Source organism: Miniopterus schreibersii (assembly GCF_964146895.1).
Source record: "Miniopterus schreibersii genome assembly, chromosome: 1".
In the NCBI taxonomy this organism is placed as follows: Eukaryota; Metazoa; Chordata; class Mammalia; order Chiroptera; family Miniopteridae; genus Miniopterus; species Miniopterus schreibersii.
Window position 1 is genome coordinate 113,295,471 of NC_138101.1, and position 72,089 is coordinate 113,367,559.

The window sequence follows — 72,089 nt, forward strand, 5'->3', positions numbered from 1 at the left end:
TTGGCAAGTATGTGGGGAAAAGGGAACTCTTGTGCACCTTTGGTGAGAATGCAGAATGGTATAGCCCCTGTGGAAAGCAGTATGGAGTTACCTTAAAAAATTAAAAATGGAACTGCCTTTTGACCCAGAAATCCCTGTTTATTTCAAAGCAACTTTCCAGTTCTTCCAAGACAGGGCACTGCTTTACTCTTCACAGGGCCTGCAGCTTGGACTCTGAACCTCAGCTGGAAGTTGGGGCCCAGGTGCATGCTTGCACAGCTCCTTGTTGCCGCCTGCCTGCTTTTTCATGGTGCCTGCCCTGGGTTCCCACTGTCATGTTTGTCTGGGGTCTTAGAAATCACCCTTTATACCTTAACGGACTTCTCAGGTGACAAACAGCGGTGCCTTTGCTGACCTCTGGTAGTCATAGATCTCAGAATTATGCTCAGATGCCCAGGCTGGGTGGCTGTATTTTCTGTAACCCAGTTGGTCTCCAAGTGTCTGCCCCATTCCAGTATGTATGTCTCTACTTACAGCTTATTATCTCAGTGGTTTTCAAACTGCTAGATGACCTAACCAGCTCTTTTTCTATAAGAACTGACACCCGTTTCATAGATAACCATGAGTGTAACCTTTCCCTCCCCTGGACCAATCATAATTTTTCCCATATTTTTGGAAAATAGACAGAGAGAGATAGGGAGATCCAATGACCAACCATCCCAGTTGTAGTCCCTCCCTCTCACCAAGACGCACTACTTCTCTGGGTCCATGAGGTAATCATCATCATCATCATTATTTTGCTAGATCTCATTCTTACTCAGATGGAGTTCTTTATTTTGCAGTGAGAGCAGTCCTAGCTCATGCAGTTTCCTAGACAGCTAAGTGTCTGATAATTTCCCATAGGAAAGCTGCTGTGGGGTTGGGGAGCAGAGCCTGCTGGGTTGGGACTCTTCTCCACCTCCCCTGCCTTCAACCCAAGCATCTCTATTTTATACATTGGGAATTCACACATTATTTTTCCAAAAACATGCTCTGTCAACTTTCTGTTGCTAAAAAGCAGAACTACACCCTCTGGACCCAGGAGCCTCTCCAGGTCAGTCATTTTTACGGCGAAGCGACTGTGTTCCTCAGCTTCAGGCCTCACCTCATCTCTGACTTGAAGAACTTGTCAGGTTAGATGACGCCTGAGGTCCTTTAAAATGCTAAAATGCTGTCATTGAGTCAAAATCCAAATGTTCTCATTTTTAGTCTCTTTTATCTGCCTCAGATATATAGTAAACTGTTGGCATTTCAGAGTCTGAAACCAAGCATTAGGTATGGGTAGTACAGAATATTTTTATAAGTGCTTGGACTTCCTAAAACAACTATTATGCAACTACCATCACCGTTTATCTCCTTATTCTGCAGTCTGACAAGCACAGTGATACAATGTAACACACATGATAAATTCTCTCATTATAAACTACAAAGTATTGTTAGAATTATTTTATAATATTTTGTTTTACCATTTGAGATTTTAAAAAGGAACAATGTACTGCATGTTTTAGAAAATAATTTTATTCACACATGCACACACACAAAGATTTTTGTGTAATGGAAGTTGTTGTTAAAAAATTAATGGGCAAGAAACAGCCTCACATGTTCTGGAAGACCAGACAGCTCCTTGATTTTGTTTACCTGATGTTATCCCTGCAAAAGTCTAGGACTAAATTGACATTCACAGAGTGCTGCCCAAATCCAGCACTCATTTACAGTGCTTGGAGCTTACCCATTAGCCTTGGAATTTAGAAAAGTTCATTATAATTGGGGTCTGAGGGTTAGTTCATGCACTTCATTAACTTCTGTGCCAAAAAATCTCTTCACATTAATGATATCTCCACCCAACTTATTACATTTTTTCTATGAAAATTATTGGGCAATAAATGTTTGAACATAACTCACGTGAGACAATAATGGAATTAATGTAGGTGGAGATGTAATGGCTTCTTTGATTAATGGATTCTTGGACAACACAGCCAGCTGAAAATGTAATACCTTTTAATTAGAAGTGAGAACAATTTTCTCTTTCAAATATTGGTACTGCTTACATGGTTTATACTTACCTACAGGTGAGGATTATTTATAGTCTAAATAAAAGTACTTATCTGGCAAACTGGAAGCTGGGTTTTGATCCAATCTCCTATCCATAGCATAATTTCTTTGCTTTTTCTTGTTTCATCTAAGGAAGAGCTTCCTCACCCACCCTCCTTCTCCCAAGTCCTTGGCTCTCTGTACTGAACAGAACTTCATCTCTGACTTTTTAGATGCCTCACACATGCCTCCTTTAATTTTATTTTCCCATTTTTATCATCACCTAAACCACATAAGACATGATAATCTATCTTACTCTGATATATTAACTTTTTACAGAAACTCCTTATGGAATTTGGCTAATTTTACAGTCATTAGTTTCCTTTCCTCAACTTAAAAATAGATGTTTGTAAATGCTTTCATATTTTTATCTTTCTTATTTTCCAGACCATTTCATTGAAGAAAACTGGCATTTTGCTCTTAGTTTCATAGATGTGGAATCAGGAAACATAGAAGTGATAATCTTATCCAAGGAACATAGGATTCAATTGCAAAATATTAACTAAAACTATCATGTCTTTTGTCGTTCAGCTCTGAATGTGTTTAATGACCTGGTGTCTGCCATTGGCCACAGTCCTGGAAACAGGTCAAGAGGATAGAAATATTCTCACTGTCAGGCTATAAGACAAAGTGTTTGGGAGACAAGAAGGCAGTGCTGTGTGGCAGTAGATTGGGAGTGGTCAGTGTTGGAAATAGTTAAAATTTCCCTGCAGGAGATTTGTTTTGGGGCAAGAAGGGCAGGTGAAGCTCAAAGTCTAACTACTCAGTACAATTAACTGAACCCTGCAGTAGAAGGACACAAAACCTCTGGGCATGAACTCAGTAGCTGATGCACACATGAATGGCAGAGGGCCATTTTATCTCATTCTTCTTGTTCTAACACAGATTTGGTATGACTACCCCCACATGCTCCAGAGGTTGTCTCTCTGCCGTAGGAAGAGGGGCTGGAAATAGCCTGTTCTACTGTACCCAAAAGTACCCAGTAAACTCCTACAAGGATAGTCCAACGTCTAATACCTTTTTCATTGGTTACCTGAAATTAAAATTCTGTAGCTCTTAGAAATAGTAATGGTAATAGTCATTACAGATTCCTTGTTGCTATAGCTTTTGATAATATAGCTGGTGGCAGTGCAGCATATCAGGGAAGGTGCCCACACCCTTCAAGGCAAGTTGGCTCCTTGGCATTGAGGCATTTCCAAGGACAGTGGCCTTGGACTATCTTGCCTTTTAGGTAAATTAGGAAAATTGAGCACACAAATCAAAACCAATTTAAAAATCCATGCCTACTGAGTATCCAACTTAAATATCCAATTTAAATAAACTGGAACATTAGAGCTCAGCTTCATTTTGCTCTTCATTTTTCTCTGAACCAGGTCACCCCTTCCTAATTATGACTAAAAACTACTCAAGTGTAGAATTATCACAGCACTTAAAGGCTGCTGTGTCCAGGTGCTGCCATTGTCTTATAAAAATCTACATGTAGAATTGAACTCTAAGCCAAGGATATTTGACCTCTGCTGTACCAAGGGCTCCTCAGAAGCCCAGTGGCTGTGCCTTATTTGCATGGATATTTACATAAATCTACATATGCATAATTAGCAGGTTTAGACCATGAGATTTGATTATATCTTCTTTGCTCTAAATGTTTAGAATTGATAATAAGAGTGAAGGTTATAGCTATCCAAGAGAAATATATTTGTTGTTCAAGAAATATAACTGGTTTTGGTATCAGGGTAATGCTGGCATCATGGAATAAGTTTGGGAAGCATACCTTCCTCTTCATGTTATTGAATAGTTTGAGAAGGACAGGTATTAATTCTTTAAATGTTTGGTAGAATTCACCTGTAAAGCCATCTGGACCTGGCTATGTTCCCTCGAGCAAGGGAAACAAAGGCAAAAATAAACAAATGGGACTACATCAAACTGAAAAGCTTTGCACTACAAAAAAAGACCATCAACAAAATGAAAAGATAACCTACTGAATGGAAGAATATATTTGCAAATGTTATCTCTGATAAGGGGTTGATGTTCAAATATATAAGGAACTCATACAACTCAATAACAAAAAGATAAACAATCCAATAAAAAAATGAGGACAGGACATAAATAGACATTACTTTAAGAAGACATACAGATGGCCAAAAGACATAAGAAAAGATGCTCAACATCAATTATCATCAGGGAAATACAAATTAAAACAATAATGAGGTGCTACCTCTCATGTGTCAGAATGTCTATCATCAATATATCACAAACAACAAGTGTTGTTGAGGATGTGGAGAAAAGGGAGCCCTCATGCACTGCTGACTGGAACGTAAATTAGTGCAGCCACTATGAAAAAAGTATGAAGTTTCCTCAATAAACTAAAAATAAAACTACCATATGGTCCAGCAATTCTACTTTTCAGTATTTATACAAAGAAAACGAGAACAATTTGAAAAGATATATGCAACTTTATTTTCATTGCAACATTATTTACAAGTCAAGATATGGAAGCAACATAGGTATCCATTTATAGATGAATGGATAAAGAAGTGGTTCGTATATACAATGGACTATTACTTGGTCATAAAAAGAAAGAACTCTTGCCATTTGCAACAACATGGATGAATCTAGAGGGTATTATGCTAAGTGAAATAAGTTAGAGAAAGATAAACACTATATGATTTCACTTACATATGGAATTTTTTAAAATGAACAAAACTAAAACAGACTTAGAAACAGATCAAACTGATGGTTGCCAGAGGGGAGGAGATTGGAAGGGTGAGTGAAAAGAAGAAGGCGAATATAGTAAAAAATATTGTAATAACTATGCATGGTGAAGGATGGTTACTAGACTTAGTGTGATGATAACATTGTAAGGTATATAAATGTGGAACCACTATGTTGTACACCTGAAACTAATATATGTGAACTAACTTAATAAATATAAATACATACATAAATAAATTTATTTTAAGAGTCTCGTCCTAAATGTATATTTTACAAATGATGTAACTAAAACACAAATTCACTGGGAACTGAAAAGCCCTTTAAAAGTAACTATGGTCATCCTTTGCCTTCCATTTCCAGAGGGTCACAATGAAACCTCATCCTAGAGGAATAAGAATTTATCAATTAAATGTTAAGTGTTCTTAATAAATAGTATTAGTATAGACTAAGTTCTCACCCTGAAAGTGAACATTTATAACCAGATGCATGCCATGTATTTTAAAGATTAGAAGAAAGTATAAAAGAAGCCCTTAGTTCCCAGGCCATCTCTGTTTTGGGAAATCCAAGGCTGGGTCCATTCTAACTGAGGTCACCCCTCAGGATTCTTAAGTCCTAACCCCACCAGTCTTTCACCCCACCCCACTTCACCACTGTCATCAGGGGCCAGTTTAAAAACTCCTTTTATGAGAGAGATTCACATGGGCTTTCTTCTTTAATAGAAGAGCATTCCTCTGCCTTTGTACCACTGTGTAGAAGACATAAAGCATGAGGATTAAGAATAGATGCTATGAAATGACAAAAGGCTCAAATTCTGACCCTGTCACTTATGTCCTGTGTGATTCCTGTTAAGTTGCTTAAAGTCTGCCTCAATTTCCCACTCTGTAAAATGACTTAATAATACTTACCTCAAACAGTAGTTATAAAGGTTAGATGAGATAATGTACATAGTGTTGACCCATAAAAAGAACTTAATCAGTGATGAGTATCATCATTAATAAGTTTATTATTGTTACTTTGTTTTTTAGCCAATTCAGTAATTTTGCACAATTGACCCATTTTCTCCCAGTTCAGAGAATGCCATTTTCCATTATTCATCATATCTCTTACCAACAATTCTAACCATTTGCTGGGCCTCTGAATAATAAATACTATTACTTTAATATGTTAGATATCATTTTTAAAAGATTTAGGATAACTTTTCATAAAGCTAGACCATGGAAATTTCTATTGCATGACTCCACTTTTCTTGCCATTTCTCCGTGACTTCAAGTGGAACCCATTTCCATTGGCTCTCCCTGAAATCAGAGCTGGGATCTTTTTTCATAGTGTAGTATGTGGGTCCCCTCAATGTAGCTTTTTCATACTGTAATTTTGATAGAATTATTCTACCTACTACTGTGTACTGACCCTAAACTCATCAAACCAACATTTTTCCTGGAAGTTTTTGTTTTAACTAATTGAAACTGTGCAAATGAAGTCACTTCTCACTGGCTGAAATGATTCTATACATAAATTGAAGAACAAGAGGTGTGCCGTGATATTCCGGAATTCCTAAGGAGAAATATCACATTGGACCCTCTCTGGATTTTGAGTATGTGACACAAAATGTAGGTACAGAAGATATATTGATGTAGAAATGACCAAACCTGTAGATAATTTTTGTTTATTTAAACCAAGCTGATGACAATTGTCAGGAAGCAAAATCTCAATGGATTGAGAAAATGCTCCTGGAAATGGCAGTGTTATTATTTTAGAATCAAAGGAAGAGACCTAAGGAGAGTTATATGAAATCAATTGGTGGGAGATTAAAGGAGCAAGAGAAAGCAAAGCAAGAAAATCTCTGGGATTGGATAAAAAGCAAAGCAGAGAGACACACATACTTCTTTTACATTGGTGGGTACAGGATAGTTAATGATTCACTTTTACAGCACACAGAGATGATATGCATGCCAAAAGATAACAATGAGGGGTTCTGTGGTCTCCTGCTCTAGTGCCTGGGGTTGTGCCTGACGGGTCTGGAAAAAGAAGATTATTCTGACATTTCAAAGGTATGTTATCTTAGATGCAAAAAGAAAATAAACAGGCTCACTTCAGGTAAAGATTGACTTTTGTAAAGGAAGCTATAGGTCTAGGGTATGACAACCCACCATGACCAGCTTTTAGTTAGGAATTCTTATATTCTCCCTTTTATTTTTGTTTTTTGTTAATCCTCACCCAAGGATTTTTTTTTTCCCCATTGATTTTTAGAGAGAGTGGAAGGAAAAGAGGGAGAGGGAGAGGGAGAGAGAGAGAGAAATATCAATGTGAGAGAGATACATTGATTGGTTGCCTTCCACACACACACTGCAAGGGCCAGGGGTCAAACCTACAACCCAGCTATGATGTGCCCTTGACCAGGAATAGAGAAACCCTTGACCCTTTGGTGAGTGGGCCAACTCTCTAACTACTGAGCCACACCAGCCAGCTCTTTTGTATTCTCCTTCATTGTAGGGGTTCATAAAAGGTGAAAATCATTGAGTTTCAATATGGTGTGATTTGAACTATTTGAAATAAATTAGGGCTTGAAAACAGAAGGAAAGGAAAAGGGTATATAAGACAATATATCCACAATACAGAAAGAAGGATATGATGGGATCATTAACAGTGCTGAAAAGGGCCTCAGAAGAATAGAGTTTACTTTGTAAAGCCCTCATTTGGTGTAAACCATTCTAGTATGCAAAGATTGTTTTCTTCCCCAGAAGTTTTAGTTATAATTATCCAGAAATGCTCATGAATTTCATAAATTATCATGAAGTTTAAATCCATTCTTGTGTTCATCTTGGAGGTAGATCAGCATACTTGCACCAGAGACTAAAAGGCATTCAATTCTATGACAATGGTAGCAATTGGTCACCAACCTCTGTGCAAGTTGTTATGTTTGTAGATTTCTATGGACTTATCTTTCTGTCTTTGTTCTTCAGAATTAAGTTTTGTGTGTGTGTGTGTGTGTGTGTGACATGCTGCTTTAAAATTTCTTTTTCTTTTTGGCAAATAAAAAAAAATTTCTTATGTTTTATTTTCCTAGCCAGGGAAACTCATTCCTCTGCTAAGTGGAAGAACATGAAAAAAGATAAGAAAGTAGTGACTTGTAGCCCAGCCAGGCTTGGCTCAGCAGTTGAGCATTGACCTAAGATCCAGGAGATCTCGGTTTGATTCCTGGGCAGGGCACATGCCTGGGTTGCGGACTCCATCCCCAGTGTGGGGCATGCAGGAAGCAGCGATCAATGACTCTCTCATCACTGATGTTTCTATCTCTCTCCCTCTCCCTTCCTTTCTAAATTAATGAAGGTATATTAAAAAAAAAAAATGTAGTGACTTGTAGACACTTGTTTTAGGACCAGCCTCTGTAGCAGCTTAAGGAATAGATGAGGAAATGGATGTGGAGATTCTAAGTTTGATCTTGTTTTAGTGGAATTTAAAGCAATTTTTGTCACCTCACTATATTTTATTTTCCATGTATAAAATGGAGATGAAAATGTCTTCTCTCTTTTCATTAATATTATATCCGGTGGACTAAAATGGTAGAAACTTTTCTATTTTTAAGAACATGATACAGTTCAAATGTCTGTATATCCCCAATTTTTTTGAATAGAAAAATTAAACAATATTGATCCTTTGTACATAAAGCCATGAACATTTTCAGGCAATTCCAACATTTCAGTGTACAAGTTATATTTCCTATACTACCAAACATGCACAAAAATGTTGCAAGTATCCTTTCTCTGGCTATACTCTGAATTTTTGGTGTTAAAAATGTAAATCACTATACAGCTCAATGGAATATTTTATTTTGTGTTTGGTTATTTTGCTCAACCATCTACATTTTTACTGGTAGTATTGAGGATTGGTTGGTGTGCCCAAATTCCCACATCACTGTCTTTCCTCCTAGTTCCACTGTTATCTTTGTTTGAACAAAAATTCCCCTTCTGTTATCAAGTGTTTTCACTTACCTCACATAATTTGCCTCATTTTCTTCATTTCAGAAGCTTACTAACTAGGCTTGGCAAGAAGGGAAAAAATGTATGAGACATAATTGCAGACAGAATGTTTTTGTTCAGATTCCTTACTTCCGAGATTGAGACTGGGACAGAATATATGCAGGAATATCAAACCCAGAGGAAGAAATTTCTAAGATACTTTTGACACTTTATTATTTTCACCACTGTTTGTTGCTTACCTGGGCTGCTGAAAAAGACTACTAGTCATCTCTGGCTTCCCCTTTCCCTATTAAAATAGCCAAAGTGATAGTTTAATAGAATCAGATCACATCACTCCCTGTCAAAGTCTTCAATGCCTTGCCATTACACTTAAAATAAAATTCAAACTTTAACTTGGTTTAAAAGACCCACATCATTGGGTCCCTGCTTTTCTTGACTCCCATGTCTAACATCCACCTTTTTTCTGAGCACTGCAGCTCTCACGTCCTCATGGGCTTTCGTTTCTGATGTTTCTCTTCATGTCTTTCAGGTCTCCAGTGGGATGTTGCCCCTCAGACAAATGCTTATCTTTACCCTCTGCTTTACCATGCTTTTATTTTTCATAGCATCACCTGAAATTGCATTTAACAATCAGTTTATTTGTAAGCTGTCTCTCTTTTGATTGCAGAAACCTTTGCTACTATTACTCACTACTGTATCCCCAGAAACTAGAACCATGCCTGGCCCAAAATAAGTGCTTTATAAACATTTGTCAGATAAATGAATACATTCTTATATACACATTATATAGGTTTCTTTTGACTCAGTGTTATTCTTCAGAGGGGAAAATAAATGTCACTCTCATTTTTATGAATAAACTCTTTTTGGAAGATAAAATAATTTTGTCATCTATTTATAGGAAAGCTGTTAATTCAATTCATAGAAAGAGTTTCTATGTGTTGTTGCTTTTTTTCTTTTTTGGTATTCTTAATGATGTTGAGGATTCCCAAGATTAAAAATGAAAGAGTGATGTTAAACCATTCACCAGGCAACTTTCCTTGAGTACATAGGAAGAAGAGGGGGGAAGAACAAAGGCAATAGTAGCATAAAATGATTACTTTTGTCCTACTCTGGCTGGCTCTAGAAGAAATGTCAGGATGCTGGCAGAATTTATAGTAATTGAACCCAGGATTGCCAAAGTTATGAGTGGACATAGTTGAAAAAAACAGGTAGCTTTCCTTTGATTCCATGTTATTTCTTGCAAAGTTAAGTTTGGCCACAATAATATCTTTCCTTTGAGACAAGCTTATTGACAGACATTGAGAGAAAAATCTAAACTTGAACTTCCTTAGAAATGACCCTGGAGGACAGAGGTGCTCTATAGTAAAATTAAACTATTTTAGGAAAAAACAAAGGAGCAAATGTTGTTCTCATTTTTAGTGAACCTAAGAGAACATTTTCTCTAGACATTGTTTACTGGCATTTGATGAGAATTTACCATACAAAGAATTCACAAAACTTCAGGTCTGCTATGACCAGGTCAAATTTGTAGAGAGGATGTTCTTATATTTTCAATGGAATTTATAATTATCCAGTAGGATTATGCTACAGAGTCAGTCTCTGAATGGAACTGACTAACTGAAACTTATAGAATTTTACAAATCATCACAATGAATCATTAAGGTATTTGCAAGCTCCACAAATCCACATGTTATTAGGGTCTCCAAATTATTGATTCTTTCATTAATTCATTAATTTAGTAACCTTATTTAATAAACAGTTTGTAAGCATCTGTCAGTACCAAGGACTACACCAGTTCAGGGGTACAAAGACATTTCCCTTTTCTTTCAGAGTATAGTTTATTTTGAGTTTTCCTATTATGTTATAGAATGTCTTTCTGGGGAAAAATGGGAATTTTCCTCAAGGAGAGAAAACAATACAGTTAGAATTCTTAGTGAAAATCAAGTAAAAAATGTCAGCTAACACAACAAGAATGAGATTTCCTAGATTTAATTTTGATGTTGTAGTGCAATGTGAATTTACCAAGGCAAAACCATGGCCCCAGACTTCAAGTTAATCGATTAGCTTTTCTTTATCTCTGAATTCAGACCAGCATTTCCCAAAAGCTTATGTACTCAGGACCTAGGAGATGTGCAAGTAGGAATAGTTGTACCCAAATACTGTATCATTTGAAAATAATACATAAAAAAGGCACAGAAAAGTCTTCTTTTTAATTTGGTAAAGTTAAATCCATAATATTGTAACTGTTGTATATATTTACTGGACATCTTGAGTCCCAACTCTTCCCCAAGTTGCAAAACTATGTATGCTTTCTCTTATTACAAAATAAGAGGGCACAGAGTACAGGTTCCTGTAGTCACTGTACAGGTTCTCAGATTGCGACAGCAAGTGACCCAGGCACCCAGAGGTGTATAATTTCTGACTTGTAACTCCTGGGGGTAATGGTGACTCTCTAAGAGGTGACCAGTGTGTATGGATTTTTGTCACCCTATAGAACAGAGTTGAGGAGTTGTTGTAACACTTTATACATCTATATAATTTATCAATGTGTATGCACTCTTTAATCACTGAGTGTCCAGAGGAAGAACTGTCTTTGGCCTTGAGAGTCGTACGTGTTGCATTCTGAAACACACACACTCAAAGTTGAGGTTTTCATTAATACAGATTTTTCATTTTGTCCACTCCTATAAACTAGAATCTTTGAATTGGAAGGTTCTTTAAAAAATAATGCTTAACCCAATCCCTCTAAATGCACAAGGCGACACAGTGAATTAGCAGCTGGGCTGATACCAGAACACAGAGCACTTGAGTCCCAAAGCATAGCTTGCCTTTGGATGCAGACTGGATTGGGAGCCTCTCTAAATACCCACTGAGCATCCCAAAGTCATGAACTTAAGGAATTCACATATGTTCTGTATTTTCTGAGACTCATCTAAGGCTTTGGAGGAAGGTTTTCATTACCTTGAGTCACGGTGGAACCTAATACTTTAATTTGCTTAAGCCCCACAAAGTTCAAAGGTGGTGAGTGGAAGAGGGTTGAAGGGTTAGCGAGGTCTCTTTTCTCAATCTTTTTAAGTAGTTAAGTTTACATTGGAAAGACACACAGTAATCTTCAATGGCACCAAACTGCCACTCCCAGCTCTGACACATTGTTAGGAATCTGTGTGCACAGAATGAACCAAAGGAAATGTTTGGAACTAGGAATGAAGACTTCCTTTCAAGGTGAGATACATCTTTACATTTTTAAAAATATATCTTTATTGATTTATTGAAGAAAGGAGATGGCGAGAGAGAGAGATAAAAACATCAATGATGAGAGAGTCATTGATCGAGCCCACAGCCAGGGCATGTGCCCTGACCGGGAATTGAACCCTGATCACCTGGATCCTAGGTCGACGCTCAACCACAGAGCCATGTTGGGCTGGGCTACATTTGAAATAGATCAAATAGAAGATTATCTTTCTCTAAGCTTCCAACACAAAATTATGTTTTCCAAGAAAAAAAGAAAAAAGAGTATTTTGCATTTGAAAGTTTCCCTGACAACAAGATGGAGAACCTGTGTCCCCCATAGGTACCCATAAAACCAGGCAAAATAGTTTTCTGTTGTTTGGAATTCTGGGATATATTTTACCCCTGCTTTTTAATTTTTTAAAAATGGCTATAGTTGGGGTCTCTGAGTTTCTGAAAAGAAATCATGGTTACTGATATTTGATCTGATCAGGTAGCTTGATGGTTCATGGAGAGGACTCAAGAGTCCATCTGGGTTAGTGCAAGGTCAGGTCAAGTTTAAACATGAATCTGGGAGAGCAAACAGAAATTGTTGATAGATCTTCATGTGAGAATGGAATAACTCTGGAAGCCTTTTTCCTCTCCATATTTCTGACCTACTCTTTCATCTATACCTTTTCCATTCCTGAGAGATAACCCTTTTTTCACAAGGTTACTCACTCTCCTGGTAATCTTGGTTTGATCCTTCCTATAAAATTCAGTTCTCTCAATTAAGCCTCTTCTCATAGCACTATTTCCCCATCTCATTAATCCCTTCTTTTCTGTCTATATTCATTTTATTTTATTTATTTATTTTTTAAATATATTTTTATTGATTTCAGAGAGAGGAAAGAAGAGGGAGAGAGAGAGATAGAAACATCAGTGATGAGAGTCATTGATCGAGCCCACAACCCCGGGCATGTGCCCTGACTGGGAATTGAACCCCGATCTCCTGGATCCTAGTTCGATGCTCAACCGCTGAGCCACGCCCGGCTAGGCTGCCTATATTCATTTTAAAGCCTGATTTGAAAGGTAGTGTGATGCTAAAATCATATAGACCTGAGTCTGAATTCCTTCGGTCATTTGACAACTGTGTGTCTTTGAAGGAATAATTAACCTCTCTAAGCCTTAATTTCTTCATTGTAAGCTGAGAACAAAAATAGAATCTATGTTTTAAGGTTTTCTATAGTGTCCATCACATAGTAGGGACCTAATGAACAGAAATAATTATTTTTTGCTATCATTATTATTATATATGTAATATAATAATACATTATTATTAATATATTATTATATGTCATGTCTTGCTAGACAAAAATTTCCTTTTAATATAAGGGAGTATTTCTTCATTATTTGAGTGCATCTGTCATAGTGTTGTTATTTGTTATATGACATATCTTCACTAAATGTTTATTGTGTAAATGAAGCCAATGACTTGCTACAGTGATTTAAGTGGGAAGGGTTAGTTTGAATGTTTAAGGCTTTAGCCATTTATGTGTTTTTTGTGCTTTTTGAAATGTGTTTAGTAACTGAGTAAGGCTTAACCTAATAGTGGTAATTTGCTTCTTCCTCAGAAATCTTAGTGACTTAAAATGTTATGGTCTATGGTGCGTGCATAAAATTTATGACTTTTGGTGTTCATGGAAATGAAAAAAAGTGGGATTGATAAGATATTATTAGGAAAAATAAAAAGTTTAATACATGCACAGAATTCCAATTTTTCTTATCAAAAGTAGGAGATTCAGCTTTTCATTCTCTTGTCTTGAATTACATAAGAAAACAAAATGTGGGATCTGGAGTACACCCTGTAGGTCATCTAGCTGGAATTTCTCAAAGCCTGTTCCAAGTATGTTAACTGTTTTACAAAGAAAAAGAGAAAGAGGTGTATGGTCAAATTGCTTTGGGGATTTTTGGCATAAACAAAGATAAGCAAATTCCATTATTGCAGGATTCTAAATATACTACAGGGATACAATGTGTAGTGAGTTCCAAATTTATTTGACCAAGGAACTGTTTTTGTAGGGCATATCTCAGGATTATTGTCAGGACTTATTTACTTGTAACCTCTTTATTTTATAGCTGTGGAAATCAAATTCCAGAAAATTAAAGCAATTTGCCAAAGATTGCTTAATGGTAGACTGAAAAGAACCTAGATGTTCTTATTCATATCTGTAATTAGTCTTATTGTTTATTTTTGCCTTCTTGGAGAGATAATAAAATTCCCATAAAAATTATATCATTCTGCCTGTATTTTCCAAACAAGCTTACACTAAAAATACCACAACTAACTTTTGAGAATTAAACACATTAATAATAATAAAATGGGTCCCCCATAAAATTGGGAATACAATTACTTCCAGAGCTCTACTAGTAACTTTTTTTCACTAGAATTCTCCAAACAATTTTTTAAATATTTTGCTCATTATTTTTATAAATAGGAATAAAATGATTCATACTTTACCCATAATTTAACAGGACATTTTTGTTATTTCCAAATAAGATTAGTATTTCTGCATATTATAGATAAGCAGTCAGTCATATGTGACATAAACTTCTTCTTAAAAATAATTAGGTTTACAATGTGATATTTAGAACTTCTCAAACTATCTGAAAGAAATAATAAAAAAATCATAAGAAATTTAAAAATCTGCTTTCAGTATGATGAAACAAAGGAATGTAAAAATAAAATTACAGTATCTCAGCCACTGAAATACTATTTCTCTAGCTGCAAGGTTTTCATGACTTTTAACCAAGAGAAGCTAATGTCTACTACTTTCTTGCTAGGTTTAAAAAAGTAAAGATAGTTTAGAATATGACTCCAAGATTATATTTTATTATTATTATTATTATTATATCTTTATTGATTTCATAGAGAGGAAAGGAGAGGGAGAGAGAGAGAGATATAGAAACATCAATGATGAGAGAGTCATTGATCAAGCCCACAACCTGGGCATGTGCCCTGACCGGGAATCGAACCCCAGTCACCTGGATCCCAGGTCAACGCTCAACCGCTGAGCCACGCCCGGCCGGGCAAGATTATACTTTAAATAAAACTCATTGTGTGTTGTTATTGTTGTTCTAAATTCATTGACCACAAACCACTGGAGCTGGTGATGAGTATTTTAACATGTTCAATCTTCTCCACACGTAACAACAAATGACTAGAAAACCGTAAACAAAATAGTCAAATGATAAAGAATACTTGTGCATTCGTCACTACAATAGGAAGTGAACTTTTATTACCTTTTTCCATTTTTATTGTAGGAGACAATCTTCATCCATACAGCTGGAAGAGCATAGGTCACCTTTCCTAGCATTCTGGTGCTAATGACCAGAGCCCTGAGGAGCAAGGAGCTGCCCCATGACATGCTGTGGGGAGTATGAAAGCTGTTACAGTACTTCGTTCTTCCCCAGGAAGTTGGGCCATTACTGGTAAATGAGGAATAACCAGCTAGCTTAGCTAAAGAATATCGCCGAAGATTTAAAATAAACATTTGACAATATCTGTGCCGCTGGCTAGAAAAATCACATAGCCATTGTTGGATTTCATTCCATATGCTGCCCACTGATTTCAACAATTTACTTCATTTAGCTTCAAGTCGCCTTCCAAATGTGTGAACGAATGGGCCATGTGGGTTATTTTGATGTAGTAGCTCTGTTTCAGTTGTCATTACATTTCCAAATGAACTAAAGGCAGATACCCAACTTAGGTCTTACACTTCTCATCATATATAGTTACCATGGTATCAGGTATATTGTACATTGGCAATAAATACTTGTTCATTGGTTGATTGATAAGCTTCTGACTCTACCTATTAGTCTCAAAAGCTCAGGGCTCTTTGTATACTCTATAAATTCTTCACATTTAGCATTCATCTGGTGTTCCCTCAAGCCATTCTGTTATTTCAGACACTGCCTTAGCAGAATTTATAAGTGCCAAAAAGTGGTGTTTTTTTAAAACAACTCAGAAGGGAGATTGAGAATCATAAGTACACTGCCAGCCCTAGAACTTTTGCCTAGTGACTTCATTTCATGGGAATTTGCCAGGCCTGCTCTGTGGAAGAAATTCAGTCCTATTCCTTCAGTCCCCATGGGTTATTCAGCTGACACTGTACACAGCCAGCCTCTTCACATTGTTGTAACCTTCAAGAGATTCTCCCCTTAATACTAATTTTGCTTCATAAAGTAAATTATGGGAAATAAAGGTGTCATCATTTATGTGGCTTAGACAAATTTATAAAATACAAAGATCGTAACTCAAATGGTATTTCTTACACTGAATTATAACATGCACTTGTTTTGCATTACTCCAGACTTCTGTCACATGCATTTTGAATAATTCCAGAAGGTTATTAATGTAAGTTATCCAGTATGTTATCAAGACCTGTTCTATAAGAGATAAGCTACTTATTGTCAACATGGATCTTCATATAACTTCTTTTTCCCCCCATGTGGCTCAGCGATTGAGCATCGACCTAGGATCCAGATCACAGTTCAATTTCCGGTCAGGGCACATGCCCAGGTTTCCCCCTCAATCCCCAGTTGGGGGCATGCAGGACGCAGTCGATCAATGACAAATCTCTCATCATTGATGTTTCAACTCTCTGTCTCCCTCTCCCTTCCTTTGTCTGAAATCAATAAAAATATATTTAAAAAAACCAAAACCAAAACGAAACAAAAAAAACACACAAATCACAGTCAATTTGACATGGTAGTGTATTGATCTGACATTCTCTTCAGGAAACTAGTGCCAAAATATTGTTGTTGGTACACTCAGAACTGTACTGTAATTCAGTTCTGTCTACAAGATTATACCCTTTTCTGAAGAACACTTTGTATCTGCAGTTATCCTTCCTTCTGACAGTACTGCAATGGCCTATGGCCAAAAGCACTGAAGTTGTGGCTTTCTAACTTCTATATAGTCTGCCCAGGGACATTAATGAGAGAAAAGTAAACCCACTCTATTATTCCAAATGGTTTTTTAAATAATTAGGAGATTTTAATAATAGTGTCTGGTGGATACTCTCAGATTCCCCACAGGCAGGCCATTTCCGAAGTGAGAGAGCACTGATGTTTCAGGAGAGATGACCTTGTTATCACTATGGATGACCTTCAATTCATGCAAATATTGAAACACTACAAGGCACCCATTATTGAAATGGACTGTTTGGCATTGATATTTGTAGTTTGGGAGTTTGATGCCATTCTATGGAGACAACTTTAAGAATATAAGTAATTCAAATTTTTTAAAAGGCAGACATTTTTAGAAGGTTGGATTTTGACATTTTGATTTTTTTCCAACTGGCTCAAAAATTTATTGAGTCATCTCTGACTTATTTTCTATACAGAGGGTATCAAAAACACTGAGTGGGGCAAAACTAGGTTTACTGTTGCTAGTATGAAAAATAATACAATAATTAATAAATAATAATAAAAGAACAAACTCTGTTTCATGTATTCACATCTGTAAACCTACTTTTGTCCACCCTGTATATGAAAAGACTTTAGGGATCTTCAGAGAAGTGAAGGAATGATGTTAAAGTGATCTCAAAATGAATATGTATCAATAGCCTTAAAAACACAAACTCTTATAACTAGCAACTTTGCTACTAAAAGTTTATCTTCATCGATTATAATAAAAAATGCACACAAATACTTAAATACAAGGTTAATCAATCACAGCATTCTTCATAATATTAAAATTTGGCCTGGCCGGGCGTGACTCAGCAGTTGAGCGTGGACCTAGATCCAGGCAATCGGGGTTTGATTCCCGGTCAGGGCACATGCCCAGGTTGTGGGCTTGATCAATGACTTTCTCATCATTGATGTTTCTAGCTCTCTCTCTCCCTCTCCTTTCCTCTCTCTGAAATCAATAAAGATATATTTAAAAGAAAAAAAAAAAGTGAAAACAAATAACCAGTAATAAAGAAATAGTTAACAAGGTAATACACTGTAGCTATAAAACATTTTTTGTAAAAGTATGTTTATGGACCTTCACAGTATTTGGCTAGAAATAAAAAAGCAGGTTATAAAACAACTTCTAAAAGAGTTTTTACTTTTTAAGAAATAGCAATGTATTAACGTGGTTGATATATTAATGGAGGTACTTTAAAATTTTTTTCTGCATTTTCTAATTATTATATGGGGAATATGCATTATTTTACAATACAAAGGAAAGAAGAAAAAAGGAGGTATTTCATTCCATATTAAAATGAATCTTTTTTCCTTTCTTTTGAAAGGAAGAGTAATACAGTTGTTTCAGGTGGATAAGAATCCTCTGATCAGCTACTTGTGCCCTAACTTGAGGGAATGCGAAAAGAGGGACTTTGAGGAGGAAAAGGAGGCAGGTAAGCAGCCTTTGAGCATTCACACAGGGAGGTGCAGCACCTCTGTGCACCCGTTCGTGCCCATCCACACAGGGAGGACTGGGGCTAGATGAAAGGAGGCTGGGAAAGACCCAACAAGTTGCAAAAATCAGCAGAGAACATTTTTAAGATGTTGGCTTCTAAGAGAGTTCCCAGAAAGAATGTCAATGCTCCACCTTCAAGAAGACATAGACATGCGTACACACACAAACGGATGACAGCATTTCACTTCCTGTTTCAGAGAGTAAGCAGTGACCGTGAGATGGGAATTTTATCCATGAGCCTCTTTGCCTGCTACTTGTCCTCTTCTCCTGTGAAAAGGAAGAAGAGTCTTCTCTGTCTGGAACCCCTTCACCTCTGCCCCTTGCCCTGTTCCCCCCTACTACCTCAGAGACCTGTTCTTCAGGCCGGTTCAACCATTAAGCAATATAGGTAAACCAGCTGGGACACGTGAACTACTCCAGTACCAAAGACATGTTTGTGTCCGGAAAAGAAATTATTGAATTAAAATTATAAGTAATGAAAATTAAATGTAGTAAGTGATAGAATTATATGAAATGTAGTATTATATCAGCATTGTAAACTTAACATTCATAAACATTTCACTGCATTTGAAAACAATTTGTAAGTGGGATGCTCTTCATTTTCTACAATTCTTCAGTGTGCACACTGAATTTTGATAAGGGATACTGAAATGTAAAGTGAATTATCCATAGCCAACTAATTTTGAAAGAAAAATTATAAAAATCCTAATTTTTTTATTGTATATAATGTCCTTAAGGTGAGCTGAGGGTCGGGAAGGACCTCTAAAATTAAGAGTGCTGGTCCCCCATAAAATATGTGCTTTCCACCCTGTACCTTTCTCACTTTTTTGGTTCCTTTCTCTAAGCAGTTAAATATACTTAATTTTGTCACATCTGAAAATTACCATATATCCACTGTCCTCACCTTTTAACTACTATCATTTCTCTTCTCATCTTCCCAACTTCTCAAATGTGGTTTCCACATATTGTCTATGCTTTCTAACTTCCTAGTCACTATCTCACAGAAATATGACTTCTATTACAGTGATTCAACTGAAATGGAATGTCTTCACCAAAGACACCAACAACCTTGTTCCTAAATAAAATTGATACATCTCAGTTCCTTATTTTCCACTTTTCTCTTCTTCCTTGAAGCACAGTTGCTTTGACTTCTGGGGCTTCTGTGATATTTTTCTTCCTTTTTTTTCTTATTTCTCTGGCCACTTCCTGTTCTTTAAGATTTCTCTTTGTTCCTCGAATGATGTTTTTCTTTGAGAAGGTCCAAGGCTCTCTTTTTCTTTCCTCTACATACTCTTCCTGGGAAATTACTCTGTATCAGTCTACCATCTATTTGGTAATAATCCTCAAACCAATATCCCTATTATCTCTCTCTCTCCTAGAGTTCAGTTCAATATAGCCAGCTGCCTACTTGTCATCTCCAACAGAGTAGACCATGCTACCAAATGAAGTTTCCATTTCTCTTTCTCACCCTCCACTTCCATCTACTATTCCGTGCTTCAAATATCAACAAATAGTACTAGCATCAACCCAGCAGGAAGCTGTTTTTGACTCCTCAGCTTCCTTTACCTGCAATATTCAAGAGTCAGTAAGTCCGAATTCTTGTGTCATCTATAAATTCATCCGTTTTCTCTATCTGAATGCTGTTTTTTTAAACTAGGTCACCATCATCACATGTCTGGATTATTACAGCAGCCTCCCCTATCAATCATTTCTCCACTCTGTTCCACAGTGATATTATTTTAAATACTAAACCATTGATGATATGCCACTCATTAAATCCTTCAGTGTTTTCCCCAGTACCCTCAGGAAAATGTCCCAAAGTTCTCAATATGGTTTGTGAAATGAGCAAAACCTGGCTCCGTATGTCCACAGCCTCATTTTCTGCTTCGTTTCTTCCTACCCTACCATCTTACCTTCTGCCTCTGCAATCACTCCATGTCCTTGCTTCCTGCAAGCTTCATGCACAGTAACCCTTACTTGTCTTTCAGATCTCAGTTTCTGTGTCAGTTACCATCCCATGCTTTCCCTGATGCCACAAATCAGAAATAGGTAAATCTCTTAAGTGTCACAAGTGCATTTTTTAATTCTAATGGAGCTTTCGTGTTTATAATTGTTAGATTACATAGCCATCTCACATTCTTACTAGGCTGTAAAGTTTAAGAGAGCAAGGATGAGATCTATACTATATAATAACATAATAAATATCTGATAAATACTTGTTAAATATGTAAATGAACAAGCACCAGGCAAATATCTGATTGGCTGCTAATTATTCTAACTTCAGTAGGGGATTTGCTGAGTTAGATTTCCTGTCTAACAACTTTGTTCCTAACCATTGTCCTGATTTCTTCTTAAACTATTGAAAGGAAGATCCAAAATGGTGTCAGGGTAGTTGGAAGTTACACTCATCTCCTCCCAGGAACAAACTGAAAGTATCACTAAAATATGGAACAACCAACCTGAATAATCAACTAATGACCAGCTGAAGAGAAGTGCTATAACCAAGAATTTACAGAAGAAGCCACATCGATACTGGTAGGATGGTTGGAGATGTGAAAAGAGCTGGCCCTGTTCTCACAGGTGGTGGCTGAGATTCCAGAGGGATGTCTCAGGTGCAAAGGTCTCCAGTGAAGAACATGGGTCTCAACTTCATGCCAGGCTACCCAGCCCAGAGCACCAGAGTGGAGAAGAAGCACCCACACAACATCTGGTTGTAAAATCATTAGGGATTCTGTCCACTAGGTAAGGACAGACCCAGTTGCCCTCTTAAAGGGCCAACACAAATTCTCTCGCAGCCACTCATGCTGGACTGCAGAGGAGGAAGGATGCAAATGAGTGCTGTGAGGATATACTGTGGTTTGTAGCTTTCGGGAGAGAGCTGAAGAGACAACCACTGAGGTCCCTGTGCTGAGTCCTTCTCCTACACTGCAGATGCCACTCCCCACTTTACAGAATTAGCCTGGGAGAATGCAGTAGCCCTACCCACTGGGCTCCCAGTCCAACCACTCTGCAGAGCTAAAACACAACAGAGGAGTCAGCTTTCTGATCCCAAGGTGTAGAATCCAGGCAAACTCAGGGAGTGTCAGTGACTGTGTTGTGTGGTTCTGGGGTGGAGGCCATTCCCCCACTATCTCATTTGCCTGCCCCTCACTAGTGCCACCCTCCCAGCTACTGGTAGTTCCACCCTGCCAAGCTTGAGATCTCCAGGAGGTCCAGGCAGAATCCAGGTCATAACGAGGTATGTGGCTCTGGACAGGGGGCCACTGCCCAACCTTCCTGTGAATCTGACCAGCACCTTCTCCTCACAGAATATCCAAAAAACCCACCCTTCTAACTCCTAGTGACCCTGCCATGCTGAGCTCAGGCTTTCCAGGAGATCCCAGAAGAATCTGGGACAGACTGAGTTCTGTGGATCTAGTTTAGGGGTAATTTTTCTCTCGCATGCCCTGACAGGTGCAGAGTCCTTGCTTCACATAACCAATTATTGGTCTGTTTCAGACTGATAACTCTGATGGCCTCACCCTGATGACTCCCTGAGACCCTGCCCCACCATAAAGGTCTGCAAACCCTGGGCAGGTGACATCTAGACTTGTTATACACTGACATTTTTTCTCAGTGGCCACAGACCCAGCACTGGAACTCAGTCTGAACCTAAATCAATCTTGTGAACACCACTACCCACTACCTGGTGCCTCACTAAAAACATACCTTATGCAACACATATACTGCCAGAGGCTATTCCAGTGACAGCTTAAAAGGCAGCTGGAAAGTTTCAGCAGGCATATTTGGGGATGCCTTGGGACTTATGCTGACCTGCCCTGAACTGGGGTGCTTGGTGCCAGTGGAAGTTGGCTTTGGTGCATAGTTTGGTCCTTTCCAGGCACACCTAGGCCCAGCAGAGGCAGCCACAAACTATGGATCACTTTGTACCTCCAAACAGGTTGTCCTGGGACAGTCACAGGTAGCATCAGACATTGGCCTACACCAGAGTACCTCCCAAAAAGCTCCAGAAACAACAGACCCACTAGCCAACTTCAGACAACATCAGAGCAGAATACAATTAGCTTCAAAGCAGCATTTCCAAATGGAGATCTAGGCAGGCACCAGACATTGCTGAGACAAATTCTGCTCCATGTAGTCAGCACCCGCACAGCAGCTCCTACACTGTGGTTGGGGTCCATTCTCATTGTCAGCCAGTTTAAGAGTTGACCCCACACACAAATGGGCCAAAAGCAATAAGACTCAATTACAACAAGAGGGCTCACATAAACCACACAAGGGAAGTTCCTGGAGCACCCAGCTAAGGATATCAAGAAGGCTGCATCACCCACAGGGCACTCATTACATAAAGCCAGCCTACCAACACTGGGAACATAGCTGATCTACCTAATACACAGAAACAAACACAAAGAGGAAGCCAAAATGAGGAGGCAAAGAAATATACAGCAAATAAAAAATAAAAGGAGAAATCTCCAGAAAAAGAGCTAAATGAAATGGAGGGAAGCAATTTAACATATAGAGTCCCTATCCCCCTCCAAAAAAAATGGTTAAAAAGATGCTCAAGAAACATAGTGAGAACTTCAAGGAACTTTCTTAGAACTTCAACAGCATGAAAAAAAGGATACAGAAACCTTGAAAAAGAACCAGTCACAAATGAAGAACACAATATCTCAAATGAAGAATACACTAGAAGGAATAAACAGCAGATTGGGTAAAACAATGTATCCAATCAGTGATTTGGAAGACAAGGTAGCAGAAAACACCCAGTCAGAACAGAAAAATTTAAAAAGGACCTTAAAAATGAAAATAGTTTAAAGCAGGGGTGGGGAATATCAGGCCTACAGACCATATATGGCCTGCAAAATCATTTGATCTGGCCCTGCAAGGCCTCACCAAAAAGAAGCTGTTCCAGCCATCACAAAAGGTGTGAGTTAATTAAATGTTTGACCAAATATAGCAGGCTAATATTTAAGTTCATAATTTTGTATGACCCACAAATAATGTTATAAATATCCAAATGGCGTTGGCAGAAAAACAGTTCCCACCCCTGGTTTAAAGGAAGGTTAGGACAACATGAAACATGGTAACACCCATATCATAAGAGTATCAGGAGGAGAAGAGAGAGAGCAAGTAATCAAGAACCTATTGAAAAAAATAATGTCTGAAACTTCCCTAACCTATTGAAAGAAATAGGCATACAAGTCCAGGAAGTGCAGGGATTCCCAAACAAGATGATCACAAAGAGAACCACACCAAAACACATCATCATTGAAATGGCAGCTGTTAAAGACAAAGAGAAAATCTTAAAAACAGCAAGAGAAAGACAGTTATCTACAAGGGATCTCCCATACACTGTCAGCTGATTTCTCAACAGAAACATTTCAGGCCAGAGGAGATGGCATGAAATGCTCAAAGTGATGAAAAACAGGCACTGACAACCAAGATTACTTTAGCCAGCAAGGCTATCATTTAAAATTGAAAGAGCAATAAAGAGCTTCGTAGAGGATAAAAAGCTAAAGATGTTCATTACCACCACACCAATATTACAAGAAATGTTAAAGGGTTTTCTTTAAGAAGATATAAAAACAAAACAAGCAAACAAACAAAAACAGAAAAAGTTATAAAGAATAAAATGTCAGTGAATATGTACTTATCAATAATGACTTTAAATGTAAATGGCTTAAATGCTCCAATCAAAATGGATAAGAAAACAATACCTATTGATATATATGCAGTCTATAAGAGACCCACCTCAGGAGAAAAGATATACATAGACTAAAAGGAAAGAGATGGAAAAAGATATGTCATGTAAATGGAAATGATAAAATAAGCTGAGGCAACAACACTTATACCAAATAAACTAGACTTTAAAGCAAAGGCTATAGTAAGAGACAAAGAAGGACATTACATAATGATAAAGGGAGCAATCCAACAAGAGAGTATAAACCTTTTAAATATTTATACACCCAACATAGAAATATCTAAATATGTAAAGCAAATATTGATGGACATAAGGGGAGAGACAGACAATCATACAGTCATAGTGGGGAATTTTAACACCCCATCGACATCAATGGATAGATCTTCCAGACAAAAAAGTAACAAGAAAACAGTGGCCTCAAATGACACACTACATCAGATAGATTTAATTGGTATCTTCAGAGCATTTCACTCCAAGTGCACATGGAACATTTTCTAGGATAGACCACATATTAGGACACAAAACAAGTCTCAATAAATTTAAGAAGACTAAAATCATATCAAGTATCTTTTCTGACTATAATGGTATGAAACTAGAAATCAGTCACAAGAAAAAACTGAAAAACACACAAAAACATGGAGTCTAAGTAGCATGTTACTAAACAATGAATAGGTTAACAATGTGATCAAGGAAGAAATCAAAAGATACCTTGAAACAAATAAAAATGAGAACACAAAAATGCAGTATCTATGGGACACAACAAAAGCAGTCCCAAGAGGGAAATTTATAGCATTACAGGCCTACCTCAAGAAACAACAACAACAAAATCTCAAATAAACATTTAATGAAACTAGAAAAAGAACAACAAACAAAGTCCAAAGTGAGTAGAAGAAAGGAAATAATAAAGATCAGAGCAGAAATAAATGAAGTAGAATCTAAAATAACAATAAAAAAGATCAACGAAATCAAGAGCTGATACTTTGGAGAAATAAATAAGATTGACAAACCTTTAACCAGACTCATCAAAAAAGAACAAAGAGAGAGAGAGCCCAAATAAATAAAATCAGGAAGGAAATAGGGGAAGCAACAATTAACAACAAAGAAATAAAAAGGATTGTATGAAAATATTACAAATAACTATATGCCAACAAATTGGACAAACTGGATGACATGGATAAATTCTTAGAAACATACAATATTCTGAAACAGAGTCAAGAAGAATCAGGGAATCTGAACAGACAGATTATAAGAAGTAAAACTGAAACAGTAATAAAAAAAAAAACTCCCAACAAACAAAAGTTCTAGACCCAATGGCTTCACAGATAAATTTTACCAAACATTCAAAGGAAAACTAACACCTATTCTCAAATTACTGAAAAAAATTCATGAGGAGGGAAGACTTCCAAGCTCATTTTATAAGGCCAGCATTATCCTAATTCCAAAACCAGTTAAAGACACTACAAAGAAATAAAATTATAGGCAAATATCCCTGATTAATATAGAGGCTAAAATCCTCATCAAAATATTAGCAAGCCAGATCCAGCAATACATTTAAAGAAATCATACAGCATGATCAAGTGGAACTTATTCTGGGGATGAAAAGTTGGTACTGTACTGGAAAATCAATAAATGTGATACACGATACAAACAAAATGAAGGATAAAAATCACATGGTCATGTCAATAAGTATAGAAAAAGCATTTGATAAAATCCAGCACCCATTCATGATGAAAACTTCTGCAAAGTGGGAATAGAGAAAACATACCTCAATGTAATTAAGTCCATATATGACAAATCCACAGTAAACAACATACTCAATTTGAAACAACTAAAAGTGTTTTCCATAACCAAGAACAAGATAAGAATGTTCTCTTTCACCACTGTCATTCAACATAGTACTGGAAGTCCTAGCCAAAGAGATCAGACAAGAAGAATAAATAAAAGACATCCAAATTGGAAAGAAAGAAGTAAAACTGTCATTATTCGCAGATAACATGATGTTGTACATAGAAAACCCTAAACTCCACCAGAAAGCTACTAGATCTAATAAATGAATTCAGTAACATAACAGAATACAAAATAAATATCCATAAATCAGCTGCATTTCTATACACCAATAATGAATTATCAGAAAAGGAAACTAAGAAAATAATCCCATTAACAATTGCATCAAAGGAAATAAAATACTTGGGAATAAGTTTAACTCAGGAAATAAAAGACCTATTTTCAGAAAATTACTATACCCTGAAAAAAGAAACTGAAGAAGAGACAAATAAAAAGAAACATATACCATGTTCATAGATAGGAAAAATTAACATCATTAAAATGTCCATACTACCCAAAGCGATCTATACATTTAGTGCATTTCCTATCAGGATATCAATGGCATATTTCACAGAACTAGAACAAACATTCCAAAAACTTATATAGGACTACAAAGACCAAAAATAGCCACAGCAATCTTCAAAAATAAGAAAAAAAAAGAACAATGTTGGAGGAATCACAATACCTGATATCAAATTATACTACAGGCCATAACAATAAAAACAGCATGGTATTGCCATAAAACAGACATATGGATAAATGGAACAGAATAAAGAACCTAGAAATAAGTCCACACCTTTATGGCCAATTAATATTTGACAAAGAAGGCAAGAATATACAATAGGGTAAATATAGTCTATTCAATAAGTGATGTTGAGAAAATTAGACATATAGGTGTAAAAAAGTGAAACTAGACTACCTTCTTACAGCATACATAAGAATAAACTCAAAATGGATTAAAGAATTAAATGTAAGAGTTGAAACCATAAAAATCTTAGAAGAAATCATAGGCAGGAAAATATCGGACATTTCTCATAGCAATATTTTTACTGATATATCTTCTCAGGCAAGGCAAAAAAAGTGAAAATAAACAATTGGACTACATTAAACTAAAATGTTTTTGCACAGCAAAGAAAACTATCAACAAAATGAAAAGACAACCCACTGAATGGGAGAACATATTTTTCAATGATACATCTGATAAGGGGTTAATATCCAAAATATATAAAGAACTTATATAACTTAACCCCGAAAAACCATACACAATCCAATTAAAAATGAGCAAAGGACTTAAGTAGACTCTTTTACAAAGAGGACATACAGATGGCCAATAGACACATGAAAAGATGCTCAATGTCACTAATCATGAGAGAAATGCAAATTAAAACTGCTATGCGATATCCCCTCATACCTACCAGAATAGCTATCAATAAATCAACAGTCAACAAGGGTTGGTGAGGATGTGAAGAAAAGTGAATCCTTGTGCACTGTTGTGAATTCAGGTTGGTGCAGTCACTATGGAGAAAACAGTATGGTGATTCTTGAAAAAATTAAAAATGAAACTGCCTTAAGACCTAGTGATTCCACTTCTGGGTATATAGGCAAAGAAACCCAAAACACTAATTGGAAAGAATATGTGCACTCCTGTGTTCACTGTTGCATTGTTTACAATAGCCAAGATTTGGAAGCTGCCCAAGTGCCCATCAGATGAGTGGATAAAAAAGCTTTGGTGCATTTACAAAATGGAATACTACTTGGCCGTGAAAAAAATGGAAATCTTACGATTTGCAACAGCATGGATGGACCAGGAGAGTACCATGCTAAGTCAATTAAGCCAGTCAGAGAAAGACAGATATCACATGACATCACTTATATGTGGAATCTAATGAACAAAATAGAAACAAACCAATAATAACAGAACCAACTGACATTTGGGGGACTGGGTGAAAAAAGTGAAGGGATTAATCAAAAGAAAATAGAACAAAAGAACTCATAGACCAGAGGGAAAGGGAGGGTGGGAGGTAGAAGAGAGTAAAAGGAGGATAAATGTTCAAGGAAGGAGACTTGACTTTAGGTGGCGAACACGCAATACAATGTACACATGATGCACTGTAGAATTGTACACTTGAAGCCTGTATATTATTAACCAATATTACCCCAATAAATTCAATAAAATAAAACAATTAAAAATAAAAATAAAACCGCTGAGAAAGTTTTCTACTATTGACCAATAGTAGAAAGTTTTCTACTATTTATATATGAGATAAATGCTCCTAGTTAAGGTAGTGACTTTTTTTTTTTTTTTTAATTCTCACCCGAGGATGTGTTTTTATTGATTTTTAGAAAAAGAGACAGAGAGAGAGAAACATCGGTCAGTTGCCTCCCGTACGTGCCCAGACTGGGAATCAAACCTGCAACCTTTTGGTATAAGGGACCAACTGAGCCTCTCGGCAGGGGGCAGATAGTGGCCTATTTTGAGTACGACCTGGGCCTGGCTGCACTGCACAAATGAGCTGAGTTTTCTGCAATGATGCCATTAAATATACTTATAAAATATACTTTATATAAATGCACATATATGAAATAAAGAATACCCAGATACTCCAAAAGAAGATAATTTATTGCAAGCATTTAAATTTACTGCTAGTGGGGAAGGGGACTGCCAAGTACATTGAAGGTTAGATTCAGACAAATACTTGCTGCTATTTGCATGATTCAGTAGATGTCGGTGTTCTACATGCTTTATTTTCATTAACTTGAAGCACAATTTTTGCCACATCTGGAAAAGTAAGCCAATTAATACAAGAGGTTATCAGATTTATTTTCTAGTTAAAAACTCATGATTGAACTAGTTAGCAAAATACTCTGTTGAAAATTAAGCAGTATTATTTGTGAAATTTTACACAAGGCCAGTAGCAATATAAGCTTTTCACTTGTGTCAGGTTAATTCATAAAAGGGACAGCAAAAGTGAAAGATATTCCAGATTATTAGGATGAGTTAATTTGGAAGGAAGAGAATATTAAATTTAGGCTTAACAAATAAAGGGACATTTGATCAAACACTCAGATGGCCACCGGTTTTTATTGTGTGAATGGTCTGAGTCCAAAGAATGGCCTGCAGCTAGGCTTTTATAAGCACCATTATTTTCCATGCTCTGGTCACTGACATCAATGTGGCCTCTGCATGTATATTTTTGTTTTGGCATAAACATCAGGAGAAGCCTCTTTAAAATATGAGGTTAATACCACCTAAGAGTGACAAGATCTGGAGGTTATTTCTTTAAGTAGAGGGAAGAGTCAGTCCATAAAAAGAACTTCTACCACTTTAAAGTAACAGCACTTTTAATTCACATCTCTTGCAAAAGGAAATAATTTACATTCATGATTTCTGTGAAGTCCTCTGATGGAGGTATGTTGTCTAAGCCCACATGACTAGAGCGGTTCTAGGTTTAATTTCTCAGTCTCTAGCTTTAACCTAATGAGCTATAAATTTCCTCCCCGCACCTCATTTTAAAAATAGCCCAATGACATTTTCTTGAGAACCGAGGGCTAATTATTTAATGTTTGCCAAGGGCTTTGAAGATGAAAGAGTCTGTGTTAAGTCCAGAATTATAACTGCTATCATCACAAAGCTCAGATGAGCTCAGAAACAGGAGTGATGACTCAGGAGCCACGTTCAAGACTCTAGAGAGACTGTCTGAAAACAGTCAAATCAATTTCTGCAATGATTTGGATTCTAAGGATTAATGGGATTCAGCATGATTGTATCCCAAATTATGCATGACAATAAATGTAGAGTTCACTCCTACTGATAATTTACAAAACAATTGGTAAAAGTAAATCTATTATATTGCTACTTATTTTTCATTTGTCCCATTTGTTCTTTGTTCCCTTTTCACTTTTTACGCTTTGTTTTTGTTTGTTTGTTGTTTTTAATCCTCACCTGAGGTTAATCCTCATCTGAGGATATTTTTTCCATTGCTTTTCAGAGAGAGTGAAGGGAGAGAAGGAGGGGGAGAGAAAGAGAGAGAAACATCCATGTGAGAGAGACACATTGATTGGTTGCCTCCTGCTCACTCTGGGGCAGAGCCTGCAACCGAGATAAGTGCCCTTGGCCGGAATTGAACCTGGGACCCTTGAGTCCACGGGCCAAGGTTCTGACCACTGAGCCAAATCAGTCAGGGCATACACTTTGTTTTTTATCCACTGAATATTTTTCTGATTCTATTGCACATCTTCTAATCACTTCCGGTGTTTTTTTCCCCCAACTTCAGATAGTTTTCTTACATGCATGATCTGGTCAGTACTCAGACACTAGACGGTGACTCTGCACACCTTTAGAGTTCGTTCTCTCTCATTCTCTCTCTCTCCCCCTCTCCTTCCTAACAGCATGGTGTCCTGTGATTTCTAAACGCCTTGGTCTCCCTTAACTCTCAGCCTAATTTCCTTAACTCTGTGACACTACCAGACTTTGCCTGGACTCTCCTTCCCTACACAGTGGTTTGTAAGTAAGCTGGGACAATAACAATCAGAGGACTCACCTCATTTGTCTATCATCTCTCAGGAATCATTGTCCTTTGTTGTCTGTTGTACAAAGTCTTGAAAACTTGTTTCATATGTTTTGTCTACTTTGTTTTGTTTGTTTGTTTGTTTCCAGCAGGAGGCTAAATCCCGTTTCTTTTACTCTTAGTCAGTTATTCTGATGCAAATTCGACATATTTTAAAACATGAGTCTGAAGGTTTTCTGAAACTTTTCATGAAACGTCCTAAAATACATAAGAATGCTGGTTGGAATTTTTATGTTAATTAGCTTCAAAATTTATAGTGTTATTAAAATGTAACCCAGAAACCAATAGCTAATTCTTGCTCCAGTTTAACAATCTCTGCAAACATTAATGTAACCTCTCTCCCAAAGGTTTGGTTAAAAGGAATGCCTGTTAAGATTTATTTTGTTTCTAAGAAAATGAGAAATCATTATGACTTGACAATTACCTAAGTCCCTCCTTGATTTAATCTTATTCTATAAACACAGGTTTATGTTTTGAAGACTATTATACGGAAGAAAATAAACTTATTGATATTGGTGGCTAAGTGTTTACCTTGCTGCCTGGAAGATTAATACACAAAGCTAATTTACCACCATATGTTATTACCTGAAAATATGTCTTCCATGTAGTGTACTAAAAGTATTACCTTAGTAATCTGAAACTAGTGTCTTTTAAAGGAAAGATGAAGAAAGCCATGTAAATATTTTTACATTTTCCATATGTGATTTTTCTAAAGGGCAGGTGTGGTGTGTTTTTTTGTTGTATTTCTCTCTGATTCTATATTTATCGTAAATCAGTTATTTTCCCTTATTCTTATTCCAAAACCCTTCAGTTTTCAAAAGCATCTGATATTAACAATGCCAGTGCCCTAGATTTCTGTGTTAATGGCGATGTCTGAACATTCTCTGGAGCAAATTGTTAGTGACTACAGCTTGCTGTTTCTGTACGGTCAGCCCATGCTTTTCAATCATTTCATTTTTTAATTCTCCAAAATCTTCAAATTGAATATGTATATAATATGTAAATATTATATATATTTACATTCAAATGTATTATATATGTACAAATATATATTAGATTTGAAAAATATATGTGTGTGTACTTTTCTTTTACCTGGTATTAATTTTCTTGATTTATGAAAAGTTTAAAAAGATGAAAAATAATATCTTTAAATTTGAAGAACAAAGAACTGTCCTTACTTCCTTGGAGGAAGGGAAAGACACAGATTTGTCAGATGTTGAATTTTTTCTGTGTTCCATTTGTTTGAAGCCAGAGGCACTCTAGGAGTCATGCTGAGAGAGTCCTCATAAGCCACTGACTCTCTCCATCTTGTTTTTTCCACAGAACTGAACAGAATATAGTCCACCAATTTAGTCTTTTATGTTTCAGTTTACAAAACCTTAACTAACTTCAGGAATCTCACGGTGTGTCTCTGGTTCTGGAACATTCTCAGGTTCATCTGTCCCTAGTTCCTGAACTGGCTCCCATTGAGCTTTGCATCCTTCATAGCCCTTGACCTATACTTGGCTTGACTAACTCTGTGCCCACTTTCAGCTTCTGAAAACTGACATTAGCTGCTGCCTTGATTTTCACTTAGACCCTCCAATGAGTGTTGACACTGAGAGGGATAAATCACCCATGACAATTTGACCCTCAGTTTCTTGAATTCCTTTACTTAATTAGTTTTCAATTTCCCAATTTCTATGTGTGTCACTGGTACACTGAATATGTCAATTTTTCTTCTGCAAATCACCACCTTGCTTTGAAAGATGTACAGCTGAATAAAGATAAGCAAATGGCCAAGGAGAGAAAAACCTGCTTTACCTTTAGCTTTTGCTGTTAAACAGAAAGAGAGAGGAATGTGAGGATAGGAAAAATGGTATTGAAATTGAATTGGGGTAGGATTTATGAGAAGCAAAATAATATATTCTAAACATTTTGCATAGAAATGGTAGAAAATTTAGTCAATTGAAAGGGAGGAGACTGGGAAATTGGTGAGGAATGAAAGAAGATACTATAAGGGAGCTAGAGAGCTAGATGTGACAGGATTTTTTCACACTAAAAAATCATGTTTTACTATGACCAAATTTTGTCCATGTCAGGGATATTTCAGCATTTAGTTCTGTGAAATGTCTGGCAGTACTTTTTTCTTCCTTTTTCCATACAAATGTTTTTATAGATGTGTAGGTTTGCTATAAACTGCTTTCACCAGGCAAAGGATTTTTCTCCAAAACTTTCCAAGGCACCACATTTCAAAACTCTCTGTATAAAAAACTGTCCTTACTTCCTTGGAGGAACTGTATAAAAAACTGTCCTTACTTCCATGGTAAACATGAGGATATTGTTATAAGCAATTTTAACTGGAGAGAAAAGAAAGCTGAGGCAAGTGCTGGAAGTTAAGCATAGATGTACACATTTTATGTAAGACAGAGTCTAAATGTAACAAATTTCACAGAGTGTTGCATGCCAATGAAATTCATATACTAATTAAAATTATTGTAAGAAATCACATATATCAAGCTTGATCTTATGTATGCAAAACACAAGTCAAAATGATGGGAGTTTGGTCTGTGGACAATTGATATTTACCTCCATAGCTGCCTCATAAATAGGATGCACTATAAAGTCAGCTGTGGCTTCCTGTAGCTTCTGACTTCTTAGTTTAAATCTTTTGCTGTCTCCTCTGCTTTGCCAGCTCATTTATGAGAAAATGGGTGGGCATGCTTATGTCACTAATGGTGCACTTGTTATTTATTTATATCCTTTATTTAGGAATCAGTCAGCTAAATCACCATAGTATTTAAAAGTTCATGCCATCAATCAATATTAGTTTCTATTTCTCTTGTAAGGAAAAAGAGGCATCCTCCATTTCTCTATCTCTATCTCCAGGACAATATTGGAGCTACTTACCAATTTTTTTTTCTCGAAATTAATGAACAAAGTCTCTTCTGTCAGAATGGGGAGAGTAAATCAGAGAGGGGAGAGTTTATTGGCCATTTGTAAGTCACATGCCAGTTAAATCCCAAAGAAAGTTCCATAGGCCTGTGATTGCCTATTTCTATGTTGTAGATACAATCGGGAAAAAAGTTTAATGCAGTCAGTGCTAACTCTACCGCTATGCATCTTAAATATTTCTCTTTTTCTTGTAATCTACTATCATTGACTCAGAGCTGACATCAAATGTGGAGATAATAGGACTCAGAAACAGGATGATTGGATGAAAAGGGGAATCTAAAGATAGTGTTTATTAAATGAGATTTCATTTTCAAAATTGAGCTATCAGCTGTTAAAGTGTGTATACATTTTTTGGGACACCCTGTGTGTATGTGTATGTGTATACACACATACACACACACCTTTCACAAGTATTGTTAAAGAAAATATGAAGACTTTCTATACCTTTTATAGGATGTCCAAACCTATTCAGGAATATTAGTTGAAATTTTTCTAAACTTGGCCCAATTAACTGGGACAGGTTATTAGACACTGTCAATTTCACAGTGTGTTTAAAATGTCATGGATTTTTTTTGTTGGCTTGTATGCACACATGCACAAACACATACATTTTTCATTGACAGAATAGTGAAATTAAATAACATTTTAATAAATATCAGGAAATACTAACTAACTCAAGACCTGACTTGAGCCTTATGGCCTTGGGCCAGTGATTTAACTTCTCTAGATCTTGGTCTCCTAGGCTGTAAAACGATGGTAGAGAGAAGGAACCCGGCTGCGGACCTTCCCTTCAAGGTCCTTTATGGGAAATTTGCTTATAAATCCTTCCTAAGCACCTCTTGTGCCACAAGCATTCCAGGAGAGCAGGGGCAATTTCTAGGAGAATTCTTTTGTTTTTATTTGTACTTGTATGTCCATGAAATTTTTGTCCAGGTCCCAAACATAGCTTTTTTCTAATCAGATTTAAAATAATAAATATCTGGCTACAATATATACCTACTAAAAAAGGAGAACCTACAGAAAACATTTTTTTAATTTCATAAAACATTGTTTTCTGAGACATTTGTCTCTCAAATGAGAGAAAAAAATTTCAATATTTGAAGACTAACAGCAAGAATTCAACTATATTTAGTTGTGTGGAGTTTTTTGTCTTGATTTTGCTGCCTTTGTCTTGAGTCTGAATGCAAATTAATTTGTCAACAAATTCAGAGTATCAACACTGACCACACATTTTTAAAAAACCATATCTAGAGAACACTGACTCTTACCTGGGCTGCTGTTGTTGACATATTGTCTTTTATTTTCTCTTTCTATGGTGGTAGTATCTTGAGTGAAGTTTGTATTTATCTCTGTACGAAACTGGCTTTCACTTTACTTTCTCACATCGTCTTATCACATCGTTTACAAACACTTTATCTCTGTTACAGAAAATAAATAAGATTCCAGGCTTTTAATGAAATGTCATGCTGAAATGGATGGTCCAAAAATCTATATTTAGATGACTGACTCCTGTCTGAGGAAGACATGATAGATGTTTCATGCATATAAACTGAAGGATGATGGATTTAATGATCATATTCTAACTGGGGAATGCTATTTTGGAATAATTAAATGTTCCATCATTTGCAAGTCTAAATAGTCCTTTGTTAGTTCCTGTTTTTGTCTGTCAACAGATCTTTTCATTTTCTAAAGGAAATTTATCATTAAAACAATTGAACTGATAGCAACATCCCACCAGAGTGTTTTAGTGCTAGCACATTTCAGGGGACTCTAATTCATAGCTACAATTTAGAAAAACTTAATTTATATATGAGTTTCCTTCATAAATGACAAACATGACAAGTATTGTTTAAAGGCTACTGGTAAATGTTAATCCTCGGGTACTGAATAGATCTTCTGCTTGAAGAGGTGGCTAAGTCTTTTGTTAGATAAAAAATCGCATGGAATAAAAAATCATTCAAAAGTTATCTTATAATTACATCATAACTTGACAATTTTCTTGCTGATCCTGATATTTTAAAGGTTTTTACACTCTAAATTCCTTTTTAAATCTTAATTATTGTCAAGCATTTCAAAATAATTTTATCTAGTTATCTAATTATATATTTATGTATAGCTACTTTAATAAAAATTTTAGTATTTGACTCCTGTAGGTCTTAGTCTTTTAGACTGCAAAATGGTGATGGAGAGAAGGTGTTGGACTGAGGAATATATTCTTTGAGATATATCAATATATTTGTATTTATTTATTTTTTTAAGTCTCCCAATAGTTCACTAGAAAGTATGTAGACATTTAAAAAAATTCCCACTGTCATGGACATAAACTGAGTTTTTCAGCCTTGGTACAAGGTGGATGAAAAAAGAAATAAAGACTCCGATAACGTATTAACATTTTTTTGGATCATTTGCCATACTGACAGTGCAAATACAAATGTGGTCTAAATGTACAGATTCTCAAGCAATGATGTACAGCCTTTCTTCATCCTCCATGCTAATCAACGTAAAAGTTCAAGGGTCAAATAATGCCATATGTAAAGGCTTCAAAAACCATCTAAGTTAGGGCATTCACTATATTCAGCTAAGATACATTTGGAACACTAACAAGTGGTCACTTATGTACAATAATGTGAAGTAAATTTCATGGACTGGAAGAATTAACATCATTAAAATGTCCATACTGCCCAAAGCAATCTATAAATTCAATGCAATCCTTATTAAAATACCAACAGCATATTTTACAGAACGAGGACAAATATTCCAAAAATTTATATGGAACCAAAAAAGACCCTGAATAGCCATAGCAATCTTAAGAAAGAAGAACAAAGTTAGAGGGATCTCTATATTGGATATCAAACTATACTATGAAGCCATTGGAATCAAAACAGCCTAGTATTGGTACAAGAACAGGGAGATAGATCAATGGAACAGAACGGAGACCCATGACATTATGGTCAATTAATATTTGACAAAGGAGGCAAGAGAGTACAATGGAGTAAAGACAGTCTCTTCAATAAATGGTGTTAGGAAAATTGGACAAAATACATGCACAAAAATGAAACTAGTTCAAAAACTTGTGCCATACACAAGAATAAACTCAAAATGGATTAAAGACTTAAATGTAAGTCTTGAAACCATAAAAATCCTAGAAGAAAACATAGGCAGTAAAATCACAGACATCTCACATAGCAGAATTTTCACTGATACATCTCCTCGAGGGCAAGAGAAACAAAAGAAAAAATAAACAAATGGGACTACATCAAAATAAAAAGTTTCTGCACAGAAAAAGAAATCATCAACAAAATGAAAAGGGAACCCACTGTATGGGAGAACATATTTGCCAATGATACATCTTGATAAGGGGTTAATATCCAAAATATATAAAGAACTCATAAAACTCAACAAAAGGAAGACAAACAATACAATTAAAAATGGGCAAAGCATCTGAATAAACACTTCTCCAAAGAGGACATGCAGACGGCCAATAGACATATTGACAAAATGCTCAATGTTGCTAATCATCAGAGAGATGCAAATTAAAACCACAATGAGCTATCACTTCATACCTGTCAGAATGGCTACCATCAACAAATCAACAAATGACATGTGCTGGTGAGGATGTGGAGAGAGGGGAACCCAGGTACTCTGCTGGTGGGAGTGCAGACTGGTGTAGCCACTATGGAAAACATTATGGAGGTTCCTCAAAAAATTGAAAATGGAACTGCCATTAGACCCAGTGATCCCAATTCTAGGAATATATCCTAAGAACCCCAAGACACCAGTCAGAAAGAATATATGCAACCCTTTTTTCATAGCAGCATGATTTACAATACAAGATTTGGAAACAGCCCAAGTGTCCATCAGTATATGAGTGGATAAAAGAGCTGTGGTACATTTACACCATGGAATACTATGCATCTGTAAAAAAGAGGGCTCTCTTACTCTTTGAGACAGCATGGATGGACCTGGAGAATATTATGCTAAGTGAAATAAACTAGTGAGAGAAAGACAAATGTCATATGATCTCACTTATATAGGGAATCTAAGGAACAAAATAAATTGATGAACAAAATAGGACCACAGACATGGAAGCATGAAATAGACTGACAGATCTCAGTGAGAAGAGGCGAAGGAGGGTGGGAAGAGATTAACCAAAAACTTTTAAGCATATATGCATAGCCCATGGACACAGACAATAGACAGGTGAAGCCTGAGTGGGTTGGGAGATGGGTAAGGAGGACAAAGAGGGAGAAATGGGGAACATCTGTAATACTCTCAACAATAAAATAAATTTAAAAAATAATTTAAAAAGTAAAACTTTAATGAAACAATCCTGAAGAATATACCAGAGGAACAATAGGTTACCAATTCAAGGTATCAACCAATTTGTTTCAGCTAGCTTGAGTCCATGTTCTAAAATCTAAAAGTTATCTTTCTGTGATCCAAGAGCTTCCTGTCATGTCAGTATCTATGTTATGAAGTAAAGAAGACTATAATGGAAAGTTTTTATTTATCACAACTGCTGTATCAATAGCCCAGGACCTCAACAGCGTCATTGAGGTCTGGGAAATGTTCATACATAAAGTTATTGTCTTAGCTGACTTAGTAACCCATACAATGGTACATATCAAGCCTTAGTGAAGCCTTAAAAAAAATACACAGGTTGAAAAATGCATTAAAGGAGGCAAATGCAGAACCTACCGTTAGAGCTATAAACTCAGGAATTCTCTCGATTATGAAATCTTGCAAAGAAGTTATTTTCTGCCTCAAAATCCAGTGATGACAACAGTCCTTACTCCAAATCTGGCATTTTTTCGTCATCACTGTCTTGTGACTCATCATCTGCTCCATCTACTCTGGTAAACCTATATCCACATCACCACCCATGTTGTTCATCATCTCAGAGAAACGATCAAAACTGGACCTGTCTTCATCTGAATCATCTTTGCGGTGTCTCCAATTACTGAATTCCACACTAAGCCAATTAGGCTTTGCCCTTTCTTTTGTTAACCTTGGCCATGACTGGCCAGATTGATCTTTCCATTCTTTTATGCCTAGAATTATTTGGATCAATACAGTTAAAAAGGTCAATTTCATTTAAATGTTTAAAATTATCGCTTCCTCCAAGACAACTGAATGTAAGTTTGGATTTTTCAAAATTTACATTTAAATTTTTACTGTCTTCAACACAAAATTCAATGAAGACATAGTCCCTTCGATCTTACCCCTTTGCAGAAGCGGACTGCATCCTGTGGAAAGGGCGATGGGTGAATGCGTGGGCAGACCGCTCTGGCGGCAGCTGCTGGGCAGCGACTCCCCACCAGGGCGGCGGGAACGCTCGATCGGGTCCCCAGAATGCACCGCGCTGAGAAAGCAGCGCCTCTGTTGAAAGTTCGGGGAAAGGGGTGCGAGGATGGAGAATAAACGTGCGTGTGTGCCTCAGAGCGATGTCTGTGTATTTATTTACATCGGATTAACACAAGTTTTATTTATAGGAAAATTTTTCCCAAACTCTATTAAAATGTTTGTCCTCGGGTTTCAGATCTTTATATACCTTTCTCTCTCTCCCTCCTTAGCTAGCTGGATAAGATAGATGATAGATATATAGAAAAATTGTGTGTGTGTGTGTGTGTGTATATATATATATATATATATACACACACACATATATAAACGATCTTAAATGGGAATGTCATAGTCAATGCATTAGTAATACATATGAATGAAAAATCACTTAACGGTTGAGTTAAAGGCTCCCCACCGGTATTACTGGCACAATTATATTTGTATGAGTTATTTTCATATAGCTGTGTTATATGAATATTTAGAAAAACTAATCAAAACCTCACTATTTCTATGATTAGGTCCTAGAAATCAAAACAATTAGATGAATCATCAGGAAAACCTGGTCACATTAGTGACCAAATTGGATCATTGAATTATTAATTCAGATGCTACCCAATTAATTATAAAGATGCCTGAAAACACCAGACGGATCATCCCACGGCTAACAGATTTTGATTGCCTTGCATGTGCTGTGTGGTCCATATGTGGGAGCCTGAACATTTGTAGATAGGTAGGACTGGCTGGGCATGGCCAGATGGGCTTTGCCCAAGTTAGGAAAATCATGGCAAGCCATTTAAAACTTTCTATGTATCAATGCAGTGTCAGAGACATGCTGGCCAAGCAATGACTAAATTGCTCTTGACTTGATTCAGGCAGCAGTATTCATGGAGCAAGTAATTCATTCCAAGCTACAGTCTGCTTTTAACAGCTCTGTATTGAAGGGTTTCAAATTCAGCTTGAACAGGGTTTCTTGCTGATTACTTTACTTTATTCAAGTATAACCAGCCATCTTATGGATTTTGAATGGCTTAAAGCAGTTTCCCACATTTGAGCAAGGCTATTTGAAGATGAGTTAAGTTTCTGCATATAGACTGTAATGAAACACTACAATCAAAACTCATTAAATCTGACCTGGTCAATTTGGTATTTCTCAGATTCTGTAATGACCAAATGTAATTCCATAGCTTCCTCAAAACTATCCTCAGAAATTTTAAACCCGATTTATCTGTGATTTCTATCATTAAAGACATAGTAAAGTTAAATCATCTGCAATTTAGGAGATTTTATGATAGAAGTATCAATGATTCAGCAGCTTGCCCTTGAAAAGTTAAGATCTTATACTAAAAATAAGCTTGTATCAGTAGACATAATAGATTTTTAAGAGTTTCATTGGAGACAAAATCTTTAAGGAATGTTTCAGTAAATATTTTGAAAATAATTTAAAGAAGAGAAAGGAATGTACTTAATCATTGGAAATCAGAAAGATAAAGCAATGTGCAACCTATGAGAAAAATGTTTATTTATAATAGCTGTATTGTAAGTATTTTTCAAAATATTTTAGTAATAAAGATGTTACTGTAAACATTAAAACATTGGGGGAGGTATGAATACCAAAATCATGCCATGACTCAAAATATTGTAAGAAAAAGTAGATTCAATATTATGACTCACATGAATTTATTGTAATACTTGTTTGATTAACCAGAAGTTAGTTATTAAAGAAGTAATAAAAGTAAAATGTACCCTCAAAATTTTGATTTAGTGAATCAGTGTATACATGGCTTTATCAGAGATTAATTACATTTTAATTATAATCCTAACAATAAATGAACATTAAACCATAATTCAAAATTATTGGATGCCCACAGAGTTGATTTAAGGAGGACTAGAAAGACACAGATGCTTTCATGCAGCCATGGTCTGTTTGGATTGCAGGAAATATTGTGCAAGCTAATATAAGCTCCTATAGGAGAGAAAACATGTCTAATCCCTCTTTTCATTCTCTCCCAGTACCCTCCTCAATACCTACTTATAGAATTAAGAATTTTTACACAGTTGTTTAATGATTGAAACATTGCATGAGAAAACAGAAAAGACAAGAAAAAACAACCAATTGTTTTATTTAAGAAAAGTGGATTTTATTACTGGCTTTGTCCCTTGCTTACTGTTTGTTGTGATTGTTAAATCACTTAACCTCTTGCTACTGTGTAAAATGAGAACTAGAATTTCTCTGTCTACTTCTCCAGATTGTTGAGGTGATCAAACAAAAGATGCATATGCAAGTGCTTTGAATATGGCAAGAGAAAGATACTGAAAGAATGAATTGAAGATTTCATTAGTTGCATTTATAATTCAAATTGGACAAGTTTGATTGGATATCAGAAAGATATGGTTAGTGGGTTAAATGATGACAATGGCCATCCAAGAAGCCTGTGGTTGGAATCACAATTCCAGATGTCTTTAAAATAGAGATCTATCTCTATAAGGTGGTATAGATAGAGAAGGGGGCAAACATTTAACAAATGTTTTAAGGTTTCTGTCAATAGTACAGATTCAAGAGTCTTACTTCTATTTTTAATAGAAAATGGGAGTTTTAAAAAAAAATTAAGCTAGTACTTGTGAGTGTTAGATATAAAAATAAGACAGATACAGCTTTTAAGAAGTTGGGGCTTGCTATGAACTGAATTCTGTCCCCCTAAAATTCATGTGTTGAAACACTAACCACTAATTTGACTATATAGGGTTCTTATAGAAGTAATTAAGGTTAAATAAAGTCATCAGGGTAGAGCCCTGATCTGGTAGGATTTATGTTCTTAAAAGAAGAAAAAGCAGAGCTCTTGCTCTCTCCTTGTGCATGCTCAGAGGAAAGGCCTTTGAGCAGAGAGAGGGAGCCCAAGAGAAGGATTTCACCAGAAATCCACCAGAAATCAACCATGCTGGCACCCTGATCTCAGACTTCTAGCCTCCAGAACTGTGAGAAAATAAATTTCTGTTGTTTAAGCCACTCAGTCAATGGTATTTTGTTATGGTAGCTCTAGCAGATTTATACAGGGTTATAAAAAACAGAACCTGGATAATTTGTTTTGAAAGCTTAAACAGAACCTGTAAAGATCATATTAGAGATACACATTTTCAACCATTGTGATACTTCAAAATTAAGTACTCTGGCTTATGCTTGCCTTTTGTTTTGTTTTGTTCCTCTCCTCTCCAAAAAGTGAAGGGATAATGAAGATGTCATTTCTCTTCCTCCCCATCCCTTTTGTATAACACAGCTCCATTAGTAGGTGGGAAAACATTTTTTTCAAAGGATCCTTTAGAGTCAATAGCAAAGAAGATGAAGGAGGCAGCAGACTCTCTGCTTGGCACCCTGGGAAACAACAATTTTTATAATCACCGATACCTTCCATTGCACACCTACCAAGTGAAAAGCATGGTCCTGAAAATTGATGTGTAATATATCACTTTTACTTACAAAACAATATAAACTATAAATTTTCTTTTCCTTCTTCTTTTAATTTACTATAATTTTTAGAACATTGACATCATTTGTTTTTGTAGAAGGGGAACATGATTGTTTTAAATTTGAGAAATTATAAATAAGGAATAAAAAGAGAGAAAAAAGCCATTCCCAATATACTACCCAGAACCAATTTAATTAATGCCATTAAGATATGCATGTATAGAAATAGATGATAGATATATGCACCTGTACACATGTATACATATTTATATAATAGAAACAGAAAAAAGGTGATTGTATATACAAATAATATTGGCTAAAATTTAATAGAAGAAAAACAAATTAAAATAAAACTGGAGAAACCGGTAAACTTGAGATAACATTTTTTTCACCAAAAGCAATATTAACTCTTAAATGTTCTACATGATGTTACCTTAAAATAAAAATAATTTTTAAGTGATCAGTAAAAAATGAATAAATAAAAAAAATAAAATGATCAGTAAGTTGAAGCCACATTTATTATTATTGATTTTCTACTTTATAAATCAGCACACTTCTTTCCTCCTTTCTCTCCTTTTTGTGAGGAACTATTATGATATTTATATTATAACCTACATCCATAATTCTCATAGTTACCCAGGTATAGTTCTGTATTTAAATAAACCTAATACTAACACCTAAAATGTTTTGACACTTGTTTTGCTGTGGTTTGTTGGCTTTTAATATAGTTTCTTTATTCTCTGTATCCCTGTTTAGCATATTTCTTTCCTGGCTAGATTACATCTTTCCATTGATCAAAAAAGTTTTTTATTAAATTTATTGGAGTGGTATTGGTTAATAAAATGTATAGGTTTCCATAGATTTTTGAAGAAGGGCTCATGAAAGGTGTATGCCCTAAATCTTGCATTCATGAAGATGTGTCTCTCTTGCCTTAAAATTCAAAGAACAATTTTCCTGGTTTTAAAATTCTTTACTTTCTTGACTCACATAATCTTTTCTTTAGACCTTTTGTTTTATGTTGCTCCACTATCTCCTTCCTCCTCCTTCTCCTCCTCCTCCTCCTGCTTCTCTTCTTCTTTTACTATTGTGACTATTTTATATACTTATTTTTATTTCTTAATTTATCTTTATTGTTGAAAGTATTACAGATGTCCCCTTTTTTCCCTATTGACCCCTTCTACCCAACACCCCCAACCCCCAGGCCTTCACCACACTATTGTCTGTGTTCATGGATTATGCATATATGCATGTAAGTTCTTTGGTTATTCTCTCCCCTCCCCCACTCTCCCACCCCTGCCTTTCCTCTAAGATTCATCAGTATGTTTCATGCTTCTGTGTTTCTGGATCCATTTTGTTCATCAGTTAATTTTGTTCTTTATATTCCACATATGAGTGAGAGCAAGAGATACTTGTCTTTCTCTGAATAGCTTTTTTTTTGCTTAGCATAAGACTCTCCAGTTCCCTCTCAAACAGTAAGAGGTCTTTCTTTTATATACCTGCAGAGTATTCCATGGTGTAAATGTCCCACAGCATTTTTATCCCCTCAGCTACTGATGGCACTTGGGCTGTTTCCAGATCTTAGTTATTGTAAATTGTGCTACTATGAACATATAAGGGTGCATACATTCTTTATGATTGGTGTTTCCAGTTTCTTAGGATTTATTCCTAGGTGTGGGATCACTAGGTCAAATGGCAGTTCCATATTGAATTTTTTGAGGAAACTGCATACTGTTATCCATAGTGGCTGCACCAGTCTGCATTCCCAGCAGAAGTATACCAGGGTTCCCTTTTCTGTTTCCATTTTGCTGAGAGTTTTCATCAAAAATGGGTGTTGGATTTTGTCAAATACATTTTCTGTATCTATTGATATGATTATGTGATTTTTGTCTTTCAATTTGTTGATGTGATGTATAACATTTATTGATTTGTGAATAATATACCAATCAGCCTTACATCCCTGCAATACATCTCACTTGGTCATGGTGTATGGTCTTTTTAATATATTGCTGGATCCGGTTTGCTAGTATTTTGTTGAGGATTTTAGCATCTATGTTCATTAGGGATATTGGACTGTGATTCTCTTTCTTTGTAGTGTCTTTATCTGGTTTTGGAATTAGGCTAATGCTGGCCTCATACAAAGAGCTTGGAAGTGTTCCTTCCTCTTGGATGTTTTGAAGTAGTTTGAGGAGAATAAGTGTTGGTTCTTCTTTGAGTGTTTGGTGAAAACTCCCCTGTGAGCTGTTTGGACCAGGATTTTTGTGTGCTGGGAGTTTGTTTATTACTGCTTTAACTTCATCAACAGTTATTAGCCTATTCAAGTTTTCAGACTTTTCCTGATTGAGTTTTGGCAGGTTGTATTTTTCTAGGGATTTTTCCATTTCATCCAGGTTGTCCAACTTGGTGGCATACAGTTGTTCATAATGTTTTCTTAGAATCCTTTGTATTTCTGTTGGGTCAGTTGTTACTTCACATCTTTCATTTCTGATTTTGTTTATTTGGGTCCTCTCTCTTTGTTTCTAGATGAGTCTGGCTAAAGGTTCATCAATCTTGTTTATCTTTTCAAAGAACCAGCTCTTGGTTTCATTGATCTTTTGTATTGCTTTTCTTATGCCATTTATTTCTGCTCTGATCTTTATTATTTCCTTCCTTCTACTTACTCTGGGCTTTTTGTTGTTGTTCTCTCTCTAACAATTAAAGTTCCAAGGTTAGATATTTTATTAGAGATTTTTCTCATGTCTTGAGGTAGGCCTATAGTGCTATGAACTTCCCTCTCAGGGCTGCTTTCATTGTGTCCCATTGATTTGGGGTTGTTTTGAGTTCATTTTCATTTGTTTCCAGGAAGCTTTTGATTTATTTCTTGATCTAATTGGTAATCCATTTATTGTTTAATAAAATGCTATTTAGCCTCCATGTGTTTGAATATTTTGGAGTGTTTTTACTATAGTTGATATCTAATTCCATGCCATTGTGGTCTGAGAAGATGCTTAATATGATTTCAATCTTTTTGAACTTGTAGGTACTTTTTTTGCATCCTAACATGTGGTCTATCTTTGAGAATTACCCATGTGCACTTGAGAATAATGTATATTCTGCAGCTATGGGATAAATTTGTTTGTAAAAGTCAATTAAATCCATTAGCTCTAGTGTGTCAATTAAGGTCTCTATTTCCTTGTTGTTTTTTGTCTGGACAATCTATCTAGTGATGTCAGTGGGGTGTTAAATTTCCCTACTATGACTGTATTGCTGTCTATCTTTCCCTTAAAGTCCTCCAGAATTTTTTTTTAATATATTTAGTTGCTCCTATATTGGGTGCACATATGTTTACCTGGTTATACCCTCTTGTTGGATCAATTTCTTTAGTATTGTCTCTTGTGATGTCCTTCATTTTGAAGTCTATTTTGTCAGAAATTAGTATTTCTACCCCAGCTTTTTTTCATTTCCATTTGCATGGAAAAAAATTTTCCATCCCTTCACTCTCATTCTGTCTGCGTCTTTCATTCTGCAGTGGATTTCTTGTAGATGGCATATATTTGGGTCATGTTCTTATCCATTCAACTACCTTATGTCTTTTGATGGAGCATTTAATCCATTTACATTTAAAGTTATTATTGATAGGTACCTATATGCCATTTTAATTTTTTATGCCTATGTTTCTCTCTTTTAGTTCTTCTTATTACTACAGCAGTCCCTTTAACAGTCCTTGCAATGCTGATTTTATGGTAATAAACTCCTTTAGCCTTTTTTTTTTTTTTTTGGTCTCAGAATCTCTTTATTTCACCTTCTATTTTGAATGATAGCCTTGCTGGGTAGAATATTGTTGATTTCAGATCCTTGCTTTTCATTACCTTGAACACCTCATGCCATTTCCTTTTGGCCTGTAGAGTTTCTGATGAGAAATTAGCTGACAGCCTTATGATCACCTTTGTAAGTATCAAATTGCTTTTCTCTTGCTGCCTTTAATATTCTCTCTTTGTCTAGAATTTTTGTCACTTTAATAATGATATGGTAGAGTGTGAGAATCTTTGGGTTCTTCTTGCTTGGGACTCTGTGCTTCTTAAACTAGTGTGACTCTTTCCTTGACCAGGTTAGGAAAGTTTTCTGCCATTTTTTCTTAGAACAGGTTTTCTATCCCTTGCTCACTTTCTTCACCTCTGTACCTCTTATTATATACATATTGTTACATTTCATATTGTCCCACAGCTCCCTTATGTTTTAAATTGTGTTTTTTTGTTTGTTTGTTTGTTTGTTTAGTTCTCTGATTGAGTGATTTTTGTCTACCCTGTCTTTTAATTCACTGATCTGTTCTTTGGCTTCCTCTAATCTGCTCTTTATTCCTTCCAGTGCATTCTTTATTTTTCTATGTCATTCTTCATTTCTGACTGATTGTTTTTCACAGTTTCTATATCTTTCCTCATGCTGTTGAGCATCCTTATAATCATTACTCTATACCTGATAAATTGCTTATCTCAGTTTCATTTACGTCTTCTGAAGAACTCCCTTGTTCTTTCACTTGGGGCTTGTTTCGACTCCCCATTTTGGCTGCCTGTTTGGGTTTGTTTCTATGTATTAGGTAGATCTGCTACAACTCACAGTCTTTTTGAAGATTCCCTGGTGCAGGACAATGTTAGATGCTATTTGTACTGGCCTTGAGTACCCTGTTTGGAGCTTCAGCAATCCTGTTTGGAGCTTGGGGTTCCCTCTCCTGGAGGAATGGACCAAAATGTGCACCAATGTCTGCTTTACGTAATCCTGGGTCTATAAGCAATCAGGCAGAGACTCAAAGCATCTTGAGATCCACATCTGTTTGTAGACTGATTGTTATTATTAGTCACTAAATGAGTCTCAGGTTGTAGTCCACAGGGTGGGGTGAGAGGCTTTCCAACAGGGTGGGTCAATTGCTTCCCCCTGCCAGGTAAAATCTGCTTGGATGGTAAAGGTCTACCTGAGAAAGATGTCTTCTGCAGTATGGGGGAGTGACTTGGCACAGGAATTGGGGTTCTATCCCCAGAGACTCCAAACCTGGATTCTCCTCACACAACTCTAGGCTACTTTGCCCTCCTTCTGCCAGAGCCCAAGGTAAGTGGCTGATATTTTGTGCATTGTCCTTTTAAGAGGGTCCCTGCACTTCCAGCCATTTCTACCTGGCAGACAGAAACCCTGCTACTTTTCACAATGAGATGTTATGTGGGTACCTGTCTCAGTTCTGGTGCTCTGGGCTGGGGAGCCTAGCTTGAGGTTTTAGACCCCCAGAGTTCTCAGTGGGAAACCCTCACAGCTGAGATATCCCTCCAGACCTTCAGGTGCTGCCTGTGAGAGCTCAGCCATCCATCTCACACCTCTGCACTTCCTACCAGTCTCTATGGGGTCTCCACTTTAAGTCCTTGGTTATGAGGGTGCTATCCACCTAGTCTTCAGTTGATTATTGAGAAGGGTTTTTTTTAATATTTTAGTTGTAATTCCAGTTTGGTCCTGGGAGAGTGCCAGTGTAACTTCCACTTAATCTGCTGCAATCTTGGAATCTCTCACTCCACTATCTTCTTGCATTAATCGTTATTCTGGTTAAGTCTGATCCAAATAATTTGCTTCAAATATAAAGTACTTTTTCTTTAATTTTTTAAGGAAATTTAAATAATTTATTATGCTTTAATGTAATGATTAAATTCTAGGTCTTGAAGAAGCTTGAAGATTTAAAAAAGTTTTCATTGCCTCTAGGGTACACTCCTTTCTGTATATTAAGCCCGTTTAAGTTTAACATACATTATTAAATTCATCTTTATTGTTGAAAATATTATAGGTGTACACCTTTTCTCCCCAATGATTGCCTCTACCCTGCATTCACCCCATCTCCAGGACTTCCCCATACCAATGTCTGTGTCCATGGGGTATGCATTTAAATTCTTGCTATAAGAGTTAAGATAGAGAATCTTTTCTTAATTGTATCTCTTTTAAGCCTCATTCCAATTACTTTTTTTTCTTTATATTAAGTTTATTGGGGTGACATCCATATGTCTTATTTCTACACTAGGGCTAGGATAGAGTTCGAGATAAGAAAATAGTGAAGGAGATTTAAACCATGACATATGAGGTACAGCTGAGGAATCAGGGAACGTTTCACTGGACAGGCAGAGTCTCACATGTGACACTGTTATTTTTAAATATTGGAAAGTTTTCTATATGAGTGGAAGTATTAGACTTTTACTACATGGTCATGAAATGTAGATCGTCTAACTGGGTAAAGCTTTAGAAAAATATTGATTTGGTTCACAAAATATATTGTGCTACTATCTTTTGGTGAGTAACTAATCCATTCTAGGTATTAGGCTGGGATTTCTAATCCTCTCAACAATACCGTAAGGTACATGTTTTTATACTTATTGTGCAACTGAAGAGCTTCAGGTACATTCAACATTCAGACCTATCTGTCTAACTTTCTCTACATTGTATCAAAGTTCTCTTGTGAAGAACTATTTTGTAACATGTTTTATTCCCCCTGAATGGTGCTGTTTGAGAAGAAATGGACCACATGCCAGATAAAAAGTTGCTTCTCCATGCAGTTATCACTGCCATGAATATCACAACGGGGACTCAAACATCACTTGGGTTGCCGGACTATGTGTCCATTAAAGCCCTGTTGAAATGAGGGCTTCTAATGTTCTGTGACATTTTATGAACAGGTTGGATACTTGCAGTATATGGCATGTGTATTCATTTCCTATTGCTGCCATAAAAAGTTGCTGTAGACTCAGTGACCTAAAACATCACAGTTTTTTCTTCTTACAATTCTGGAAGTCAGAGCCCACTTTCACTGAGCCAAAATCAAGGTGTCAGCAAGGCTGGCAACTTCTGGAGGCTCAGAGGAAAGAATCTGTTTTCTTGACATTTTTCACTTCAGAGGCTGCCTGGATGCCTTGGCCTGGTCCTCCATCTTCAAAGTGCATCACTCCAGTCTCTGTTTCCACCACCACATCACCTTTTCTTCTTCTGTACTCAAATCTCCCTCTACCTTCATCTTACAAGAATGTTTGTTATTAATTGGGCCCATTCTGATAATCCAGGAAATCTCCTCTTCTCAAGATCCTTGATCACATTGGCAAAGTCCCTTTTGCCACATAACATTCACAGGTTCTGGGAATGAGGACGTGAGCACCTTTGGGAGCTGCTTTCAGTAGCTCATCATAGCACGCAGACAAACACCCGGCTTCAGCAAGGATGGTGACATCTTCTCACACTTAGGAAAGCTCACTGAAGGATGACTTCCAATCAGCATGTGTCCTTCAGATAATCAGGACAAATCCCATTCAAAATTTTCTCTGGAAGATGAATTACTAATAAAACAAAAAATAGTTCCACAGGGGGAACAAAAAACAAAAACAAAGCACTTGTCTTTTCTCACAAAGAATGATACCATTTTAAAATTCAGATAAATAATAAAATATGTGCCCAGCATAAAAAACTCGAGAGGCAGATAAAATGCTGAAGAAAAAAAATAACCAAGAAAAACTAATTACAAATCAGACAAATACCAAGCCTTACTATTGTTTTGCATTAGACTGCCAAGCCATTAGGCTTAAAGGACCTGGGGAAAGGGGCACTTAGAGATGGGGAATTTAATTTTAACAATTGAAATGGGTTTGTCACACAGCTATTCTGACTGGCAAAAAGTAGTGCATCTCAGAGTCCAACACCTGATAATAAACTATTGCCTTATGCCAATGCCAGGGTTTTTCTAAGCCCATTTAAGGCTGGCTTCTCCAGGGAGCTATTTCAGTTCTCAAATTTACCACATAAGCACCTCTGAAGGTAGCATTGATGCAACCAGAATTTGTTGAGCATCTAAGTCAGTATGCACTACTATATTAAATACTAATGGAGATATAAAAATAAGTAGAAGGCAAAAGCCTGACCCTGAAGAACCTTAAGATACATGAAAAGCACTAGTGATTCATAGTATCATCTTAGTCTCTTTGTCCTAAGGTAACTGCTGCCTTTAGTTTATAGCCATCCACAAATAACAGGCATTGGTGCCCAATTGTTGCACATCATTTACTATAGATAAAATTAAGTAAAATAAAAATGCATTGATTGAGCACTGGAGCAAAACAAACAAAACATTTACTGGGCTTTTCTTTGGGCCAAGCCCTGTGCTAAGCCCAAGGTCTGCATAGATGAATAGAGCCAGGTCCCTGTCTTCAAGGCCCTGCAGAATATTCCCTGCCACCAAGGAGTTTATCATCCTGCTAGAAGGAATGAAAATGTGAGTAAAATTATTAAGTAAAATTAGAAACTAAACTATGGATACTGAATTAACATTTTATAAGTAGACTTAACATTGATGAACAACTTATTTAGATCTTCATAAATCCTCCAGATTTATCAAATGTATTTCCTCCAGATTCTATAGTTCAATAAATTATAATAAAAAATACAGCAGTCTCATTCAAAACTTAAAACTATGTAAGTGTAAACTTGGCAGAGTGACTCAATTCGTTGGAGCTTCGTCCTGTACACCAAAATATTGTGGGTTCGATTCCCAGTCAGGGCACATACCTAGGTTTTGATCCACATTGGGGTGCCTATGGGAGGCAACTGATCAATGTTTCTCTCTCTCTTTCCCTTCCCCTCTCTCTAAAAATCAATAGAAACATATCCTTGGGTGAAGTATAAAAAACAACAACTATGTATGTGCAGAACTAAAAACTATATGACATTATTAAAATTAACCTTACAACTAAAATAAACTACTCTTATGATTATAGAAAAGTAATAGCAATACTTATGAACTTACCTATATGTGAAAAAAAGAAAACTCTAGTCACTTTTTGGTGGTAAGTGATAAAAGAAGGTTCAATAAAATCATTATTAGGGCTTATCTAGTTTTACTAGCTAGTTTAATAATGCTTCAACCTAATCACAAGTCCCTGTAAATTATAGAGCTCCTACATAGTTCACAGAATGACTAAGCAATGAATGTTAAATTTCCATTTGCTGGGATCCACAGTATTTGGCCAATTCAAAGGAGAACCAAACAAGTGAGGGTTAGATCATTTGGCAAAGCCTTTGCCAGGGAGAACAGAGTTGGGGTAAGGCTTAAAGGACTAAAGGCAAAAATGGCTTTCCAGTTTAGGATACAGCATGGGCAAAGACACTTAGCTTCCTAACTGAATCACAGGTATTATTTTCGCAAGTAGTTGGAAGTAAGGTTGGACTGTGGTCAAGCTTGTACAGGTAGGTAGAGCTTTGACACTCTTCCCATCTGTTTCAGACACAAAGAAATTGTAATATTAAAAGAGGAAATTACAATAGCTAAGCTAAGTACTATTAAACGTGTCCATGGATCATAAATTAAAAAAATACAATGTGGTAAGCAAAATAAAAACTATGGGTGGGATGGAGTCCACGTTGACCAGCAGGCAATGGTAGTTGGGAGTTAAGTTCCTACAGGGTAAAGTACAAAAAAATTCCATGAGATGGAGAGCAAAGACAGGGGCTGAGGTGGGGCTCTCCATGTTCTCAAAAGAATGTTATGAGTAATTATTATTAACTGCTTCCTAGGGGCTACAGATTTTAGCAGCTGGGAATCCAGGAAGGTAGAGAATAGAGGCACAGTCTTAGTAGTAGAAAGTGGACTATCTACTCACCAGTTGTGACACTCCATCTGTGAGTTCTCTCTTTCCCCCAAGTACCAAGGCCCCAAATGACCATTATAAGGTCTAATTCTACACTTAGAAAACTGGGACCAGGTACAAGCAGCTGCAAAAGTGTTGGACCAGGAAGGGTGAGTATGTGGGAAAACAAGAGAGAAAAAGAGAAAAAACTGTCTGAAACAAGATGAACCAGCAAAACAAAATTTGAAATCACATGGAAAAAACTAATGCTAAGAAACGCAGTAGACAAAAAAACAATTAGGAGAAGAAGTAAGCATAGACAAAGCCCTCCATTAGGGTACCTAAGGAGATAAATTAAAGCATATGACACATAATAGAATTATGAAACAAAAAAAGGTAGAAATTAAAGTAGAATATATAGATATGGAAAAGAACCAATTTTAAAATTTTGGAGTTAAGGAATATAGTAATTGAAATAAAAATGAAAAATTAACAGCATGCCACAGATTGTGAAATTATGAGAGATGAAAGAGAGAGAGAGAGAGAGAGAGAGAGAGAGAGAGAGAGAAAGAAAGATTTAAAAGTATGCATGAAAGGGCAGTTAAAATATGAGAATAGTTTAAGAGTTCCAACATGTATCTAATGAGAGTTACAGGAGAAGAGATTGGAGAAAATGGGTAGAAAAAAAGGAATGACATGAGTACTTAAGTTCAAAGTGCATTCTGTGTGTCTAGAAAGAGAAATAAAACCAAATCTATACCTATTAACTCCATAATAAACTTGCAAATTTCAAAGGGTAAACCTTAAAGCTCAAAACACTTTATTTCTTTGTTAATCCCCTCCTGAGGATATTTTATTCCATTGCTTTTCAGAGAGAGTTGAAGGGAGGGAAGAAGGGTGAGAGTGAGAGAGAGTGAGAGAGTGACATCAAGGTGAGAGAGACACATTGATGAGTTGCCTCCTTAAAACACCCCAACTGGGGGCGGGGATCAAACTGCAGCCCAGGTATATGTCCTTGACTGGGAATCGAAACTGAGGCTATTTGGTGAGCAGGCCATTGCACCAACCACTGAGCAACACTGGACAGGGCGCAAAACACTTTTTTTTATTATTTTATTTTATTTTATATTTTATTTTATTTATTTTATTTTATTAGCTAATTATTTTTTTATTGTTGAAAATATTACAGATATTCCCTTCTTTTCCCATTGAACCTTTCCATCCTCCACCCACTTTTCACCCCAGGCCTCTACCACATTATTGTCTGTGTCCATGAGTTATGTATATATGCATATAAATTCTTTGGTTGATCTCTCCCCACCCACCCACACATTGCATCTGAGATTTGTCAGTCAGTCCAAGCTTCTATGTCACTGAATCTATTTTATTCATCTGTTTATTATGTTCTTTATTTTCCACATATAAGTGAGATCATGTGATGTTTGCCTTTCTCTGCCTGGCTTACTTTGCTTAGCATAACGTTTTCCAGGTCCATCCATACTGTCCCAAAGGCTACAAGAACCTTCTTTTATACAGCTGCATAGTATTCCATGGAGTAAATGTACCACAGCTTTTTCTCCATTCATCTACTGATGGGCACTTGGGCTGTTTCCAGATCTTGTATTGTAAATCAATACTGCTATGAAAATAGGTGTGCATATATTCTTTCTGATTGGTATTTGGGATTCGTAGGATATATTCCTAGAATTGGGATCACTAGGTCTAATGGCAGTTCCATTTTAAATTTTTTGAGGAACCTCCATACTGTTTTTCACAGTGGCTACACCAGTCTGCACTCCCACCAGCAGTGTACCAGGGTTCCCCTCTCTTCACATCCTCGCCAGCACATGACATTTGTTGATTTGTTGATGGTAGCCATTCTGACAGGTGTGAAGTGATACCTCATTCTGGTTTTAATTTGCATCTCTCTCATGATTAGCAACACTGAGCATTTTTTCAATATGTCTCTTGGCCCTCTGTATGTCCTCTTTGAAGCAGTGTCTATCCAGGTCCTTTGCCCATTTTTTAATTGGATTGTTTTTCTTCCTCTTGCTGATTTATATGAGTTCTTTGTATACTTTGGAAATTAGCCCCTTATCAGATGCATCCTTGGCAAATATGTTCTCCCATACTGTGGGGTTTCTTTGTATTTTGAGGCTGATTTCTTTTGCTGTGCAGAAGCTTTTTTGTTTGATGTAGTCTCATTTGCTTATTTTTTCTTTAGTTTATCTTGCCCTAGGAGATGTATCAGTGAAAATTCCACTACGTGAGATGTCTGTGATTTTACAGCCTCTTTTCTTGCAGGATTTTTATGGTTTCACAAGTTACATTTAAGTCTTTTATCCATTTTGAATTTATTCTTGTGTATGAAACAAGTTGCTGATCTAGGTTCAGTTTTTGAATGTACCTGTCCAATTTTCTGAACAGTATTTATTGAAGAGGCTGTCTTTACTCCATTGTATGCTCTTGCCTTCTTTGTCAAATCGTAACTGACCATAATGGCGTGGGTCTATTTCTGGGGTCTCTGTTCTGTTCCATTGATCTATATGTCTGGTGTTTTACCAATACCAGGCTATTTTGATTACAATGGCTTTGTAGTATAGTTTGATATCCGGTAAAGTGATCCCTCCAACTCTGTTCTTTGTTCTCAAGATTGCTACAGCTATTCCGGGTAATTTTGGTCCCATACAAACTTTTGGAATATTTATTTTAGTTCTGTGAAATATGCTGTTGGTATTTTAATAAGAATTGCATTGAATCTATAGATTGCTTTGGGTAGTATGGACATTTTAATGATATTAACTTTTTCCCATCCATGAACATGCTATATTCTTCCACTTTTTTATATCTTCCTCTATTTCTTTATTCAGTGTCCTGCAGTTTTTCAAGTACAGGTCTTTTAGATACTTGGTTAAGTTTATTTCTAGGTGTCTTATTTTTTTATTTGAAATTGTAAATGGTATTGCTTTTTTAGTTTCTCTTTCTGAGCGTTCATTGTTGGTGTATAAAAATACCGTTGATTTTCAGATGTTAATTTTGTATCCAGCTACCTTGCCTAATTCATTTATCAAATCTAATAATACTTCGGTGGAGTCTTTAGGGTTTTCTATGTACAATATCATGTCATCTGCAAATAATGACAGTTTCACTTCCTCCTTTTGACTTTGATACCATTTGTTTTCTTCCTATCTGATGGCTGCAGCAAGGACTTCCAGTACCATGTTAAATAAGAGTGGTGAAAACAAGCAAACCTTTTTTGTTCCTGTTTTTTTGTTTGTTTGTTTTTTAAATTTTATTATTGTTTAAAATATTACAGATGTCCCTTTTTCTCCCCAATTACCCATTCTACCCCGTTCCTTCCCCCTCCCCAGTCCCTCTCCCCACCACTCTCCATGTCCTTGGGTTGTGCCTATATGCATATAAATTCTTTGGTTACTCTCTTCCCCTCCACCCACCCGTCCTCCTCCTTCCCTCTGACATTCATCAGTCTCATCTATCCTTCCATGTCATTGAATCTATTCTGTTCATCAGTTTATTACGATCTTTAGATTCCACATATAAGTGAAATCATGTGATATTTGTCTTTTGCTGCCTGGCTTATTTTACTTAGCATAATATTCTCCAGGTCCATCCATATGGTCCCAAAGGACACGAGATTCTTCTTCTTTACAGCTGCGTAGTATTCCATGGTGTAAATGTCCCACAGCTTTTTTATCCACTCATCTACTGATGGGCACTTGGGCTGTTTCCAGATCTTAGCTATTGGAAACTGTGCTGCTATGAACATACAGGTACATAGATCCTTTCTGATGAATGTTTCAGGATTCTTAGGATACATTCCTAGGAGTGGAATCACTGGGTCAAACGGCAGCTCCATTTTTAATTTTTTGAGGAATCTCCATACTGTTTTCCATACTGGTTGCACCAGTCTGCATTCCCACCAGCAGTGTACTAGGGTTCCCCTTTCTGCACACCCTCGCCAGCACATGTCGTTTGTTGATTTGTTGATGGCAGGCATTCTGACAGGTGTGAAGTGATACCTCATTGTGGTTTTAATTTACATCTCTCTGATGATTAGCAACACTGAGGATTTTCTCATGTGTCTCTTGGCCATCTGTATGCCCTCTTTGGAGAAGTGTCTATTTAAGTCCTTTGTCCATTTCTTAATTGGGTTGTTTGTCTTTCTCTTGCTGAGTAATATGAGTTCTTTGTACACTTTGGAAATTAGCCCCTTATCAGATTCATTCTTGGCAAATATGTTTTCCAGACAATGGGGTTCCTTTGTATTTTGAGGCTGTTTTCTTTTGCTGTGCAGAAGCTTTTTAGTTTGATGTAGTCCCATATGTTTACGTTTTCCTTTGTTTCTCTTCCCCTAGGAGATGTATCAGTGAAAATTCCACTACGTGGGATGTCTGTGCCTTTACTGCCTATGTTTTCTTCCAGGATTTTTATGGTTTCCTGAGTTACATTTAAGTCTTTTATCCATTTTGAGTTTATTTTTGTGTATGGTGAAAGCTGGTGGTCTAGTTTCATTCTTTTGCATGTATCTGTCCGATTTCCCCAGCACCACTTATTGAAGAGACTGTCTTTACTCCATTGTATGCTCTTGCCTCCTTTGTCAAATATTAACTGACCATAATGGCGTGGGTCTATTTCTGGGGTCTGTGTTCTGTTCCATTGATCTATATGCCTGTTGTTGTACCAAGACCAGGCTGTTTTGATAACAGTGGCTTTGTAATACAGCCTGAAGTCTGGTAATGTGATCCCTTCCACTCTGTTCTTTTTTCTCAAGATGGCTGCAGCTATTCAGGGTCTTTTTTGGTTCCATATAAATTTTCAAAATGTTTGTTCTAGGTCTGTGAAATATGCTGTTGGTATTTTCATAGGAATTGCATTAAATTTATAAATTGCTTTGGGTAGTATAGATATTTTAATGATATTAATTCTTCCAATCCATGAGCATGGTATCTTCTTCCACTTGTTTAAATCTTCCTCTATTTCTTTTTTCAGTGTCCTGTAGTTTTCTGAGTACAGGTCTTTTACATCCTTGGTTAAGTTTATCCCTAGCTATCTTATTTTTTTAGTTGCAATGGTAAATGGTATTGCTTTTTTAGTTTCTCTCTCTGAAAGGTCATTGTTGGTGTATAAGAATGCCATTGATTCCCGGATGTTGATTTTGTATCCAGCTACCTTGCCAAATTCGTTTATCAAATCTAGTAGTACTTTGATGGAGTCTTTAGGGTTTTCTATGTACAGTATCATGTCATCTGCAAATAATGACAGTTTTACTTCCTCCTTTCCAATTTGGATACCTTTTGTGTTTTCTTCCTGTCTCATGGTTATGGTGAGGACTTCCAGTACTATGTTGAATAAGAGTAGTGAAAGTAGACATCCCTGTCTTGTTCCAGTTTTTAATGGAAATGGTTTTAGTTTTTGCCCATTGAGTATGATGTTGTCGGTAGGTCTGTCATATATGGCCTTTATTATGTTGAGGTATGATCCCTCTATTCCCACTTTGCTGAGAGTTTTTATCAGAAATGGTGCTGGATTTTGTCGAATGCTTTTTCTGTGTCTATTGGTATGATCATATGATTTTTGTCCTCCACTTTGTTTATGTGATGTATCACATTTATTGATTTGTGGATGTTGTACCAGCCTTGCATCCTCGGAATAAATCCCACTTGGTCATGATGTATGATCTTTTTAATGTATTGCTGGATCTGGTTTGCTGGTATTTTAGTGAGGATTTTATCATCTATGTTCATCAGGGATATTGGCCTGTAATTTTCTTTCTTTGTTGTATCTTTATCTGTTTTGGGGATTAGGGTGATGGTGGCCTCATGAAAAGAGTTTGGGAGTTTTCCCTCCTCTTGAATTTTCTGGAATAGTTTGAATAGAATAGGTGTTAATTCTTTGAATGTTTGGTAAAACTCGCGTGTAAATCCATCTGGTCCAGGACTTTTGTTTGCTGGGAGTTTTTTGATTACTGCTTCAATTTCATTAGTTGTTATCGGTCTATTCAGGTTTTCTGCCTCTTGTTGATTCAGCTTTGGAAGGTTGTATGCTTCTAGGAATTTGTTCATTTCCCCCATGTTGTCCAATTTGTTGGCATACAGTTGCTCATAATATTTTCTTACAATCCTTTGTATTTATGTTGGGTCAGTTGTTATATTGCCTCTTTCATTTCTGATTTTATTTATTTGGGTCCTCTCTCTTTGTTTCTTAGTGAGTCTGGCTAAAGGTGCATCAATCTTATTTACCTTTTCAAAGAACCAGCTCTTGGTTTCATTGATTTTTTGTATTGTTTCTTTAGTCTCTATGTCATTAATCTCTGCTCTGATTTTTATTATTTCCTTCCTTCTACTTCCTCAGGGCTTTTCTTGCTGTTCTCATTCTAGTTCTTTTGGTTGTTGTGTTAGATGGTTCATTAGATCTTTTTCTTGTTTCTTGAGATGGGCCTGTAATGCTATGTATTTTCCTTTCAGGACTGCTTTCGCCATGTCCCATAGGTTTTGGGTTGTTGTGTGTTCATTTTCGTTACTTTCCATGAACTGTTTGATTTCTTCCTTGATCTCCTTGGTAACCCATTCATTGTTTCATAACATGCTATTTAGCCTCCATGTGTTTCAATATTTTTGAGTTTTTTTATAGTGGTTGATTTCTAGTTTCATGGCATTGTGATGCGAGAAGATGCTTGATATGATTTCTGTTTTCTTATATTTGTAGAGACTTGCCTTGTGCCCTAACATGTGGTCTATTTTTGAGAATGTTCCATGTGCACTTGAGAAGAATGTGTATTCTGCTGCTTTGGGGTGAAATGTTCTGTAAATGTCAATTAAATCCATTAGGTCTAGTGATTTATTTAAGGTCTTCGTTTCCCTGTTGATTTTTTGTCTTGATGATCTGTCCAATGCTGACAGTGGGGTGTTAAAGTACCTCACTATGATTGTGTTGCTGTCAATCTCCCTTTTGAAGTCCCCCAAGAAAATTTTTATATATTTAGGTGCTCCTGTATTGGGTGCATAAATGTTCATAAGGGTTATTTTCTCCTGTTGGATTGATCCCTTTAGTAATATGCATTGACCATCTTTGTCTCTCATTATGGTCTTTATTTTGAAGTCTGTTTTGTCAGAAATAAGAATTGATACTCCAGCTTTCTTTTCCTTTCCATTTGCATGGAATATTTTACTCCATCCCTTCACTTTTAGCCTATGTGAGTCTTTTGTTCTCAGGTGGGTCTCTTGTAGACAGCATATATTTAGGTCCTGTTTTCTTATCCATTCAGCTACCCTTTGTCTTTTGATTGGCCCATTTATTCCATTTACATTTAAGGTAACTATTGATATCGACTTATTTAATGCCATTTTTCCCCTTTATGCTGACTTACCTTTCTCTCACTATTCCTTCTTTTTCTTAAAGCAGTCCTTTTAGCATTTCTTGCAATGCTGGTTTGGTGGTACTGAACTCCTTTAGCCTCTTTTTGTTTGGGAAGCTTTTTATTTCACCTTCAAATTTAAATGATAGTCTTGCTGGATAAAGCAATCTTTGTTGCATGTTCTTGCTTTTCATTACTTGTAAAACTTCATGCCACTCCCTTCTGGCCTGAAGAGTCTCTGTTGAGAAATCAGCTGTCAGCCTTATGGGGGTTCCCTTGTAGATCACTGCTTTTCTCTCTCTTGCAGCCCTTAATATTTTCTCTTTGTCTTTGACATTTTCCATTTTAATATTGATGTGGCCCAGCTGGGCATGGCTCAGTGGTTGAGCATCGTTGACCTAGGATCCAGGAGGTCAGGGTTTGATTCCAGGTCAGGGCACATGCCGGGGTTGCGGGCTAGGCAGCCAATCAATGACTCTCTCATCATTGATGTTTCTCTCTCTCTCTCCCCCTCCTTTCCTCTCTCTGAAATCAATAAAGATATGTTTAAAAAATATATGTATATTGATGTGTCTCGGAGTGGGTCTCTTTGGGTCCCTCTTGTTTGGAACCCTCTGTGCTTCCTGAACTTGTGTGGCTTTCTCCTTCGCCAGCCTCTGGAAGTTTTCTATAATTATTTCTTCCGTCAAGTTCTCTATCCCTTGCTCTCTTTCCTGCCCCCATGGCACTCCTATAATGCGAATGTTGTTTCACTTCATGTTGTCCCAAAGTTCCCTTAGACTGTCCTCATGCTTTTTAAGTGTTTTTTCTTTTTGCTGCTCTGATTGTGTGATTTTCTCTACTTTGTCTTCTAAGTCACTTATTCTATCCTCTACTTCATTGAGCCTGCTTTTAATTCCTTCCAGTGCATTCTTGATATCAGATACAGCATTCTTTATCTCTGTCTGAGTTGTATTTATGGTATGTATCTCTTTTTTCATGTTTTCACTTAGGTTCTCGATCTTATCATCTATAGTCTTCTCAAGTTCCTTGAACATCTTCATCATCCATACTCTGAACTCTGTTTCTGATAACTTGCTTAACTCCATCTCATCAACGTCTTTTTCTGGTGATGTTTCCTTGTCTTTAATTTGTGGGTTGTTTCTTTGTCTCCCCATTTTGGTAGGTTTAGTGCTTAGATATATTTGCTGTCTCCCAGTCTTGTGGGATGGGATTTTGTCTTGTTGGTCCAGTGGCGCCCAGAGGTGTGTTTTCCTTACACCTCTGAGCTCTTTGCTCTAGGTTTGTCCCTCTTGTGGGTGCTCCTTTTGTGGTTTCCTTATGTTATCCTGTTGTGGTTGGGTCTAGATTGTTGTAGATCAGTCTTTGGGAGGACCCTCTTCTCAGGCTGACTAACTGTGTCTCAACTCCAACCTCAAAGTGTAAGCTGTTGTACGGGTGCTGGCAAGGCAGGACAATACACAACTAAACTTCCAGGAAATAAGAGGTATCTTACAAAATATCTTGACAGTCACAATGAAAACAACCCATGTGAAAATAGAAATGGGGGAATGAAGGTAGAACACACACACAAAAATGCTTAAAAAAAAGAAAGAGAATGAAAAGTAATGCTTAGAGAGAGAGATGTATATTGTTGTTAATAATTGTGAAAATTTAGAAAATATTAATAAACTAAAATGTAAAAAATAGAGAAGCTACTGGGAGATAACAGAAGCAAAGATTCTGAAAGAAGGGCCAGCAAAATATTAAGGGAGAGAATAGGATAATAGTTGAAAATGAGAAAACAAAAATACAATAAAGAGAATAAGAGAAACTAACAATCGGACATGAAGACAGAAGGGAGCATAATGAAAGAATGAAAGAAAAATAGAAAAAGAAAAAAGAATAAGAAGAAAAAAGTAATGCCAATGGATTCAGAGGAGAGAGAGAGATAAAGCCCAGGCAGGCAGGGAGTCTGGTAAGAGATTTGGGGGAAACTATAGAGAAAAGCAGTAAACTTGGTTATAATGATAAAGTCCCAGTCGTTAAGCAGGGATATCAAGAAAGTCTTGATAGTAGAAGCAAGGATAAAAAAAAAAAAAAGCAAATAACCAAAACAAAACCACAAACAAACTAAGCAACACAAAATTCTTTTATAAAAAAGAGAAAAAAAAATTTAGTTAAAAAAAATGTTAAAAAAGAAAAATATTTTTTTAATAAAAGGTTATTATAAAATTTTAAAAAGAAGAAAAAACAAATTTTCTCCCCTTTCTCTTCTTCGTAAGGAAAAAAGAGAAAAAATAAACAAGCCCACAAACAAAAAACAAACCCAAAAAACCCAAAAACCAAAAAAAACCAAAACAAAACCAAACAAAAAAACAGCAAAAAAAAAAGGTATTCAATCAGGTGAGTTTCTTCTGGGCAACTTATGCTGTCTGAGTGTCACTGTTTTTTGTGATTTCAGTTCTCCTGGGAGGTGCTTGTGTATCACCCCAATGTCAGGAGCCGTCTAGGTTTGTCTCTGATGTCTTTAGGTAGATGGTTGATTTGAGGCTCTCCGTGGGCCACCTCCTCTTGTCACCTTGTAGTTGCCTGGTCTTGCTCCAGAGTCTTCTGTAGAGTCTTTAGGGTACAGGGTGGCTAGTGTATCACTCCCCTTAGAGATGTCACTGTAAGGCACTCTGTGGGATTTAGTCTCTGCTCCACCACCAGCTCCTCAGTCCCTTCCCTGTCCTCTGATTGTAGTTCCCCAGGCCCTGTCCTGCTGCAGCTTCAGATTGATTTCAGCCTGTTGCCTTTTCTGTATGGGCCATTTCAGCAGCCTGGGCCAAGTGGGTTCAATTAAAAACATGTTCTGGTGGGCCCTTTGCCTTCCCAGCCCCCAGCAGGGGTTTTCAGCGTTTCCTCCAGTTCTCAAACAACAGTCCCTGAGAGTCTTATTCTTGCAAAGTCCTCCTGTGAGCTGCTCTCCCTTCCTCCTCAGGTCTGTGCCCTGCGGGTGTGTCTGGGGCTCCAGTGAGCGGGACCCGCCCCTTTCTTGTTGGGGGCAGTGCTTCTGGCTGCCGGAGAGGCCAGCGGGCTCTCCCTCTCCCTGCTCAGCTCTAGTTGGCTGGTTGCACCAGGCCCGCCCATCAGACCGTCTACTGTGCAGACCCCAATGGCAGCCTCCGCTGGTCTGTCCGAGCAGTGCACGCCGGGAAGGTGGGAACCAGTTCCTCGATCAAACTTGTGGACACACAAAGCAGCACACAGGCAGAGAGTCCGCACTACAAGGTCCCGCCGCCCTTGCTCCAAGGCACTCAGCGGGAGGGGACCCAAAGTCAGCTCCATGAAGCTCTCCACACCGCTGGTCTGAGCAAAGCTGGTGCCTCTTCATGCGCCACCACAGGGCCTTCAGGGCTGGTCGCAGATCCCAGCCTCCCGGCACCGGGAGCTCAGGGAGGGAGGGCTCCTCCCCTCCCCCACGCCAGGCAGATTCAGCACTTTCTGGGGCTCAGCACAATGCCCCTCAGGGAGGCAGAGGGTCCCCATGTTTGGGTGCTCAGCGCAGTCCTCTGGTCCCTCACCACTTGGGTGCCACAGGTCTTGGGACAGCCTTCCCTATGGTAGGCACCCAGAGCACCAGAAGCGGGTTGCAGCTGCCCCTAGAGGCTTTGTTTCCTAGGCAGGTGTCATTCCCTCCGGGACTCACTGCTTTCCTGGGTCCCTCTGCCCTGTGCGCTGGGCGCTCCTTCCTCTCTCTGCTCCGGGTGTGGGGTCCCTGCTTTTGGATGCCATCTGCACTCCCGAGGGGCAGGAGCTTTGCAGCCTCTGAGCCTCCAGGCTCGGAACCCAGCACAGGCTTCAGGGGGACTCCCCCTTCCTACGGCCCCCCTCTCTTACCGGACTTCGTGATGTGTCTTCAATGCTCCCCACTCACGCTCAATCCACTCAGGTATGTTTCTCTGTTTTTTTCAAGCTCGTTATGTAGGATTTTAGGAGGAAATTAAGTCTGTGGCTGGGAGCGGGGGTGCTGCTGCTTCTCACAGGGTCTCCATCGTCCCTCTCCTGTTCCTGTTTTTAAAAAAAATGGTTTTAGCTTTTTGCCCATTGAGTATGATGTTGGCTGTAGGTTTGTCATATATGGACTTTATTATGTTGAGGAATGTTCACTGTACTCCCACTTTGCTGAGACTTTTCATTAAAAATGGGTGCTGGATATTGTTGAGTGCTTTTTCTGCATTTATTGATATGGTCATTTGATTTTCACACTTCATTTTGTTTATGTGGTGTATCACATTTATTGATTTTCAAATATTATACCAGCCTTGCATCCCTGTAATAAATCCCACTTAGGTCATGGTGTATGATGTTTTTGATGTATCTCTGGATCTGGTTTCCTAGTATTTTGTTGAGGATTTTAGTACTTTATGTTTATCAGGGATATTGGCCTATAATTTTCTGTCTTTGTAGTGTCTTTATCTGGTTTTGGGTTTAGGATGATGCTAGCATCATAAAAAGAGCTGGGGAGTTTTCCCTCCTCTTGAATTTTATGGAATAGTTTGAGGAGGATAGGTGTTAATTCTTCTTTGAATGCTTGATAAAACATGCCTGTAAATCCGACTGGTCCCAGACTTTTGTTTGCTTAGAGTTTTTTGATTACTGCTTCACTTTCATTAGTGATTATTGGCCTATTCAGGTTTTCTGCCTCTTCTTGATTCAGCTTTGGAAGGCAGTATGGTTCCAGGATTTTTTCCATTTCACTCAGGTTGTCCACTTTATTGGCATATAGTCGTTCATAGTATTTTCTTACAATCCCTTGTATTTCAGTTGGGTCAGTTGTTATATTATCTCTTTCATTTCTAATTTTATTTATTTAGGTCAATTCTCTTTGTTTCTTGGTGAGTCTGGCTAAAGGTGCATCAATCTTATTGATCTTTTGTATTATATTTTTAGTCTCTATGTCATTTATTTCTGCTCTGATCTTTATTATTTCCTTCTTTCTACTTCCTTGGGGCTTTTCTTGCTGTTCTCTTTCTAATTCCTTTAGTTGTTGTGTTAGATGGTTAATTAGAGCTTTTTCTTCTTTCTTGTGATAGGCCTGTAATGCTAAGAACTTTCCTCTCAGGACTGCTTTCACTATATCCCATAGATTTGAGGTTGTTTTCTGTTCATTTTTGTTTTTTTTTCAAGAAGTTTTTTATTTCTTCCTTGATTTTATTGATAATCCATTCATTGTTTAATAACATGCTATTTAGCCTCCATGTGTCTGAATATTTTTGAGTTTTTTTATAGTGGCTGATTTCTAGCTTCATGCCTTTGTGATCCAAGAAGATGCGTGATATGATTTCAAACTTCTTGAACTTGTAGAGACTTGTTCTGTGCCCTAACATGTGGTCTACTTTTGAGAATGTTCCATGTGCACTTGAAAAGAATGTGTATTCTGCTGCTTTGGGATGAAATGTTCTGTAAATGTCAATTAAATCCATGAACTCTAGTGTGTCTAGTGTTTCCCTGTTGATTTTTTGTCTTGATGATCTGTCCAATGATGACAACGAGGTGTTAAAGTCCCACAATATAATTGTGTTGCTGTTAATTTCCCCCTTAAAGTCACTAAAATTTTTTAATATATTTAGGTGCTTCTTTATTAGGTGCATATATACTTATGAGGGTTCTTTTCTCCTGTTGGGTTGATCCCTTTAGTATTATATAGTGACCTTCTTTTTCTCTTGTTGTGGTCTTTATTTTGAAATCTATTTTGTCAGAAATAATTACTGCTACACCAGGTTTTATTTTAATTTATATTTGCATGGAATATTTTTTCCCAGACCTATACTTTCAGCCCATGTGAATCTTTTGTTTTGAGGTGGGTCCCTTGTAGACAGCATATATATGGTTCATATTTTCTTATCCATTAAGCCACCCTATGTCTTTTGATTGGAGCATTTAATTCATTTACATTAAAGGATATTACTGATATATACTTATTTAATGCCATTTCCCCTCTTTATCCTGATGTACCTTTCTCTGAATATTTTTTCTTCTTAAAGCAGTCCTTTTAGCATTTCTCACAATGCTGGTTTGGTGGTACTGAACTCCTTTACCCTTCTTTTTTCTGAGAAGCTCTATATTTCACCTTCAATTTTAAGTGATAACTTTGCTGGATAAATCAGTCTTGGTTGCAGGTTCCTACTTTTCATTACTTTGAGAGCTTCATGCCGCTCCCTTCTGACCTGAAGTGTTTCTGTTGAGGAATCTGCTGTCAGCCTTATGGGGGTTCCCTTGTAAGTCGCTGCTTGTCTCTTTTTTGCAGGCCTTAATATTCTCTCTTTGTCCTTAACATTTGCCATTTTAATTATGATGTGTCTTGGAGTGGATCCCTTTGGGTTCCTCTTGTTTGGAACTCTGTGCTTCCTGAACTTGTGTGTCATTCTACTTAACCAGCTTAGGGAAGTTTTCTGTCATTTTTTGTTCCACCAGGTTTTCTGTCCCTTGCTCACTTTCCTCTCCCTCCATCACCCCCATGATGTGAATGTTGTTTTGCCTTATGTTGTCCCAGTATTTCCTTAAAGAGTCCTCATGCTTTTTAAGTGTTTTTTCATTTTGCTGCTTTGATTGAGTGCTTTTTCTACCTTATCTTCTAATATCTTTATTCTATCCTCTGCTTCACTGAGCCTGCTTTCAAATCCTTCCAGGGTATTCGTGATATCAGATATAGTATTCTTCATTTCTACCTGATTCTTATTTATTGTATCTATATCTTTATTCATGCTGATGAAGCTTTCACTAAGTTCCTGCACCTTCCAATTGTGTTTTGTGGTTCACATTAATTTCCTTGAGCATCTTTATATCCATTACTCTGAACTCTATTTGTGATAACTTGCTTAACTCCATCTCCTCAAGGTCTTTTTCTGGCAATTTTCCCTTTTCTTTAGTTTGGGGGTTGTTTCCTGTCTCCCCATTTTAGTGACTCATAGTGTTCGTATCTGTATATTAGATATATTTGCTGTCTTCCAGTCTTGTGGGGTGAGATTTTGTAGTGTATATACAGTGGAACCCAGAGGTGTGTTTTCCTTATATTCTGAGCTATTTTCTCTAACCATGTCCCTTTTATGGGTACCCCTTTTGTGGGTTCTTTGGGCTCTCCTATTGTGACTGGGTCTAGATTGTTGTTGTTATTTGGGAGGACTCTCCTCTCTGGTTGACTAACTGTGAGACTCAGCCACAACCACATCAGGTGAGCTGTTGTACCCGTGCTGATCAGGCAAAACAAAACACAACCAAACTGCCAGAAAACAAACAGTAACTTACAAAATGTCCTGACAATCACAATGAAAACAACCCAAGAGAAAGTAGAACTGGGAGAGCAAAACTTGAACACAAATGCTAAAGCAAAAAAAAAGAGAAAAGGATATTATTGTTACTAGTAAAAATAAAATAAAAATTTCAAAAATAGAGAAACTACTGGTAGATAAAAGGGGCAGAGAAAAGATTCTGAAAGGAAAGAAGGGTGAGCAAAAATGGTAGAGAGTAGAAATAGGAAAATGGTTGAAAAAGAAAAAAAAGAAAAAAACAAACACAAACAAACAAAAAGACAGGAAGACAGACTAAAAGGGAGAGAAAAAGAAAAAAAAAGTTATGCCAGTTGAACAAGAAGAGAGTTAAAGAAAGGATAGGAAAGGAGGCCATTAAGAGATATGGAGGAACAATAGAGAAAAGCAATAAACATATTGATTATTATGATAATATCCCAGTAATAAAGCAGACAATATTAAGAAAATTTTGATAATAGAACAAAAATCAAAAACAAAAACAAGCAAAGCAAGACAAAAGAAATACTAAAAAAATTTAATTAAAATATTAAAATCAATTAAAAAATTTTTTAAATTATTTTTTTCTAAAAAAGTAAAATAAAATAAAATAAAATTAAGTCATACAGTTGAGTTTTGTCTGGGCAGCTTACATTGCTTGAGGCTGTCTGTTTTTTATGCTGATTTCAGTCTCCTGGGAGGTACTTGTGTTCTAGTCAATGTCAGGAGCTCTCTAGGTTTGGCCCTGTAGTTCGTAAGTACTTGGCTGGTCTGAGGCTTTCTGTGGTCCACCTCAACCTGTCAGCTATTTTATCTCCCCTTTGTGGTTACCTAGTCTTACTCCAGAGTCTTCTGAAGAGCGTCTTTAGGGTGCAGACCAGCTAGTGTAGCTCAGGATATTGCTCCCCTTAGAGATTTTGCTGTCAGGTACTCACTGTGGGGAAGTTAGTCTCTGCTTCAAAGCCAATTACTCTGTTTCTACCAAATCCTCCAATTCTAGTTCCCCATACAAAGGTCTGCTGTAGGTTCATATTAAATTCAGTCTGTTGCCTTTTCTGTATGGACAGTTTCAGTGGTCTGGGTTCAGTGGATTAGATTTAAAAAGACTCTGGTAAGCATGTTGCCTGCCCAGCCCCAAAATGGGGTTTTAATCTTTTCATCCAGTTCCCAAACAATAGTACCTGATAGTCTTATTCTTGTATTGTTGTCCTCTGAGCTGTCCTCTCTTCCCCCTCAGGACTATGCCCTGCAAAGGTATAGCTGGGGCTTCAGTGAGCTGAACCAGCCCCTTCCCTGTTGGGGGTGGTGCTTCTAGCTTGTGGGAGAGGTAGGCATGCTCTGTCTCTCCTTTCCCAGATCTGGTTGGCTGATTTCACAGAGTGCTCAGTTCAAACTTTCCTAATGCAGGCACGAATGCCAGCTTTTGCAGGTCTGTCTCCACAATGCAAGCCAGGAAGTTGGTCACTCATTCAGCAATCAAGAATGCACAAAGCAACAAACAGGCAGAGAACCTGTTTTGCTAGGACCTGGCACCCTCATGCCTTGGATTCAAGCAGGAGGGGTCACAAAGTCAGCCCCACATAGATCCCTTGCACAGCTGATCTCGATTAAGCTGGGGCAGCTCCGTGCATGCTAATCTGGCTCTCTTCAGGGCAGGTCAAAAACCCCAATACCCTGCACAAGCAGCTCTGGCGGCTGGAGGGCTGATCTGCCCCACTGGTGGCAGGAGGGCTCTCTTCCCCTTCCCTGTGCCACACAGTTCAAATGCTTTCTGGGGTTCTACACAATTCCTTACAGGAAGGCAGAGGGTCCCTATAGGTGGCTGCTGAGTGCAGCCCTCTGGCTTCTTTCTATTCAGAAGCTACACCCTGCGAGACAGCCTTTCCAGCAGTCAGCACCTGAGATGAATTTCTCCTGCCCCAGCTGCTGCCATTAGGTGCAGTGTTCCACTGTGAAGGTGTGGTCCTCTCCTCACAGGCAGCCTGTTCCCTTGGTTCCCTCTGCCCACCCTGCACAGGCTCTCCTTCCCTCTTCCTCCACTCCAGGTTTGAGATCCCAGGTTTTGGATGCCAGTGCCCACTCTCAAGGGGAGGGAGCTTTGCAGCCTCTAACCCTCGGGCCTCGCAGCAGAGCATTGGCTTCAGAGGGAACCCTCCCTTTCTACACACACCCCTCTTACCAAGCTCTATGATGCTTTTTCAGTGCTTCTTACTCGAAATATGTTCACTCAGGTATGTTTCCCTTGTTTATCCAAGTTGGCTATGCAGTATTTTAGCTGTAAATCCAGTCAGTGGCTTGGAGCAAGGGCACACCGCTTTTTATCAGAGTGCTGCCATCTTCTTTTCCCTCAAAACACTTTAAAGTTATATGTATTCTGATAGATTATCGAGAAAAGATAAATGATCAAGAACAGAATAGCATATAAGTGACTAGCTATAGAAAAATAATTATCAACATTATTTTTAAAAAAAGCTAAACTATAATTCAAAAATGAGATAAAAATCAGGTCATCTAAAAACACTTTGAAACTTAAAAACTTTAATAAAAGAATAATGCACTATAGAGAGGAATAAATGAAAATGTTAAAAGCAATTAAAACAAAGAATTTGATTAAAGGACATTGCATTTATTTTTTACCATAAAGTAACTGTAAGAAGTATAAAACAGAATCTAAACAATAATCATAAGTTGGGGAGAAGCAGTTTGTTCAGTGGGTCATTGAGTCATACTAAAATGTTTGTCATGGTCAAGAGGAGGGTATAAGTAATGAAAGATAAAATATATATATTGATAAATTAAGGGTTGTAGCTTAAAAAATGGAAACAGGAGCTACAGTGATTAAAGCAGCAGAGGAAAACAAACATATAAACAAAAATGTAGAAACATTTTATCAGTGGAAAAGGCAAAGGTGTAAAACAATTCAAAGAAAAGTATGATAACTATTATCATAACTAAGATAACTAAGATGATAAAAATTAGTCCAAATATATGATTAAGCTCAGTATATATAAATAAATTAAACTCATTTATTTATTTTTAATATGTTTTTACTGACTTTTTAGAGAGGAAGGGAGAGGGAGAGGGAGAGAGAGAGATAAACATTGATATGAAAGAGAAACATCCATCAGTTGCCTCCGGCACCCACTCCAACCAGAGAGCAAACCTGCCATGTGCATATGTACCCTAACCAGGAATTGAACCAGTGACCTTTCAGTGCATGGGATGACACTCAGGTAGCTGAGTCACACTGGCCAGGGCTAAATTCATTTATTGAGAGATAATTAGATTGAATAATGTAATAAAAATTACATATACATTGCTTACAAGATTAAAGTTGAAGAGAAGTAAAAATATATGGCATCCAAAACTTACCAAGAGATTTTTAGTTTGGTAATATTAATCAGACAAATAGAATTTAAGGTAGAAATATTAATGGAGGGGAAACATTACATAATACTTAAGAAATCACAACATTCACTCACCTTTATATACATAGTAACAAAATACCCTTGAAAGACAAAAAGCAAAGACAGATGGAAATCAGGCCAGGTGGGACCAACTAGCAGTACGCCTTTGAATTAAAAATCAGGGTTTGCTGTTAGTATAATAGGTGCAATGAAGCCACAATGTTTCCTTGAGCAATAGAGGGTGTTCTGAGAGCAGGGATGGGTGGTTAATCTGATGACCCAAGCAATACAGGCAGGGGGAAGGAAACGTTAGGTGCACTGGTTTCCCTCATTAAGGTGAGTGTGGCAAATTCAGAGTAAGATGATCTATGGTGGCAAAGGATGAAATGATTCTTTAAAAAGGAGGAGAAACTCTAAAAAGCAATGACAGACTGTATATCAGGGGTAACTAATGCAAAGTTCTTAGCAAGCAAGAGTGATGGTACCACATGGGGGAAGAGATGGGATAGGAGAAGGTGAGCCAGCTTTTGGGGAGAGTTGATATAGTTTTTAACTTACTGAGTTTTGAGTAATCTTCATGAAATTATCATTCATTTGACATGGGAAGAAACATGGGAGACTTAGAGAGCTGGCCTGATTGATACTTTGCTGCCTTCTCCTCTCATCTATAGGGTTCCCCTAATGCTCTAGAGAGGCAGAAATTCTTATCCACCCTCACTTAAAGAATTTAAAGATTGGTCAGGAGAGAAGAGGAATTAGGAAAGAAATTCCAATAGCTCAGGGCTTTCTACCCAGAATCTAGCATCTGTGAGGGTGAAGGTAGAAACATGGCTAGAGTACTTGTTGGCCTATCCACTTGAAGAAAGATGGTGAGTAGCTTTCAGTTCATAGCTGCATTCTTCATTGTAATTTGAAGTCATGATTACAGGATTTTTGCTGTTCTGAATATTTTGTCACTCAAATTTACTATTTTTTAGTTTGTTTGTTCTAGAAGAGATAGTTTTGGGTGGATGAGAAATATTGCCCCTTCCCCCAAAGCTTGTTCATGCAATTGAGATTTTGTGCAAGTTGCTAACAATCTGAGAGATGCATAAGCTAAGCCTGGATGGCCACTCTCTATAAGGAAGAGGGAGGGAGAGAGACACCTTCCATAACATCTATGGACAGTGATGGGAGTGGGCAAGGTTAGGAGGCTGTGAGAACCATAGAGAATATCAGGGCATGTAAAGAATGTCGCAAAAGAGAGCTGACCAACAGAATGGGTGCATTAGCTACTTAAAGCTGGGCAAGAGATGTACAAATGACTTCATGAGGGTAATTGCTGCTTGAAGGAAAAAGAACTATGAAGGATGGGAAAACACTTAGTTTAAGAAGTTGAAGCTTCTGGCATGGGTAGAATTTATCAGTTAATTACTCTAAAGTTTCAGAGGGAGAAACTGGCTGACTGTAAAGGAATAATAGACTCGTGAAGAGTCAATGAGAAGGAGGAGGGCAAACCACAAAACAGCTGAAAGCAGATGCATCATCAGTTTGAGGTTCCAAGGAGAAGTCAGTGATCGCCACACTGGTGCATCAGTTGTGGGAACTTTCATTATTAAGACACTGGCCATGAATCACAAACATTGTAGTAGTGATTCAGATTGCAGAATAGAGAATACATAAACTTTAGCAATGGAACAGCTTTTCACTTACTCTGGAGGGTAAGATGGGTTTTGACTTGGCAGCAATGCTGATAAGTAAGCCACGGCTAAAAGCTATTACCAAGTTGATGGCTTAAAGGAGAGGTGACACAGTTGGTTGGACAGAAGCAAGGCTTTGTTGCAGACTACTGATGTGGGGGTAAAATTGTGGGTTTGTGTGACAAAGGGAAGCTGGACTAAATCTTTGTTCTAAAATAATTTTCTGGGAAGGCAGGGGAAAATATCTACAAGTACGTTGCAAAGCTGAACGCCAAAACTGTGTATTCAAAGAATATTTTATTATTAATAATTTGTTCAGGCTAACATATTTCAAGTATGAGCCCCAGGCCCAGTGGCATCCCTTAGGAAACTGGTGTTTTGAGACCTCATGTGGCAGGGAAATTTGTATTTACTTCTGTTGAACAGAGTCAGGAAAGAACAGCATTTGAAA

The 72,089-nt window shown here is 37.1% G+C and overlaps 1 pseudogene across 1 annotated transcript; it reads right to left on the bottom strand.

Moving 5' to 3' along the window:
* Positions 1–38,290: 38,290 nt before the first annotated feature.
* On the bottom strand, positions 38,291–38,746 carry LOC308560937 (prostaglandin E synthase 3 pseudogene; annotated as a pseudogene). The gene has a single exon. The product of its transcript is annotated as a prostaglandin E synthase 3 pseudogene (transcript).
* Positions 38,747–72,089: the final 33,343 nt, after the last annotated feature.